This window comes from Ixodes scapularis, unplaced genomic scaffold, assembly GCF_016920785.2.
Source record: "Ixodes scapularis isolate PalLabHiFi unplaced genomic scaffold, ASM1692078v2 ptg001857l_1___fragment_3__unscaffolded, whole genome shotgun sequence".
In the NCBI taxonomy this organism is placed as follows: Eukaryota; Metazoa; Arthropoda; class Arachnida; order Ixodida; family Ixodidae; genus Ixodes; species Ixodes scapularis.
The window spans coordinates 203,075-275,163 of record NW_024610201.1 but is presented as its reverse complement, the minus strand read 5'-3'; the positions used below and the strand labels follow the sequence as shown (position 1 = coordinate 275,163).

The 72,089-nt window shown below is 44.7% G+C and overlaps 1 protein-coding gene and 1 pseudogene across 1 annotated transcript; both read right to left on the bottom strand.

Annotated features, from left to right (window-relative positions):
• Positions 1-12,334: 12,334 nt before the first annotated feature.
• On the bottom strand, positions 12,335-34,647 carry LOC120838306. The gene is made up of 7 exons (XM_042288327.1): positions 34,431-34,647; positions 31,686-31,888; positions 23,728-23,899; positions 16,358-16,392; positions 15,791-15,851; positions 13,146-13,454; positions 12,335-12,340 (listed from the first exon to the last, which is right to left on the bottom strand). Exons 3-7 carry the CDS (start codon positions 23,869-23,871, stop codon positions 12,335-12,337), a joined length of 555 nt encoding a protein of 184 aa, XP_042144261.1. The 5' UTR covers positions 23,872-23,899; positions 31,686-31,888; positions 34,431-34,647.
• Positions 29,353-30,944, bottom strand: LOC115325100 (annotated as a pseudogene).
• Positions 34,648-72,089: the final 37,442 nt, after the last annotated feature.

Below are 72,089 nucleotides of genomic sequence, written 5' to 3'. Positions count from 1 at the left end.
CGATTTTTGCAAATATTTTTGTGTGGTTAAACTTTTTTTAGCGTTATAAAATATAACGATTTATTTTAATTGTGAATATGATCGATATACGTCCGAAGCCAATCCAATCCATTATCTGGCTGTTTTTCGTTGCGGCGGTAATCACGCTTGTCTGCTTTTGTTACGTTCTTGGTGCTAGTTGTCGAGTTGTGGTTTGGTTCATGGTGTTAGTTGTCCTACAGGCTGTGGTTTGACTCTCGCAGTTCTTATGGCTTTTAGCTCTAAGTGGCGGACTAGACGGACTGGTGGAACGACGACCCTTTCACAAGGTATGGCTACCCGACATGTAGACGCAGGCGCGTGCTGTTTGCTTCGGTTGCTCGAAGCGAACAGCAAGTGCCTTAAGGGGTGTCCAAAGTGCCAAGTCGCCAAGTGCCTTAAGGGGTGTCCAAACAGGACATTACAAAAGGTACGACTCCGACAAATCGTGAAAATGGAAGCGGACGCGCCCGCTTCGCGCCCGCTTCAATTTTCACGATTTGTCGGAGTCGTGCGTTCTGTAGTGCCCTGTTTGGACACCCCTTTATCAGGACATCCTGACAGCGCTTGTTGCGTGCAGTAAATGCTCGTCTGTAGGCTCATTTCTTACTTGATCACTTATAAGTAGCCACCGCGTTCTGTCCCATTGTTCACGTCGGCGAGCTTCGCTCTTTTGAGCCTTCGGCTACAGTGCGTTCGAAAGTCTGCTGTGCGTCATCGTGCGCTCAGCTCTTTATTTTCGGCGGAGGTCTGAAATGCTTTTGTGCGAGTTTGCAATTTGCGCGTGTTATTGTGTGTTTGAAGCAACTCGCCGTCACCGCTGCAAAAGTGGTGCAGGCTTTTCATTTGTACGGGATGTCCGCGAGAACACCGAACCGTGTTCTTCGCACTGCAGAGATTAACTAGACATCGCGGAGAGCTCAAACTCCGTCACAACGTAGCCCCAGCCGTTCGAGCAAGATTCCAAAGTTTCAGCACCAACCGGTATCATATTCATAAGCGATTTTCCTAAATTTTCAAAGAAAAAAGGGTGAGACTATTTTGCCGAATCCCGGAGAAAAGCTCACCGGAGAAAAGCTCACCGCAAAACCGGCGGATACGGAGAAAAGCTCACCGGCCATTGAGCGTATGCGGAGAAAGGCTCATTGATTTTTTTTCTTCCTTTTATATGGAGGTTGTTGGAACATGCGCAACATATATCAATTTATTATCATTAAAATTCGACATCTTTGTAAAAAAGAAAATGTTGTTTCTTGTACATTTCTCCCAAATTAATAATTGCGGGCGAGGTTTTCTGTGGCTTACTCTCTAGGCAACGAAAGCCTAACTGAAAACTTTATAAACTTGAAGAACAGGAAAAAGTTCAAAAACTAGTAATGTCTGCCAAAAACCTAAAAATCAAAACCATAAGTTCTAAAACTAGTAATGTCTGCCAAAAACCTAAAAATCAGAACCGTAAATCTGAAAGTGAATGCGCAACAACGCGGTGCCTGGAATTCTCTTTGAAGCTTTTGTTAACCTTTGAAAACAGGATAAAACAGGCAGTATGATATCGAGGTTTCTTTCTTCCACGGATATGCACGTTTTCTAGCCGTTTGTGCTGGACACGTTGCCTTTGTGTGATAGAGCCCTTCTATGCCCAGCCACCCATGACCTTCAGAGCTGCACACTGTTACTCGTGACCTACGTAAGAAGTAGTCTCCTGTAAGGTAGCGATTAGGGCGAGTTTATTAACGTTATACATAATGATAACCACTCAAACGACGACGACGGAGTGAATACAACGAACAGGACAGGATGAAGCTGTTCTTGCAACCAAAGGTTTGTTAGTGAAATTACCAGAAAGAAAACAGCGTAGCCGACACTGATTGCATCAACAAATACCTACTGGGTGATTTCAGAAAAGATCGACCAAAGGATGGCTAGTCGACATTTTCAAATCAACTGATGTTTTTATATGTTATTGTCTAGTGCCTGGTATGAACGAATCCAAACTTAGTTTTGACTAGAAAAAATACTTGGGGACAGGAAAAATCGTAAGGCATGAGGTGGTGGACAGTTGCATTAACGCGCACTGATGGAGGGGGCCCGTTTGAGAGTGAATAACTAAAGCGATAACATTAGGAGAACTCTAATACGTTTTAGGCGCAAACTATGGGTATAGCTTGCTTGTAATATAAAGTAATCATAATTATTTAAAATTTATTTATTTTTCTAAAAATTGACAAACATGCCTGCTCGAACGACAAATGGCAAACTTTGGAGGTCTGTATCTCATGAAATAATTTAATCATTATGATATAATTTGCAGATATTATTCTACTAATATATAGCTAATATTTAAAAATAACTAAGGTATCTGTGTGATACAATAGTTAGGATATATTTAGTCAAACATGGAAAAAAAATCAAACAAAGAAAAATTCCGATGCAAATAAAAAAAAAACACCACCCTCGATTTTTTTAAAATTTAGGTAACCTGTTATACTCTATTTCGGCATTCATTTCCATTAAAACATGTTGCATCATTTTATTGAGAAAGAAGATACAACTCCCTAAAGTAGGGTCCTTTTTCAAAGCCTACACTTAGCAGTGTTTTATACAAGAAGTGACTCTGAGTTCCAGTTTCATGAAACCAACACACATCTTTTATATATTTTTATTCGGATGAGGCCAATGATAACTAAAGAAATCGTTCACACACTTAAATTAAGGAGAAACTACTGTGTACAAAGAGGTATCATATTACGGACTAGTGATCCGAGAAAAGATCATGCAGCCATCGGCCACTAGGAACTTTGTTTACTTTATTCTCCTGCGACACTATATGCTATTCCCTCTTCCGCTCTACCTTCATCTCTCTCTCTCTCACATATATCCCTGATATATATCCAGAACAAAAACATGTTCAAGCATTCCCTTTCTGCGTGGTAGTGTTCTGTGGCTAGCAAAAATCATTTCCTCGCTAATGCTTGTTGACGTTAACGCGCGATCAATACAGATTCAATCGTCACAATCAGGAATCCTAACATCAGTTAACGAGATTAAACAGAACCAAGAAACAATGAGGGCCAACATCTCAGACATCAACTCGAGGCTCCTTGCAGTCGAATCCAGCGCCTCTGTTGTAGCACAACTTCAAACAGCAGTAATCGACGCCAGAAATGTTGCTGATGGTTTACAAGGCGAAAATATTGCGTTGCGAGCACGTCTTGACGAGGCGGAAGATCAGTCCCGTCGAGACAATCTGATATTTTTTGGGGTTACTGACACCATATCAGAAACTTGGGCCCAGACGGAAGAAAGAATTTTGAGCGTTTTTCCGACGTCCCTTGGCATGCCAGTTACGGGCGACTCTATTGTTCGGGCTCATCGTCTCGGAAGATTTTATCACGAAAAATGCCGACCTATAATTATAAAATTTTCGTCATTTAAACTGCGGGACCAGATCCTGATGGCAAGACAAGCATTAAAAACGCACCGTATTACGGTTAGCGAAGACTTTTCGCTTGCTACGCGTAATGCGAGAAAAAGACTGTTAGAATTTGGTAAATCTAAGGGCAGGGAACAAGCTGCACATTAACAACCGGTGTTACGCTTTCAACTCGACAAATGGCGAAGTCTACGAGCTAGGTCCTTCTAGTTTGCCTATTGTCTCTCCCGCACATCCGACGATTCCCCAGACACAGTCATCTCTTACTCAAGATTCCGCTGAGGCGCGCTCGCCAACGTAGGATTTGTCGAGGGGTAGAGCTAGGCTGTCACAGTTTTCCGACGTCTCTGTTTTGTTTACTAACATAAGGAGTGTAATAAAAAAACGTGATGAATTGTGTTCCATCATTGATACTACCGATGCTGATGTTGTTGTTCTAACCGAAACATGGCTTTCTGGGAGGATACGGAACAGTGAACTGTTTGATGGTTCAAAAAAGTTCAATGTGTATCGGAACGATAGACAGGACAGGTGTGGCGGTGGCGTCCTGATTGCAATTGCTGACCATATTAAATCTTTTTCATTAAACATTGCGTGCGATATAGAACTAACCTGGGTCGGCCTTGTTTTGAACCATAAGAAGTGGATCATGGGAGTATGTTATCGGCCACCCTCATCTTCGTCGTCATTTGTTGAGACTTTGCATAACGCCATTAACAGAATAGTGATGCGGTATCCCAGCGCACCCATCTTCCTTCTGGGTGACTTCAATTTTCCCGCTATATCATGGTCAGATGACGTTCATTGTATGAATGTACACACTACAGAGTGTAATTCGTTCATTAACTTGTGTCTCGATTTTAACCTGTCGCAATTAGTTCTTCATCCCACCAGAGTGTCTCCGACGACAGCAAGTGTTTTAGATCTAATATTGGCTACTCACCCTGAACATGCAAGTGACATAACTTATCTTCCAGGGATCAGTGATCACTCTATGTTACATTTTCATTTCAAAACGTCGGTATCTAGGCCGACTGACCAACGAAAGAAAATACGCGATTACAGTAGAGCGAATTTTGATCAGATCAACAATGATCTTGCGGTTTTCTTTGACCAGTATTTGACAGACTTTTCGGGGCGCTCGGTTGACGAAAACTGGAATTTGTATAAAGATAAGGTAATCTCCCTTATCAACAAATACGTGCCGCTCCGAAATATACTTGAAAATAATCAGTCGCCTTGGTTCACGAAAGCCCTGAAGAGACTGTCAAATAAAAAAAAGCGCTTGTACCGTGCGGCCAAGTTTTCCCAGTGTGAGCGTCGCTGGGCCGCATATCACAATTCTGTAGAAGTGTACAAAAAAGCGATTGAAGGCGCTAAATCTCACTTGTTCACACATAGTCTTCCAGACATGTTGGTAAATAACCCCATTAAAGTTTGGAATACTGTTAACAAAAAGGACCGTTTTTCAATTTCTCTTACAACTTCTAGTGGTGACAGCGTGCCCAGTGACGAATGTGCTAATGTCTTAAATAGTATATTTATGGAATCTTTCTCCGATATTCGCAACATAACTTACCCTTCGATGAGCTGTTCCTGTTATCTGCCAATGGATTCTATCTTTGTTGATCCTGCTGGTATTGCAAAAATTATAGATGAACTGAAGTTATCATCCTCATCAGGAGTGGACGGAATTCATTCCAAGTTTTTAAAAAACACTAAACTATACTCATCTCTTATTCTCTCAAAATTGTTTGAACAGTCGCTGCAAGATGGTATTTTACCTTGTGATTGGCGAGTGGGGAAGGTGGTTCCAATTCCGAAAGGTGGCGATAAGTATTCCCCTAACAATTATCGTCCCATTTCATTAACCAGCATACCATGTAAACTTCTGGAACACGTTATCTTTTCCCAACACGTACATTTCCTAGAGTCGAATAATTTTTTCACCGAAGCACAGCACGGATTTCGTAAATCATTATCTTGTGATACTCAGCTCCTATCCTTCACTCATGACATTCATTCTATTCTTGACCGAGGCTCCCAGGTGGACTGCATTTTCTTAGATTTCGCCAAGGCATTCGATAAGGTGTGTCACGAGCTATTACTGTTAAAACTTTCAAAACTTAACATTGACCCTAACGTTCTCGCATGGATTCGGACTTTTCTAAATAACCGTTCACAATTTGTAACAATTAACAACGAAAATTCTCCTCCCGTGTCTGTGAATTCTGGAGTTCCTCAAGGGTCGGGTTTAGGCCCACTACTATTTTTAATCTATATTAACGATCTTCCCATTAATGTGTCTTCATCCGTTTGTCTCTTTGCCGATGACTGTGTAATTTACCGTGAAATCTGTCACGATTCTGACCTGTCTACACTTCAGTCTGATATTAACTCTGTCTCTCGTTGGTGTGAATTATGGCTAATGAAACTAAACACTAGTAAATGTAAACAGATGAGAGTGTCCCGCAAGCCTAACAACAGTCCCTGTTACCACCTAGATGGCAACCTTTTGGAGCAAGTGGCAACGTACAAGTACCTTGGTGTTCACTTAACAAATAAACTTTCATGGAAACCCCACATTCAGTATGTTACTACCCGTGCTAACTGCATGTTGGGCTACTTAAAACGCAACTTTTCATTGGCACCTATTTCACTAAAATTGATCCTCTACAAAACATTAATCAGGCCTAAATTAGAATATGCAGCCTCCATCTGGGATCCCGGTCACGATACTCTAATCACTGCATTCGAATCCATTCAGAATAGGTCAGCCCGTTTCATTCTTTCCAACTACCATCGTACTGCTAGTGTCACATCAATGAAAAATAGTTTATGTTTACCACTTCTCTCCTTGCGACGTAAAATTTCACGCCTATGTCTATTTCATAAAATGCATTTTCATATCCCTCTCGTACGCAATCGGATGATTACTCCCCCCTTTTACATTTCATCCCGTCTTGACCATCAGCATAAAGTTGGAGTTCCAAGTTCGTTTACCACAACATTTCAATCTTCTTTTTTACCCCGCACAGCCGAGGAATGGAACCACCTCCCTGGTTTGATTGCTACTATAACTGATACTAACCTGTTTAGAAATTCCATCACTAGCTATTTTAGCAGTGACCCATGACCTATTATTATTATTATTCTTTGTTTGTTGTATATTTAATATTGTTGACTTGTTACTATATTACTATCTTTGTTTCATGTATGTGCTCTCCCCCTCTGTAATGCCTTCGGGCCCTGAGGGTACTTTCAATAAATAAATAAATAAATAAATAAAAGCTCACGATTATGGCAAAATAGTTGCCGGAAACCACAGACGACACTCGTCGCTAGTTCTGGCAAAACGGCCGATACAATCTTTTTTTCGCATTTCCCCGCTCGCTGTCAAGGACAAGGGGGTTCGCTTCAACCAGCAAAACATGGCCGCCGACGCCTGTTTACTGAGCAGTCATGCCTGTCGCCATCTCACTCGCTGGCGTCACGGGCGATAATATCAGGCACAAAGGGGCACACCAACCGGCAGCATTATCCCCAAATACTCGAGCCTCGCGTAAATACATAGAGTGTAAACGCTGTCGCCATGTTATCGTAGTAAGACCGCCCCCCCCCCTCCCCCAACGGGGGACTGCAGTACGCGACGGCGTACTAACACAACGGCACAACGGCGACGATATCGACATCGCGGGCTCCGAATGTTCCCATAGTTCTACTCCACGGGCATTTCTCGAAACGCTTGATATTGTGTACGCCCGCCTGGAAGGATTTCAGGCGCCTAGTTAAGATAAGGCGGTTCTCTGCGGCAAAAGAAAGCAATTTCACAAAAGCTTAAAAGCGGCGGCGACGCGTGTGCGGCGAACGCTTGTAGTTTTGGTGTAGACAGGGTGTGTGTGTTCTCGTTGTTGACACCAGCCGGCGATAAGGCACTGCAGGCGGTAGCTCAGTACAGCAAGGGCTAATCCGAGTGACCATCAACGTAACCCCACCGCCAACCCCTCGCGAACCGGTCGCCGACATGGCTCAGGCTGTGTCATGAACCACGTGGTAGAAGCTCGGGTGCTTTCATATCAGCGCGTGGAGGGACGACAGTGCGATTCCGGAAAGTCTTTTTCGAAGGCCGCTGACCCCAATTTTTTGTCTGGAGACTTTCCCTCTTTCTTCCTTTGACGTGGATCAAGCTTTGCCGACAGCCTCAGTTGTGACCTCTCTTTTCAAATGTACGTTTGCAGTGAGTGAGCTCCTCAGCCTCGGACTTGTCACTTGTGCACCCAGTAGTTCTTTCACTTGGCAATTATATGCCATCAGTTGGGGTTTAATTTTTATTATTTATGTATACATTATGAAGACGTCCTGGAGCTCCGAACGAGTGTTTTGTGCAGATTACTTTTGCAAACACAAAAAGACTATACCAAAGCAGCGGAATTTTCGAAGTTTTGGCGAGTTGGACCTAAACTCGTTGAAGCAAATTCTTCCGCCTGACTGTTCCACCAAAGTGAGTGCGACGGACTACCTGTGCTACCATTGCTTCATGCACATCACTAAGGAGATCTCGATGCGAAGCTCAGAGCAGTGCCCTGACATATTTGTGCCAGTTGAAGAAGCAATTGAAGATCTAAATCGCAGCATACTACCTACAGATGTGTCGCCGCTGAGACAACCAAGCGTCGTAAGAAGTCTGGACAGGCCTGCCTATGTCAAGAGAAAGCAGACAGAACTGGAGCAGGTTGCTGTCAAGAATATACGCTCAAGGCTACGTATTGCGTACGACATGGACGCACCATCTGGGTCGTCCGAACCAACATGCTCCACATGCACTGAGTGGGTGGACAACTTTCGGCAGGCCTTTGAAACCGCCACCTCTCTCCGGGAACGTTGTCAACTGCTTACACTCCTGCCGTCAACACTGACGAAGAATGAGGTTCAAAAGATGATTCCACAGGCCTCTATGTACCTCATCAGTAAATCCCGAAAACTCGAGGAAAAGCATGGCGTGTGGTATGAGCCGGATCCTTACACGAGGTGCAAGGTGAGCCCTGAGAACCTGTCTGCTGCCCTAGAGTACTTCACGAAAGACGAGCTACAATGTTCGCGCCAAAGTCCCAACCAGAAGGACGTCATCTCTGTCATGCTCAACGGAGAGAAAACGTTCGTGCCAAAGCGCTTCATGACACGCTCAATACGAGAGGCCTTCCGTATATACAAAGACAAGCATCCCGATTCCGGCGTTGGGCTAACGAAATTTTATTCGTTGCGCCCTAGATGGGTCCAATGTATTCCACACCAGGAAGTGTGCGTTTGTGTGCGCTGCGCCAATTATTATCTTTGTATTGCCGCTCTAGAGAACGTTACACGCTCAACATTCAACACTGGTGAAATTAACTCGGCATTTCTGTGCGACCCAGCAACAGAACTGTGCCTTCAAGGAGACTGTGATCACTGCCCAAAAGGCCAGTTTCTTACACTCCAGGAACTTGATATCCCGGAGGATGAAGAGATTGTGCTTGCAACATGGGAGTCCGGCGACCTTGTGAAAAAAACTTTGGAACCTGAGACTTTCCTAAAAGTCATCCAAGTGACGGTTGGAAGTTGGGTACTTCACAACAATATCCGGCAAACGCAAGGAAAAGCGATCTACGATGAAAAACAGTGCATGCAACGCAACGCGGGAGCATTGTCTTTCATTTTGACTTTGCTGAAAACTGGACCATCGTGCTTCTTGACGAAGTGCAAGCATATCACTGGAAAAAAAAACAAGTTTCGATATTTACATGTGTAGTGACGACAAGAAAATCTACAAACAGCTTTGCCATCATCAGTGAGGACCTGTGTCACGACGCCGCTCACGCTTGCTTGGCTCTAGAAAAAGTGAAGGAGTGGGTTGAAGACAACGTTGCGGTATACTCGTACGTGACGTACGTAAGTGACGGCGCCGCCAGTCATTTCAAGAATCGCTACCAGCTTCACCAATTTGCGAAGGACGATTGCCCACAAGCCCAGTGGTTATTTTCTGCATCTGGACATGGGAAAAATGCATGTGACGGAGTTGGCGGACTCGTGAAGCACCAGGCCACGCTGAACAACCTGAGAGAACGTTCAGTAAGCGCAATTCAGACGGCCAGGACAATGGTGAGCGTTCTATCAAAGAAACTGAAATGCGTGCATCTTGTATATCTGGACGAAAATGAGGTTGTTCGGTATCGTGAACAAAAAAAAGAAGAGTGGCTCACGGTGCGCGCCTTCCCTGGCATTCAGTCATGGCACGCGTGGCGGCTCAGCAAGTCATCAACAGATGGGACCTGTGACGTATATGTAGCACGGACAGTCGGATCTGCTTGGAAGCAACTTTATTAAATGGGTACAGCGAGGAAAACCTTAGCGTAAAGTGCCGAATTTGATTTCCCAAGGACTGCTCATTTTGAATGCAGGGACATCTTATTTATCACATTTTTCTTCATGGGGTATTTAACCTACTGTTTTTGTTGGTGGTTACTAATAATTTTTATCTGATCACTATAAAAAAAATCCCAAAATGTTATCCTCGAGCAGGATAAAATATATCGGCTTGCCACGATTCATTCATACACCGAGAGCATCGAAGCTGCTCCAGTTAGGCACTATGGCATCCGTCACCTGAAATTGTTTGTAATCGTAAATACACAGCCAACCTAAATATCTTACTATTATATCTTTGTTTTTGTGTGTGGAAGTAAAGTTATTTATTTTACTCTAGATGTAAAATATACCGGAAGGTACAACTTCACACTGCATCATCTTTTCTCAAATCATTAGTCTCTAATATGATACCACTTTGTACGCTTATGTAAAATGCTGTATATAGTTTCTCCTCCCTTTTACTGTGTGACCGATCGCTCTTTTTATCAATGAAATCATCTGAATAAATGTATATAAAAGATTTGTGCAAGTTTCATGAAACTGGAACTCAGAGTCACTTCTTGTATAGGACACTGCTAAGTGTAGGCTTTGAAAAAGGACCCTACTTTGGGGAGTTGTTTCTTCTTTCACAGTGAAATGATGCGACATGTTTTTAATAGAAATGAATGCCGAAATAGAGTATAACAGGGTACCCAAATTTTTAAAAAATCAAAGGTGGCGTTTTTTTTTAGCGCCCCGTAGCAGGGGGCTGGGTCACTTCCTTCACATCTGCAGGGGTTGGGCTTGGTGGATGTGTACTCTCTGGTCCATGCTGTGCAGCCAACTACTAGCTCATCATGTGCTAGGTGCCTTATCTGACGGATGAAAGGCCGGCACCTGTGAACAACCATTTGCTGCATGAACTAACAAATTTGTGCCACGGACTCTGCTATCTTAATTGTCCGTGTGCTCTGGATGGCAGTCTGAAAACCTCGGGTTAGCAGTGGCTGCTCTCAGGACCTGCTCCACTGGTGTGTTTCCACCATCCATGGACCTCTTTCACTTTACTGGCCGGACACCAGCAGGCCGAGGCACATGTCGGGGAGCAGCAGGGGGCTCGGTCACTTCCTTCTCATCTGCAGGGGTTGGGCTTGGTGGATGTGTACTCTCTGGTCCATGCTGTGCAGCCAACTACTGGCTCATCATGTGCTAGGTCCCTTATCTGACGGATGAAAGGCCGGCGCCTGTGAACAACCATTTGCTGTATGAACAAACAAATTTGTGCCACGGACTCTGCTATCTTGTCCGTGTGCTCTGGAGGGCAGTCTGAGAACCTCGGGTTAGCAGCGGCTGCTCTCAGGACCTGCTCCACTGGTGTGTTTCCACCGTCCATGGACCTCTTTCACTTTACTGGCCGAACACCAGCAGGCCGAGGCACATGTCGGGGAGCAGCAGGGGGCTCGGTCACTTCCTTCACATCTGCAGGGGTTGGGCTTGGTGAATGTGTACTCTCTGGTCCATGCTGTGCAGCCAACTACTGGCTCATCATGTGCTAGGTCCCTTATCTGACGGATGAAAGGCCGGCGCCTGTCAACAACCATTCGCTGCATGAACGAACGGTTGTGTGCCAGGGACTCTGCTATCTTGTCCGTGTGCTCTGGAGGGCAGTCTGAGAACCTCGGGTTAGCAGCGGCTGGTCTCAGGACCTGCTCCACTGGTGTGTTTCCACCATCCATGGACCTCTTTCACTTTACTGGCCGAACACCAGCAGGCTGAGGCACATGTCGGGGAGCAGCAGGGGGCTCGGTCACTTCCTTCACATCTGCAGGGGTTGGGCTTGGTGAATGTGTACTCTCTGATCCATGCTGTGCAGCCAACTACTAGCTTATCATGTGCTAGGCCCCTTATCTGACGGATGAAATGCCGGCGCCTGTCAACAACCATTCGCTGCATGAACGAACGGTTGTGTGCCAGGGACTCTGGTATCTTGTCCGTGTGCTCTGGAGGGCAGTCTGAGAACCTCGGGTTAGCAGCGGCTGCTCTCAGGACCTGCTCCACTGGTGTGTTTCCACCATCCATGGACCTCTTTCACTTTACTGGCCGAACACCAGCAGGCCGAGGCACATGTCGGGGAGCAGCAGGGGGTTGGGTCACTTCCTTCACATCTGCAGGGGTTGGGCTTGGTGGATGTGTACTTTCTGATCCATGCTGTGCAGCCAACTACTAGCTCATCATGTGCTAGGCCCCTTATCTGACGGATGAAATGCCGGCGCCTGTCAACAACCATTCGCTGCATGAACGAACGGTTGTGTGCCAGGGACTCTGCTATCTTGTCCGTGTGCTCTGGAGGGCAGTCTGAGAACCCCGGGTTAGCAGTGGCTGCTCTCAGGACCTGCTCCACTGGTGTGTTTCCAGCATCCATGGACCTCTTTCACTTTACTGGCCGAATACCAGCAGGCCGAGGCACATGTCTGGGAGCAGCAGGGGGTTGGGTCACTTCCTTCACATCTGCAGGGGTTGGGCTTGGTGGATGTGTGCTCTCTGATCCATGCTGTGCAGCCAACTACTAGCTCATCATGTGCTAGGCCCCTTATCTGACGGATGAAATGCCGGCGCGTGTCAACAACCATTCGCTGCATGAACGAGCGGTTGTGTGCCAGGGACTCTGCTATCTTGTCCGTGTGCTCTGGAGGGCAGTCTGAGAACCTCGGGTTAGCAGCGGCTGCTCTCAGGACCTGCTCCACTGGTGTGTTTCCACCATCCATGGACCTCTTTCACTTTACTGGCCGAACACCAGCAGGCCGAGGCACATGTCGGGGAGCAGCAGGGGGCTGGGTCACTTCCTTCACATCTGCAGGGGTTGGGCTTGGTGGATGTGTACTCTCTGATCCATGCTGTGCAGCCAACTACTAGCTCATCATGTGCTAGGCCCCTTATCTGACGGATGAAATGCCGGCGCCTGTCAACAACCATTCGCTGCATGAACGAGCGGTTGTGTGCCAGGGACTCTGCTATCTTGTCCGTGTGCTCTGGAGGGCAGTCTGAGAACCTCGGGTTAGCAGCGGCTGCTCTCAGGACCTGCTCCACTGGTGTGTTTCCACCATCCATGGACCTCTTTCACTTTACTGGCCGAACACCAGCAGGCCGAGGCACATGTCGGGGAGCAGCAGGGGGCTGGGTCACTTCCTTCACATCTGCAGGGGTTGGGCTTGGTGGATGTGTACTCTCTGATCCATGCTGTGCAGCCAACTACTAGCTCATCATGTGCTAGGCCCCTTATCTGACGGATGAAATGCCGGCGCCTGTCAACAACCATTCGCTGCATGAACGAACGGTTTTGTGCCGGGGACTCTGCTATCTTGTCCGTGTGCTCTGGAGGGCAGTCTGAGAACCTCGGGTTAGCAGCGGCTGCCCTCAGGACCTGCTCTATTGGTGTGTTTCCACTATCCATGGACGTCTTTCGCTTTACTGGCTGAACACCAGCAGGTTGAGGCGCAGCAGGCAACTCGGTCACTTCCTTCATATCTGCAGGGGTTGGGCTTGGTGAATGTGTACTCTCTGTCTCTAGTCCACGCTGTGCAGCCAAGGAAACAGCTGAGTCCTGGAAGGGCGAAGGTGGGTCCTGGAAACGCATTTGCCACTGTCAATAAAAGCCAAGCACTCTAGATCAGCAACCCTTTGAAGCAGCTGGCCGAGGAGACGCGAAGTTAATGTGGGGTCGGGCCAGATGGGGAACAAGTGTGTGTGTGTGTCTTTGGGATATGCTGGTGCACACTTAAAATTATCTGCAGTTGTGAAGAAAAGGTTATTTAGGCTTAAATTGTTTAGCACTGCACTGATTTCTAAAATCTAGCCTACATAACACTTGAGCACCTTCTCAATACACATATTAGTTGTCAATTTTTTTTGCCAAGATGCAAACAGGAAAGTTGAATGTACTAATTAAAAGCCACGCAGAGGTGTAGAGCTCTTTGATCCGTCATTTGCAAAAGCATATGTGAATATGTCTGCTTTATCCTCAAAAACATCCGTTTACACTGCGAGCATCAGTGTACTCTTTAGGTTCGAAAACGCCAACATGGGAAGCCAATGTAAAAATTAACTAGGGGTGTGCGAATACTCGAATATACGAATTTGAATCAAATAGAAAGTTCCAGAATAATTCGATTCGCGAATCGAATTCCTAGTATTCGGTCACTCGAATATTCAATATATTCGGGCAAAGACGCGCAATCGCCGCGAAGCTGACAAAAAAAGCCGTTTTCCCCCCCGATGTAAGCGCCGTGATGTTAGACAAACCATGTGAAAAACAGCTCTTGGTCCTACCATTCCACAAAAATTTAACACACAGGTTAGAAAAAAGAAAAGTAACGAACGCCACAATCTTTATAGCATGCAGATTTACTCATAATCGCAAAGCAATCTACCCTTGAATCACAACCGAAACATCCCGTTTGCGCCGCTTCCAGAGAGGAATTGTTGCCATGCCTAATTCTTTTCACGAGTTAAGCCCTTCGTTTCAAATTGAAACACCGATGTAAAACACACCTGCCGCGCTCACAGAAATCGGCGACTGCACGATCACAGAGAGAAAGCCACGTTAAACACGCCGATAAAACCAGCCGAGTTATCGTCGTCGTTCTTTTGGAACCTCAAGCCGCAAATTCTGATTCGGAACGGAACGGAACGGGAAAATAGTGTGCCTAGATTTGAGAGGGTTTCGAACCGTTCGATAGCCGCGTTTGAATTACGAACTGCGAGACGGTGACGAAAAAACGAAAGCGTCGATCGGGATCGGGCAGGCAGGGCAGGGAGAGCAGGCGTCGTCACCCTTCTGTTTGCTCGCCCTTTTCCTCGCGACAACACAACACATGCGCACTTACGACCAATCTGCACTGGAGCCATCTCCGTGGTTTCAGTTTCGCTTGCTCCCTCTTTTAAATCAAGGCTCTCTAAAACAGGATAGATAGACGGAAAAATAGATGCATAGCGGCAGTTGAACGGTGTCTTGCGCCACCTAACCACGCTTTTTTTTTCTTACTTCAGATTATATTGTTTAAGCCTGTTTACTAAGATTGAACACCTATCTGTTTATTTCCGTGAAATAAAATCCCGGGTGCCCTTTTTCTTCCTTATAATGAAAACCAAATATCGCAAAATACCCCTTTTCTGAGATATGCAAACATTTCTAAAAAAAAGTCGCGGTGTTAGGTTCGGCTTAAAAAAGACATGCGTGGCTGTAACTTTGGTTTTTGTGTGACGTTTAGGGAAGATAGATTATATTTGTGCCATAAAATTGGATCTTTAGTGCCAAACATCCAACAGCAACTGCTTTTATTTATTTATTTTTTTTTTCACCAGAATTCTTTTTACATTTTAGCTTTTGTTCTGCACAAGATGCATATTCTGCAACAGGTGCATACTCTGCCCATATAATAATCTCATTCGCAGCACACTTTGAAAAATTCCTACAAATAAAATCACTATTCGATATTCGATTCGATATTCGGCTTTTTTTTCTTGATTCGATTGGGTATTCGATTCGAAAACTACTATTCGGTATTCGCACACCCCTAAAATTAACTGAATGAGTCCTCTTACTCCTCATGAAAAAACACTGCGAACGAGTCCTCCATCTCATAATCTACTTAAAGATGAGCAAGCTCCGCTGAATAAAAATCTTGAACTTGCCAGAAGTCTGTCTGATCTTATTTCTGAAAAATACAGATGTTCGAGTCCTCCTTCCTCAAATCACATAATACTGTGAGTTTAAAGAGTTTTTGTTAGCGGTGTCTTTGCAACAAGAAAATTGAGTGATTTGACTCGCTACAATCCGTTTCAACATAACTTTGCAAAACAGTTAAATGAATGGCCTGGCCAGCTAATGACTGTAGGAGCGAGACATGCAAAAGTATACTGTTCGAGGTTGCAATCCTCTTGCAAAGGGCTGTCACATACCTCACTCAGTTGCTCCGACTGCCTTGTGAGGGATGCAGCTCTAACCTTTTTCAAGGTTATGCTGAAATGAAGTATACTGCGCTGTCGGAATAGTTGAGATAAAGCTTTAAAGCTTTTTCATCCGCGAGGATACCAGGTTCAAGTTTGAAGTGAAATATCAACCACTAATGTCAAACCAAATTAAAATCGGAAAGCTACGATGGCTTTCCTTGTACAAAATACACAGACCAAAAAAAAAATCTTCTGTTCGGCCCAGCGACTGCACTTGGGCAGAGGGTTTACACTGTGCCACGAGATGACCCCTCATCTAGGTGGTTAGGCAGTGTGCTCAGTATTGAAGAGATAAGGGTCATTAAAAATGCATCAAGGGGGGAGGGGAGAGGGGGGGCAGGGTGGTGCTGTCAGCTTTATGAAATGAAGCAGCTGTAAAGTCAAAGGAAGTGCCACTAGGTGGAAGCACTGCATAGAGGAACACACGCAAAAAACGAAAACAAATAGCTTTTGTAAGTTACAGTCTATGCTCATTCTGAAAGACCAAAAAGAAAGTAAAGACGGGCAAATAGTCACCAGAGGATCTTGGTCATCAGTTGGCTTGGTTGCACCTGTGGTATATCCAGATGCCTGGCTGCATGATGGAGGCACTCATAGAATTCATTAGAAGAGTTTCATCGCACATGATCACTTGTGATTGGCACATGGAAACGTGACTATAAACACACTAACATACTGATGAGGAGACGTTAAAATACATTCTATGCTATCTTACCTCCAATTTGAGTGCTGGACTGGCTTTGCTTACGTTCCTGCAGCCTCTGACTTGCGTAATTGACAGAAAAAACCTTGTAGCTGCATACTAAGTAAACTGCATGACGATGCGATATACGGTAACCAATGGGAAATATGAAAAGTATAACTTTGCGGAACAGTGGAGGTGCCAGTCAGGAAGCTCAAGCTGCCAAAGCAGATCCCCTTTAACTTGTAGACGTCTGAGGTTCCACAGATACTGGGCTCTGTTCCTGCCACCTTGGCCACCTCCTTGGCATAGTTATCCCTCAGGTACTTCCACTTTGCCTTTCAGATGTCGTCTTGAGAGGAATATGATATACGGACATGATATACTCGTGCCGAAATGTGAAAGAGATGACAAAAATTCTATAGGCAATAGTAAGGCTTCGTGGGCAACAAACAGCATGCTCAAAATGCACGTCCAAAGCACCTGCACAACAAATTGAGTCCCAACCTTAAAAATGAATGGTCAAGCTCTCAAGCAAATGAGTAGTACGTTCACTGCTAGGCTGACAGGGCGGTAGAAGCTACATGCTCGTAGGAACAATGAATGAAAGGTTGCACGCATACAACGTGGTCATACTCTCCGGGTAGGTACGGGCATAGAATGCATCAGGCACTGAGCGGCAGGTAACTGACTGATCTAGAGACAGAGTACGTAGCTTTCACTGCCCCGTCAGCTTAGCAGTGATTCAAGTACAGACATTTAATACGGATCTAACATCTGCTATTTGTGAGAAGCTATGTATACTTTGTGGGTCAATTAAAACAAATCTATAGAACAAGAAAAATAAAAATTGTTTTGGGCGGCTAGGGTACTGTAATTTATCATTTTGTTTTGTGAAATTTTGGAAAAAATGCTTGGCTCAATCAAAAGTTACAGTTAAAAATGGCGATGTTTCTCTGCGGACACAAATGGAGTTCAGCCTTTTCCATACAACCGAGGCAAAACTTTCTCGTGGGCTGAACAAAACTGAATGAACAAAAAGAGCAATAAAGTCGACGCAATGATTATCTTGCCTTCCTTCCTTCTCATTTTTGTTTGAAACAACTATCAAAACACCGGGAAGACGTGAAGAAACATAATCTGGGTCCCGACAAATATTAGTCTTCGTCTGTCAATCTTTCAATAAATAAATATTTTCCCCAATATTGTTGCAAAAGCAATCCAAAATTTGGCTGCACCCTCAGGATAAATTACAATACCATGGCACAGATAAGTGTTTGAGATAAATTCTTTTCCACGTGGTCATACACTGCTACGGCTGAAGGCACAAACATTGCCAAAAGATATGAACGTGGTTGACTTTGTCGGAGGGCCGTCTTGGTGCTTCCGCTTCATGAGACGGCACCAGCTAGCTATCAGAGCCCGCACAACAGTCTGCCAGAAACCTCCAGATGATTTCAAGGAAAAGACGGCGAGTTTCCAGGCATTCGTCAGGGAACAAATTCAAACCCATGATGTTAGGCCTAACCAAATTGTCAACATGGACGAAGTCCCTCTGACTTTTGATATCCTGATGGGCAGGACCGTGGCCAAGAAGAGCGAAAAGACTGTCAGTGTAAGAACAATCGGCCGCGAGAAATCGGATTTTACCGTCGTGTTGGCTTCTGCGCTGATGGCACCAAATTGCCGCCCATGATTATTTTTAAGAAAAAGACTATGCCTAAAAACAGTTTTCCGCCCGGAGTCGTCATCCAATGTAACGTGAAAGGCTGGATGGACAGATGATGGGGCTCTGGCTGGAGAAATGCTCCCCACGGCGACCGGACGGATTCTTTCACACGAATGAGGGCCTTCTAGTTATGGACAGCATGAGGGCGCACATGACCGATTTGGTCAAGACCAACATCAAAGCGAAGAACTGCATCCCGGTCATAATTCCTGGCGGCATGACGAAGATGCTGCAGCCACTAAACATTTCCGTGAACTGCAGCTTCAAAGCTGTCCTGCGGCGTTTGTGGGAAACCTGGATGACAAGCAGGTGACCAAAGTTTCACGAAAACTGGGTGCATGAGGCACGCGTCATTGGGCGAGGTGGCCGAGTGGGTCAGTGAAGCCTGGAACTCCGTCTCCATAGGGACTATAGCCACCGGTTTCAGAAAAGCCGGTCTCATTGAATCTGCACCTGAGAGGTGCCGCTGAAAGCGACTACAGCAGCGGGCCTGACGACGACGAAGAGCCCATCGCGTTAGATCCAGTGATCGCCGCACTCTTCCAAAGTGACTCGGAAAGCAAGGAATTCAATGGCTTTATTGACTGGACAGTGTGGCAGTGATAATAAAAGTTTTGTTGACGTAGCCTAATTCAGTCATGGTTCCATATCTTGCCTCACTCCAATAACACTTCAAGGTAATACGTTCGTATTGTCTCCCTGGCTAGGCTTAGTGGGCCGCCCACTAAGCCTAGCCACTGTTGACAGGTTTCTGGCACGTTAAACTTTCGTTTGCTCAGCATGCGTACGCTTGAGTAAAGCTGGCCAGCTCATTTTGCGTCCTTCAGTTCCGAATATCCTGACTGCCCCTGCCAGAGAGTGCCGTGCTCTAGGCATTTCTCGCTAATCTAAACATCATCAGGCGTCAAACGGTACAGTACGTATGAACCAGCTGATTACCAATGAGAAATTCCGGTCTCGCGGTACCGATCAGCGTAAAAAGAAAAGCGTAAACCATGCAAAGAGGTGCGACTTATACAAAGGTGCGACTGATATATAAACTTTTTTGTAAAAATGGCTCGATATACGGAAGTGCGACTTATACACAAACTCATCTCTGTGACGTCACGGCGCGGTGGTGGCGTGTCGGTCGCACTTCCGGTCTGGGGCTGTGGGCAGAAGTCCCCATGCCAGACGTGTATTCCTGCGTTGTTTTGAAAGGAAGAAGACAAAAACCTGCCTTCTTGTCAAAACGCCGCGACTGGGGCCGTACCAAAAGTGTCGAGAAAGGTTTGAAGGTCAGTTTTCATGTGCTCGGTTCGTCCGAGAATCTGGATATGTGCCGTGAAAAGGGAAAAGCAGACGTCGTCGGACTACGATTGCTTGGGCGGGAAGCACTTTGGATTGAATTCACGGATACTTGTGGTCATGAGATTTATTTGTTTTGTTCCAACATGAACGCCAGAAAACTGTAGAGTTGTGCGAACCACGTGCAGGCTACGTTCAGTGCGTCTTCAATTTCAAACGGCGGCCGGATCGTTCGAACTGTCGTCTTCTCTTTCAAACGTTTCGGCTTGTCGTCTGCTCTCTTAGACGACGCCGGCCCGTAGACCAAATGTTGGTGCAGTACTTGCGGTAAGAAGTAAGCTCAGGCCTCGGAAGACTAAAGTTTGAAGGTTGGTAAGCAGGCTCGATGTAAACAGTAGATACAAGGAGATGTTGATTATTGTTACCAGTGACCATCACCAAGTTGTTATGCCTACTTCAATTGGTCCGATTCAGCTTGCGATTTTCAGTATCAACGTCGACCATCTAAGCTACGGTTCACGCTTTTGCGGCCTAAGCGGCGTCGCGACTGAAAATTGCGAACGAAATCTCATCATACGAATCAGGCTGTAGCGTACATACTGCGGCGTCCACGCAGAATCAATCGCCACATGTCACATTATTCACGCGAAGTTTTGCGGTGTAACGAGCCTCGGTAATTTCGCTGACGCCGCTCAAGTAGTCGGACATTGCCAGGAAGACGTAGAATCAACAATTCGAACGCGAAAAAGAGCAGGCGGACTCGCACAGACGCCGACTACGTCGCATTCCAATGGTTTGTTTATGGGCGACGGCGAGCTTCTTGACCACACCCCCATCGCGCATGCGCGGCGCCGGTGGCGTCCGCTTGGGGCGTTTCGGTTTGTTTGTAAACATGAGTTGGTGTATACAACAGTGCGACTTGTAGACCGGAAAATACGGTACTTAAAAGAAATGTACGACTTTACAGTTGAAAGTTACAAAAAAAGGACAAGTGAAAATATTGTGATGATACAAGTATTGCGATAGTACCCAAGACTGCTTTAGAGGTATCTGTTGGAAGCTAAAAATACACGGTGCACGAAAAGATGACATCCAAAAAGGGGGAGACAGGGTAAGCACCACAACCTAGCATTGGCCATCGTGGTTCTTGTACAAGTAATACCATCCATGATTACAATGGATCCTCGGCTGCAGCAGAACAGTATGACCTAGGACGGTACCCTGGGCAAAGGGGAGTTTTGCTGTGGTTCGGATTCACTTGTGTCAAAAATATAGTAGCACCGGTGAGGCACCTGATGCTGGAAGCTCCCACTCCTCGATGACGCTCCCAATCAACGGTACCAGGCTATTGGCCGTGTGAAAATTGATAATTTCCGTACATGCCAAAGCGCACACATGCTGTAAGAAGTTTTAGTCCATCACGTAAACAGTCACACAGACATATCTGTCTTTGGCGCGCGATATCCAGCCATCCGTTGCAATGGAATAACACTCCGCACCTCTGCGGAAAATTTCCTGCAGCTCTCTTCGCTTCCCTTTTTCTGACTCGTAGAGGTCCGGTATAACTGCTCGTGAGAAAGTCATCCGCGACGGCACGCTGTAGTCTGGCATTGCAAATGCCACCATGTCGATGAAACCTCCCTCTTCAACGACAGTGTATGGGTGCATTCCGCGACCGGTGAAGTTACCAATCATCTTCGTCATGTGCTTTGCTCTTGGTGCCTTTGGTTTCATTTTTGGCTTGAAGGTGTCGGCTACCGACAGCTGACTCGGCATACTCCCGCACTTGAGCTTGATGGTAGTTCCGCTTGCTAGACGCTCTCTCATGTAGGTCTTATGTGCGTCCGGGTGATTCTTTAGATGGGATGCTAAGGTGGTCGTTGTGCCCGTTGGAGTTTTGAGGATTGCCTTGTGCTTCATGCATCGTGCATTAGTCACCGGTGGGATTTTTAAGAAATATTCCCAGATTGGGTTGCAATACACAATGCCATCACCTTCGTTGTTCACAGTCGCTGCAGCAGACACTCCAGCCACTCGATCCAACTTTTGCAGTGAGCAAATGGAAACATACCGTTGGCTGTACTCAAGTATGCCGAGCACATGCTGTCCACCGCAGGAAACACGAGGAGAACGGACTTCATTACCCCTTTGGCTCTCAGGTAGGCTGGCGCTGCAGCCACTCTGTGTCCACGGCTCGCTTGACAGCAGCTTCTTGTCGCTGCGGTTCTCAATAAACGCTTGTGGATACTGGGATCATCGTTGGCATGGCGTACGCAAACCCAGCAGGGCGACCACCCTCGCTGGTAGCCGTCGGCCCTGTGGTTGGACGGGCATCGGATTCCCCTATGAGCAACGGTCCCCAGACGTAAAGGTATGTGATCCCCTCTCCCCACAAAATGAGGCCCAGCGTGGGGCTTGATGCATTAATGGGGCAGGGTTTAGGGCATACCATCTGCCAGCAAGGCTGTACAACGTTGGTGTAAGGGGATTACAGTCACTTCTTTACCAAAGTGTGTCATTATTCGGTTTTTCAGACTTGCATACATTGACTTGTTATATTTGACAGCGAGCTTGTGGTAGCGTCGGTTTGTTTTCCTTAGAACAACCTCTACCGGTGGACACTGAAGTAGGTGCACCACCACGCCCGTGGTGACCGCCGTGTATCTGTGTCCTTTTTTGTACGCGTAAGCAAACTCTGGGTCCTGATATGCTTTCTAGTACTAGTAAGTTTCTTAACACCTTGGTCTCTGTGTTATAATGCTATCAAATTATGTGTTTGTACATCAGCTTCATTTGTTCCTGAATGTGCCTTTCTACATATACAAATTTAGCGTTGATGTACGACATGAGATCTACATTTTCGGTTTGGAGGCCAGTTTTATTGAGCGTAAAACCGATTCCGCGGGTCTTCTCGATGATGAACAATTTAACATGATCTGCAACATATCCGCGCTGTCAACAGACCTCTAAGGGTTTCACTAATGACATAGAATGACATGCTCTTTTCCTGTACTACTACAACAGTTAGCGCTGAAGGCCTCTCTGCGTTGTGGTCCGGTATGAGGAACTCGACCAGTCCCTCAAAGAGCACGTCAAGCTGTGACCCATAGCACTCGCTGACAACCGGGTTCCTTGCCCAGAACGTGTGTCCGTCTTCAGGGTCCACACACTGGCCTCTGTGTAGTGCGCAGCGGTATCCCGTTGGGAACCTCACTTCCCCTCTCGTCCGATCCACGGTTGCCTTCCCATTTCGATGAGTGATTGTCAGTTGTGCCTGCACAACCACGCTATGGTACTGGAGCTCTCTGTAGGAATACGAACCCCCAGCACAGGTTCCTGTCGCATCAACTGCACTGAGTAGAGTGACCCCAGATGTTGCAGTCGAATTTGCTCTGTGCTCACGGTTCACTGGCCCTGTCTTAAACTGATACATTCCTGTTGTTCAGTGTGCATTACAACTCTCTTCAGAAACATGCGACGTAGCTTGATACACCGTTAGCTACGATACTAGAGTGAGAGTCCACACCACAATAACTGATCGTCTGCAACACTGCTACTAGACACTGGTTGTACGCCACTGTTTTGCACTTTCTCATTTGCACGAGCTGGATAGTGCGGTTCTCGTTTTTCAGCCTAGGAGAGAATGTGGGACAACTGACGATGCCTTCGGGCGAGATGGTGGTGACGTTCATGAGAGGATGTTCACAGTCGTATGCAATGATCTCTCCACGTACCTTTGCCGACAGAAACATGCACATCGCAACACGCTGGGGAGAAAGGGGGGATTGTGGGAGCCACTGGCTTCCCTTGAGAAGGCGTAAGCCGCGGACGTTCCGGGCAGTCGTCTGACTTTGAGCCTGGTTGTTCCGCATCGTGTCGGGGAGAGTACGCCACCACGCTGGCCTACTCTCTCGCACTCCTCCGCGCGTCTTCCGATTTCGGCGGGACTAATTAGCACTAGAGGTCTGGCGTAGGGCGTACAAAGAGCAGAATGTTGCCTGAAAGGAAACTTGCCTCTGGGTGTCTCTGCTGATGATCCCCCGGTTGTCTCTGTGGTCCTGGAGCCACCACTAGATATTTTTGCTGTTGCCATTCGTAAATTTTTTGAGCTGATAGGAAGTATGAGCATGTTACACAAAAAAATAATTATAATTTATGTGTAGTCTAATAATTTAATATGCATAGTACCTTCTGGGATGGATCTGGTGCCTGAGGAAGCTGAGAAAGCTCCACAGTGTCCAGCTTGACTGCCGAATCTTGTCCCGGCCAGCTCCGCTTAGGCTTGTGCAATTCCTGGACTCTCGACCATACCTGGTTTGTATGGCCTGCCATGCCTGCTTGCACTCTTCTGCACTGCACTCTGCAGTCAAGAAATCAAATATTTACAAATTAAGGCATTTACATTTTAAAGAAACGTTCTAGGCCATAACAAAAGGAAAGAAGACTCCTCTTAGTTCGAGTCACCATGGTACAAGTAATAAAAATCTTGCTATTTTTTTACCTATATGATTTCACTGGGTTGGTTATTTGTTTTCTGTATTGTTGTGGGTGAGGTTTGGCTGTTCCTTAATGTGGGAACCGGATAATTTTTTCAACATGCACTAAGTCTGGTTCAGAGGTAATAAATTATGTTTAGAATGTACTCTGTGTTTAACATTTGTAAGCTTGCTCATGTGCTTTTTACCTGGTTTCCCAGACATTGATTGGACTGCCCTCTCCTCCGGCAGTGCTTTTTCCGATGCTTTTGTAGACCTTTGCCTTGACTTCAATTTTTCCAACGTTATCACTCAACCAACCAGAACTACCAAAATCTGCAGCAATGTGCTGGACTTGTGCCTAACGCAAGAGCCAGACCTTATCAGTAACGTTACATACTTACCCGGCATTAGTGACCATCTTGTTATCGAATTAACACTCTCCCTTACCACTCCTCACAAATCACGCTATACTAAATTCATTCGGAATTACGCGGGTGCCGACTATAGCTCTATCAACTCGCAACTGGAACACTTCTACGACACGTTCTCTCACGGTTTTGAGGAAAGATCTGTCAACGCTAACTGGACGCTGTACAAAGATAAACTAATTCAACTTATTGAGTCTTTCATACCACTCACTCGTGTCATCTCTGATAATAACAATCCGTGGTATAACAAAACCATTCATAAGCACTCCAACAAAAAGAAAAGGCTTTATAGACGGGCTAAGTGTTGCGACACACTGGAAGCCTGGAACAAATACCACGATTGTGCAACGGGATACAAAACAGCTATAAATGAAGCGAAAACTAAATTCTATACTCGGGACCTCTCCAACATTTTGGTTAACAAGCCAAAGAAATTTTGGAAGATTATTAATCCTTCTACGTCGTCTCCCTTGCAATTCACTGACAACAGCGGGCATAATCTTTCCGATCACCAAAGTGCTCTTTCACTTAATAACTTATTTAGTTCTGTCTTTACAGAAGAAAACCTGAGTAATATTCCCGTCCCACGCCAGTCATTGCACACTCCTATGGGGCCCATCACTTTTGACTATGCCGGCGTCCTGAAAGCAATTGAGAACTTGAAGCTGTCTTCCAGCTCAGGGGATGACCAAATCAATTCGAAGGTTCTAATAAACACGAAACACATTTCCGCAGCTTTTCTTTGTGACATATTTTCCCAGTCAATTAAACTTTCTGAAATTCCGAGGGATTGGAAAACTGGAAACGTAACCCCTGTGTTCAAATCTGGTGACCGCCACCTAATTACAAACTATCGGCCCATCTCCCTAACTAGCGTATCATCTAAGCTCATGGAACACGTACTTTACTCCAATATAATCAATTATTTAGAAAATAACAACCTACTTTTTAATCACCAACATGGTTTTCGGAAAGCGTACTCTTGCGAAACCCAACTAACGGCATTTCTTCATGACATTCACGCAGGTTTTAATACCAACATTCAGACTGACGCCATTTTTCTCGACTTTTCTAAAGCGTTTGATAGGGTCCCTCATCAACGTCTTAAAATAAAACTTAACGAATTTAAGATCCATCCCACTATCGTAAATTGGATATCCGAATTCTTGACTAACCGCACCCAGTACACCACCATTAATAACTCTAAATCCCCCTCGTGCCCGGTAACCTCAGGCGTCCCTCAGGGTAGTGTACTCGGGCCCTTACTCTTTTTAATCTACATCAATGATATTCATGAGCACATCTCCTCATCAGTTCGGTTATTTGCAGACGACTGCGTAATTTACAGGCCCATTCTCTCGCTCGACGATCACCATACCTTGCAAACAGATATTTCACAAGTCATTCAATGGTGCAATAAATGGCAGATGACTCTCAATTTCGACAAATGTAAATCCCTTTCCTTTTCTCGTCGTGTTCTTCAACCTTTTTCTTACCATTTTGACGCGTCCCCCATCACCGTTTGCAGTTCATATAAATATCTCGGTATTCATTTAACATCCGACCTTTCATGGACGTCTCACATCAGCAATATAGTAGCTAGCGCAAACCGTACCCTCGGTTTTTTGCGCCGAAACCTGAAACCCGCAACAGCAGAGATAAAACAATTAGCATACTCAACTTTGGTTCGGTCTAAGCTTGAATTCGCTTCTTCTGTGTGGTGCCCTTGGCAATCTTACCTATCTAACAAACTTGAATCCATCCAAAACAGGGCTCTTCGTTTTATTTTTTCTGATTACTCACCATTCACGAGCATATCTGGATTGCGCGAAGCAGCTAACCTTCACACGCTTTCATTGAGGCGCCGAGTGTCCCGTCTCTCTCTCCTTCACCGAATCTTTCACTATAACATGCCTCTTCGTGAATCTCTGCTTTTACCCCCGTGGCAGATTTTTCCCCGCTTTGACCACTCCTGCAAGTTGCGGCCCATTTTTTGTCAACTACTTCATACAGTAATTCAACTTTACCTTTGGCAATAAACGATTGGAACATACTACCAAATGACATTGTTACCATAACTGACACACATAAATTTGCCGCCTCTGTAACCACTTTCATCTCTTCATTATCCGACTAGTTCTCTCTTCTATTGTGTTAAAATTGCGTGCGGAAGTGTTCGATTAAGAAAAATAATAACAAATGTACCACTCCCTTGTGTAATGCCCGTAAGGGCCTTCAAGGATAATAAATGATGATGATGATGATGATGATAGTTGCTCAAGTTTTTCATAACCTCTTCAAGGTACCACAGATTCATTAGGTACTTCAGCTCAAACAATGCCCACACTTGTGTCCCAAGAAAACAAATGCCTGTCAGTTTTGTTTTATTTATACAGGTATTCACTATACACTTCCGTTGCACGCTGCAGCATGCCACACATTTAAGACAAAAAAGTGTAGCTGCTTGCTGCAATGGGCAACCTTAAAATAGACTGCCAATACTGTTATGAAAGCGTTTATTAACGACTAGTTAATACAACTGAGAAGACCGAGAACTGAGTTCGAGTTCGACGAGCTTGCCTAGACATGGCAGGTAACAGTGCTTGCCGTGTGTGTGCCTCTCATTGGTCAACGGTCCCAAGCCGCTTGCGCGACACTCGTGCTCTCTCTCGGTGAGGTGGCTCCCTCCCGTGTAGAAGAGAAGAACTTGTCTACATCTCCCTTTTTCACTCATAAATAAAATTTGTGTCGCGGTAGCGGGCTGGTTTTTGTTTCGCTCTCTGGCTCCTGCGAAGAGCGATGCTGTTCCTTCTGCGCTGTATGCCCTCGTCGTCATGAACAATGACAGCCGGTTTCCAGGTTCCTCGTTCTTGATCTTGAAGGTAGACGTCTTCTCCCGCGTGTAATTCAGGTAGAGGTTTGGCGCCTTTGTTGTAGTACCGTTGGTGAGTTTGTTGTTTGTCTCTCAGCCGCTGTTGTACCTTGCTTGGGTCTGTGCTCGTCCCTTGCAGTAGAGATGGATGTGTAGGGATTTCCGTCCTGGTATGTCTGTTCATGAGCCTTTCAACTGGTGATCCTAGAACTCCATCCCTGGGAGTGTTTCGCCATTCGAGTAGGGCGTCGTAGTAGTCTGGCGTTCCGTAACTGCACTTGGTCATGAGTTTTTTCGACTCCTGCACTGCTCTCTCTGCCATCCCGTTTGACTGAGGATAATACGGGCTGGATGTCACATGTGAAATTCCTCGGTGCTGCAAGAACTCTTTGAAGTCAGCGCTGTTGAATGGTGGTCCATTGTCAGTAACCAACCTGACAGGTAGACCATACACGGTAAACGTTGCCAGGCAACATTTGATTATCGTCTTGGCAGTGGACCTTTGAAGCTGGTGCACTTCATAGAAAAAAGAGTAATAGTCCTCCAACACAATGTAGTGGTGTCCCGACTGCTGAAACAAGTCCACTCCAACAATCTGCCAGGGTGCGGTTGGCACTGGATGGTTCACTAGTGGCTCCTTCTATTGCCTCGGCTTGTGTTCCTCGCACACACTGCAATTTTCTACCACCTGCTTGATGTCATTCTGCATTACAGGCCAGTAGAGAGCTTCTTTAGCACGATGGAGCGTCTTCTCTACTCCGCTGTGCGCTTTGTGAAGCCTTGCCAAGATAGCGCTCTTCATCTCTTCTGGAATGACGAGTCTATTCGACCTGAAGAGTAAGCCCTCCTCCTCATGGATTTCATCCCTGTACGGCCATTATGTCTTTAACGGGCCTGGAATGTCTTCTTTGTTGCTCGGCCACTGGCTCTTTGCATACTGCAGCATGGTACTCAGATCCTTGTCCCTGCTGATTGCTTGACGACATTCTTCCAGTGTTTCATCTCTTAAAGGGAGACACTCCAAGACATTCACCTCGAAGACTTCCGACTCTTCCTCCTTCGAAGGGTTTCTTGACAGCGTGTCTGCAATGTACAGCTCTTTACCGGGAGTGTACTTCACCAGCAGGTCATATTTTTGTAGGGTCAGTCTCATCCTTTGTAATCTGAGAGGACATTGATTCAAAGGTTTTCTGAAGATCGCCTCTTGTGGCTTGTGGTCCGACTCCACGGTAACGGTTTGCCCGAAAATGTAGTCATGAAATCGGCTGCATCCATGGACAATCGCCAACAGCTCCTTCTCGATCTGGGCATAGTTCTTTTGGGCGTCATTTAAGGACCTCGATGAGTAGGCTACTGGCTGACCCTCCTGAAACAACACTGCACCCGTTCCTCTGGAACTTGCATCCACTGACAGAGTTACTGGTTTGTTCTTGTCGTAGAACCGCAGAGTTGGTGCAACAGTCAACGCTGTTCGAAGTGCTGTGAAGCTTTTATCGTGCTCCTCTGTCCAGGACCAGGCCGCCTCTTTCTTCAAGAGTTGCCTTAACGGTGCACTTGTGTCGGACATGTGCGGGATGAACTTGCCAGGGTAGTTCACGACTCCTAGGAAGCTCTTCAGTTCCCCCACATTTGATGGTCTTGGGAGCGCAAGGATGTCTTGTACCCTCGTCGGGTCAATCGAGAGTCCCTCAGGTGACAAGATATGTCCCAAGTACTTGACCTGGCTTTGAGAGAACTTTCATTTCTCTTTGTTCAGTCTAAGGTTGACCTCACAACACCTCTGCAGCACGGCTTGCAGTCGACGGTCATGCTTCTCTTCCGTCCTTCCCCAGATAAGAATGTCATCGACCATGATTTCAACTCCGTCGAGGCCTTCAAACACCACGTGCATAGTCTTCTGGAACACCTCGGGAGCTGACGATATGCCAAAAGGCATTCGGAGAAATCTGTATCTCCCGAACGGTGTTGCAAATGTGCAGAGGTACAAACTCGGTGTGTCTAGCTTGATGTGCCAAAGCCCCGTGGCTGCGTCGAGCGTCGAGAAGAACTTGGCTTCCTCCAGTCGTGCTGCTATGTCCTCCAGTGTAGGCATGCAGTAGTTCTCTCGCATGAGAACCTTGTTGAGCTCTTGTGGATCTATGCACAGTCGGAGTTTGTCCTTCTTTTTCACAACCACGATTGGGTGGACCCACTCTGTTGGTTCTGTCACTTGTGCAATCACCTTCTGTAGCACGAGGTCATCCAGGTGGCTTTTCAGCTGGTCTCGGATGGCTACTGGGACTGTACGTGGCTGTTGCGTAACACCCTGAGCATCTGGCTTGAGCTTCATGTGATACTTGACACCCTTGATTTCACCAAGTCCATGGAAGACGTCCTCGTGTTCTTTTACTGTCTGGTTGCAGTGCTTTTCCGCTGACGCCACTCGCTTGATCAGGTTCAGTCGTTCCGCAACGGGGTAGCGCTTATCGTTGTGGGTACTTCCCGTTTCACGATGTAGAACTGTACGTCGGTACTCTGGTTGCCATGGGCGACTGGCAGCATAATGCGGCCTTCCGCTTTGCTGACATGGCCAAAGAACGAACCTATTTTCGTAGTGACTGCTTGCGGTTTCTGGTTCGTGACTCGTCGCAGTTGCGTTGCAGACATAACAGAACAGTTTGCTCCTGTGTCCACCCTGCAGTCAACTGCCTTTCCTGCAACTCTGACTTCAGCTCTCCAGAACTGTTCATCACCAACACTGTTGGATAGACCACAAACCAACTTTTCTTCTTCGGAGCTGGAACTTGGAGATTTGCATCGTTCAACATTGCGAACATTCTTCCGTGGTGATGCTCTATTTTTCGGTAAGTTGTTCTTCGCGCGACACACTCGAGCGAAATGTCCCCTCCGACCACAGTTTTTACACTTCGTACCTTTGGCAGGACATGTTCCGCTTGTCTGCGTAGAGTATCCACATTGAGGGCATGTCTCGGACTTGAGTCCATATACAACGGCAGGCGATGCTCCAGCTTGGATATCTTTGAACTGTAGGGCTCCACGTTCCTCCATGCGGCACTTTTGAATCACTTGTTCCAAAGTTGGATCGTCGTTGATGAGGCGTTGTTGCAGTCGCTTGTTGGTCATTCCAAGAATCATTCGACTTCGCAACATGCGGTCGTGTAGCTCGCCAAAATCGCACTGCTTCGCCAGCGTGCGCAGCTCAGTAAGCCAGTCATCGAATCGTTCGCCGTCATGCTGGTTCCGTGTGCCGAATACAAAGTCCCTATAGCTCACGTTGATAGCTGGCTTGCAATGCTTTTCAAAAAGCTCCGCTATCTTCTCAACGCGCAGTTCGTCACCTGGGTTTTCGAACGTGAACGTTTTGTAGACTCGCCTGGCGTCTTCCCCTACGACGACTAGGAACGTCGCGGCCTGTACTTCGGCGTCTTGCGACTTCAGAGCAGTGGCGGTTGAGAACAACTTAAATTCGTCCCACCATGTTCTCCAGGATGTCTCCAGGCCTCCGGACATGTCGAGTGGCTTCGGAGGAGGCAGCAAACTTGCGAAGACCCCTCCCGGCATGGGAAGTTGGACGTTCGAACTCCTGCCCGACTGCTGCGTAGTAGCGGTGCCGCTGTCTTCCGCCATTTTCTGCGCTGCTGGTCTTCGCTTGCCTTAACTCTTGCGCCGTGCGACTCACATCGGTCTTGACTTCACGTGCGAGCGTTTTCGTGTTCCGTTTCTGACACCATGTTATGAAAGCGTTTATTAACGATTAGTTAATACAACTGAGAAGACCGAGAACTGAGTTCGAGTTCGACGAGCTTGCCTAGACATGGCAGGTAACAGTGCTTGCCGTGTGTGTGTCTCTCATTGGTCAACGGTCCCAAGCCGCTTGCGCGATACTCGTGCTCTCTCTCGGTGAGGTGGCTCCCTCCCGTGTAGAAGAGAAGAACTTGTCTACAAATACTACTATGGCTAACCTAGAATGCACTAAATTTTTTTGCATCTTTATGTGCTTGATGAAATAATGATGAGCACTTTGATGTACAGGAAAACTCAAAAACGACTATTCTATCAGGACAGGCTTTTTTATGTTAGTGCGTGTTAAAACTTGGTCAGTGGAGGTGTCAAGCGACAGCAATTCAACAATGACGTGACAATTCACATGACAACGCAATAGGTCGCTAGTTAATAATGAAGTAGAAAGTTGGGCTAGTTGGTTAGTAATAAAGTAGTTTTTTTTATTATGTAGGGGTTGCTTTTAGGCATAAATGTCTTATATGTATGCTACAAGGCCTGTGGTATGGATGAATTGAAGCAATGTTTTGTGATAGTGGTTGTTATGCAGCCACTTATGGTAGCTGGTGGGTGCACTGTGTTGGAGACCTGCAGCTATAAGTAGGCGAGTGCGCTCAGTCTGTAGACCAGGACAAGTCCATATAAGGTGATGCACATCCGCTTCCGTCGCGTCTAGGGGACACTTGGGGCATGTCGCCTGTCGTGTGACGGGTGGAGAGCTCCATGTGCAGGTTACAGCCGGTGTAATGGCCACCCAAGCCCGCAGTCTCCGAAGCACAGCTTCCTCCACCCTGGTGAGATGACGGGGGAGGGAGCAGACACAGGGAGGGATAAGAGCGCTTTGAATTGAAACACATGTCCAGGTGTTATTGCGCTAATGCGCTGTTTTCACGCGTTTAAGAAACGGTGCACACAAACTAGCTTGTTGATCTCTGGTCACCTATTCACAGTCACAATCTGAACTACGCTCGCGCGGCGATCCAGCTGACGTACTCACAATATGTACCTCACTCAAACAAAAGTTAAGAAATGAATACGTAAGAGGTTGCCGATGGTAATCCAGGAGTTGTCCTGCTTTATTCTATCGCGATAGTCGTGTCTTGATGTGTCCCAAATCCAGAGAAGCTATTCAAATTTTTCGATTAGTTCCCCCTCAAAACAGAAACTAGACTTAATGGCCATCTTCGAAGAAAATATTTCATGAATGAGTCAGATTGGTGGCAATAATAAGTCCAAATGTGTCTCAATTGTTGACATAGCTCACTGTTCACTGTTTATTACGTTCACGTTGCCCCTTATCATCTCGCGGGCGTTTAAAATAAAATTTACGGAAAAGGACTTACTGTAATATCCCGGGAGATAGCCCACCTAAAATCAAGAGCAAAGTGGGTGAAAATATGGAGTGGGCTTCCTTTCGGTGTGCAATCAAGAAAAGTAAAAAAATCCTATTTTTAGGTCGTGTGTCCCTTCCAAGCTTCTTATCCGGGCGAGGGGCAACGAAGCAAAGATGACTACTTTGCAGTCAGCAATGTTCGCTTATATCCTGCCATAGCTAACTAGCTGCATTTGCGTCGAGGCTATATCATTGATCCTACACTCTACTATTACTACATGTGGGCTATCTTTTGGTGTTTAAAAAAAATATAGGTAATCAAGCAAAAATTGGGGTGGGCTGTCTTTCGGGGGTGGGGCATCTCGGCGTTTTACGGTTGTGCGAGTGCCAGATCGGCTCGCAGTGCCATATGCCACTTGACGTGTGCTGGTTTGCCAACTCATGAAGGGCTATGGCCGGTCTAGAGCAGAGAGGCGCCCTCTTATGGCCTTCGCATGGGGGGTCGTCAAGATATGCTGTGAAGCAATGTCACGTCATGTGGCCTCGTAATGTCATGTGACGTAGTCGCGTGACACACTGCGTCAAATGGTTTTAAACTTAGAACGTCTCTAGATTTATTAGCGTTGTTGACACCGTGACGTCACATGACATCAGGACTTCGCACCGCAGGTCGCGTTGCACCCTAACGTGCTCGATTGTCATGAGCCGGAGTCGAGTGCTCGGGTTGATGACAATCAGCCTCTGGAAGCATTTGGGTAATGGGTCGTGTTTAGTTAAAGATGAGAATAGCCGAACTCTAACATCCGACGCTCAGCCCATGCTCTATGCTTTGCCACCCCCGGCGCATAACTATCCTGAACACTGACGTATGTATCTAATTAGCGTCAGTTCACGGGGCGTCTTATTCTAATTGCGAGTTGAGGGGGGGGGGTAGCTGTTTCTTTGCTTTTATTTTTTCCGTGTCTGCCATCGCGCGGAGAAGAAAACTAATGGGTATTAGTGTTTTTGCAAGTTATCAACGTCAGGGATTAGTTTTTAGCGGAATTTACTGAAAGTACAAAAATATTTGCACGACCTATTTTACACGTAAGCATCCTTGAGGTACCTAAACATGTTTTCGTTCTTGTTGAAATGCCTCAGATAGTTGTCCCCGTGAAGAATTGAAAGTACTAAATGTGACTTATTAATTCGTCGTTGCACAGAACTGGAACTATGTATGGGAGGGATACCTGAGAAGAAAGATCAGCGTCATTTTCAAATATTTCCTCAAGCTTCGACCACCTCCATATTTTGTTTATATTTTGGGTGCAAAGTTAAATCAACGGAGAATTACTGCGAACGAGTGACACAAACATAATCGTCGAATTATCACCCCTTTCCCAAACGGAGGAGGGAGTCCCTCAGGACTAAAGCGTATTTTGTGAAGAAGCAATAAAATAAGAAGAAAAAAAAGAGGGGGGGGGGGTTAAAAACGTATTTCGTTGTAAAGCTTCCTGTGGTCTGCATTTTCGCCACGGGATCCGGGCATTTCGGTGTAGGGCGTTTCGATGTAAGGCGTTTTCATGCGGCCTTTTCGGTGCAGGGACTTTTCGGTGCACGGACATTTCGATGTGGGACTTTTTGGTGCGCGGACATTTTGGTACACGGACATTTCGATGCACGGTCAATCAAAATCACGAGTTTTTTTGTTTTTTTTTTGTCTAAAAATATAATTACTCTCTTAGCCATTTTTTTTCTCATTTTATATTTTGTAGATTGTGGAGGTCTCAAAGGGGTGAATGCGTCCGGCAAGGAGGCCGACCGCTCAACCTACCACTCCACAGCGTATCATGCTGAGCCCTGCGGCGGGTTCGACTGTCGGCTGCAACCGTTAGCCGGGACTCTCAAAAGGGAGCACACGGACACGCCGAAGGCAAGGGATAATCGGATGTTTATTTTACGTGTTAATCATATACAGATAAGAAACACGCTAAGGGCGACCAGGAAAGAACAGACCTTACCTTGTCGTGCCTCCCTGAGAGCGGCTCGGAGGTGGGCCGTCAGGGAGGGCCGGGCCACACGTCCGAACAGTTGGATGTCCCCGCGAGCAGTCCCCTCGAGCGGGGCGCAAGGCCCCCCTCTCTCTTCCTCTCTGCTGGCGGCCTCAGCCTCGGACCCAAGAAGGTCCAACCGCCAGGGGGACGTTTCACGTGTCCCCGCAAGGGGGGGAGGGGGGCACGGGGGGGGGGGGGGGGGAGGAAGTATGCGACGCTAGGGTAAGCAGGCAAGATGGCTGCTCCTCCGGGGGACGAAACGGGGCGCTCCGGCTGACAGGTGGACAGCTCGGAGTGCTTTTCCCGCGGCCATAGGGCCTAATCAGGGAAGTGGAGCGGGCGGCTCCCACAATGATTTGGACATCCATTTACGGTCACTTACTGATATACGACCTAAGTGACTTTGTTAGGCGCAGCACCATCCTGCGGGAAAACTGGAGACATTAGACGTTATGTTTCGTTTGTCGGTGTCGCTTTTCCAACGTACGCACTAGAGGCATCACATCCTGTTTACGCGTCGAGTCGATACAGGCGTTCTCGGTGTCTTCTGCAAAGGTATTGGCTTTATTATTGGTAATCTGTGTAGGAAAGGCCCCAAAAACAAGAAGCCTGAGAATGGAAAATAACCCGAGACTGTGGTAAAAGATGGGAAACTACATTCAACTTTGAGACGTCCTTCCTGTGTCATTTTTCTTCCACAAAGTTTCCCATCTTTTACCACAGCCTTGGGTAATTTTAATATGTTATATGTCTTAATTTATATTACAGAGCTTGTGACGCGTGACGAATTTGGAAGAACTTTAATTTCTTCCGTCACGTGTGCCAAACAATCGATGCTATACGATTTCGCGGTGGACGCACATATGAAGATATGCCAAATTGTTCTGAGCTATCATACATGAACAACTTCTCAAGCTTTACGCAAAAGCGTTGAATGTACAGGCGAGCTGGTGGATGTTGATCATGTTGAAAATAACCCGAGGGTGATCGACCGTGGCGAATTATCTGAAAAATTCTCTTGAAATCTTTTCCGGCGTTTTTTTTTCTTTGCTCAAAGGCCCAAAGTGATTTGGGAGAGCTTTAAATAACTATGTGTTCCTGGGACATATTTAACTTTTCAAACACATAGAAATTTGGTAATGTCTCTTTTATGTCATAAGCAGCAGTTTTTTGTTTGTTTTGGGCTGAACAAAAACGAAGTACACAGGGACGCGTGATGGAACTATGAAGATTACGCACACACACTGTCGCGAAAGTGACCAATTAAGTAGATGCAATGTCGAGTAGAGCGTGAAATACTCTTTTGTTCTAGGAACTATTATGAATTTTCTCCTCAGCCAATATTTGCTCGAACTAACATTTTTTTAGGTTTTTTTTATTTTTTCCACGCACTACATATCTAATAGACCTTTATCTAAATTACCCTAGCATCATACAGAATGCTGGGAACGTAGGTACACGCGCTCGCTTTCCCTTTACAAAGTAATATAAGTATTGACTAAAATAAAGCGTTCGTGCTATTTGTTTCAGATTTTTGCTTTTAAACAGTTCTGGTTGCAGACGCCAGCACGCGCAGCGCCTGTACCTACTTTCCCGGCATTCTCTCTGATGATTGAATAATTCGGCAAAAGGTCTATTGAAACACACTGCCCTCTGATTTTTCATATTCAATGGCTTTAATAAAGCACTCGACGATCACCCCTTTTAATGCATGCCACTATGTTTTCTGTCAGACTTTTATATTCGGGCGTTGATTGTTTATTCCGACAGTCATTGCTATTCGGCTTACTGTTAGTTATATAAAACGGTGATCAAAATTTTGGAATGTGTCTTTTTTCTCTCTTCATTATAAAATGAAATATCAACTAGCAAGGCTGATGATTATTTTCAAATTAAATTGACCGGCAGCTTGTCAAGAACAAACCTCCACAGCCATGCTATGCCTATCTATCCTGTAAAGGAAAATGTTCACTCGGATATGCGCTATTTTAGGCCAGATTCGATCTCAGCACAAATGTGCGTTTAAATTATAGGTAGTGAGAGTGAGCTATTTTGATCACTCCTTTCTATATTATTCTTTGCCTGCATCACTGTGCTGAGTGTAAAACTGTTGGTCAGGAAGACAAGCGTGTTGATTGCTGCTCAGTGTAGGTGTGTCACTGGCCCAATGTGACTACGAATACATGCGTTTGTCATAAGTATTTGAACTGCTTTTAGCTCAGTTGCGTTGTCATCAAATACAGGGTGTGGTCGTAACGACTAACGGATTTGGCACGCCTTGCAAAATTCGAATTCAAAACGGACATCTTGAAATTGGATAGGCGACGTAGTTTCGCGAAAAATTGTATTTTTTTTTCTTTATTTCTTCAGAGCTAAAGTCAGAGGTAGTAAAATATTAAAAATAGAGCAAAAACGGTGGTCGTACATTTCCTATACCCTACTGCCGGATGTTGGTCGTCTGCACACTAGTTTATGAGCTTGCTCCCAGGTGGTCATCGTTCATATATTTTGTTAAAAGTACTAATTATCGCGATTATCTTGCTCATTGACAGCCTCTCTTATTCTTTTAAGCGTTCTTTGCGTGCAGCAAGCCACCCGGGAGCGAGCTCATAAACCAGTGTGCAGACAACAAACAGGCTGGTATAGGAGAGGACGTGAAAAATGCACGACCTCCGATTTTGCTTTATTTTTAATACGTCACTACCTCAAAAATGAGCTCTAAAGGGGGAAAAAAATGACGTAAAACGTTTGGCAAAGCTATGCAGGCGTGGCCTAATTCAGGCATTTTCTTTTGAAATTCGAATTTTGAAAGGCGTGTGAAATATGTTTGTCCTTAAAGCCACACCCTGTTTATTATAAAACGTATTTCGTAAACTATGATTAATTATATATATGACAACGAGATACCCATTCCCTTTTGTATGCACTCCGATTCCTTAGTTCAAGAGCACAACTACGGTTCAGTTTTTAATACTGCGATGGAAAGTTGTATCAATCACGGGTATTTTAGGTGAGCTACCAAAGTTTGTGACTACCTTTCCATTAGGTTAAAATATATGTGACTCAGGTGAACAAATAGATGTTTGGTCGTATGAACACGACGTTTTGCCTGTTAACGATTTTCTTTTACTTTTATGTCAAAATTAAATAACGCTAGTTCTAATTTTCGGTGCCTGGAAATAAAGGTGGATTGTACCTCTGAAGAAAAAAAATTGTTACTCGTTTGACGGCGGAAATAGTACTTATTGCCAAAATAACGCGGAAAATGCATTCCCAAATTAGCTGTTCAAACCGGTTCAAACCGGTTTTTATTTATGTTCCCAGAGATTAACGGGAACTGGACCGAAAGCCGTGAGCCCGAACCGAACCGATAAAATTTTTGGCTCGACACTCTGGTTCAGACAGTTCCGTTTGCGCATAACCGACTGCGTAGTGACCGCTTATGAGCGTTTACAATGAGATCATTGATATGACTACCGAGATCCGCTCAACGCTTCATAGTGGGACACAAGGAGCCGTCTAGTGCAGTTGAAAACACATACGCCTGAACCAGCCTAAAACGGAGGGGGAGGTCGTTCGAAGAGGCTCCAAGCTCTCATAGTGTCGGCGACACTCAAAAACGTCCGGAGCAAAAAAAGAAAAAGAAAAGGAAGACCGGAAAGAGAAAAAAAGAGACACAGAAAAGCCCTCTCCCCAAAAATAAGAAAGGAAGTAAAAAAAAAATGTCCAATACCATTTTCTTTTTAGGCGAGGGCAGCGAAGCATTCGAGTTTTCACGCGAGCGTTAACTCTGGTGGTGCCGCCTGTTGAAAGTGTCGCACACTATTTCGCCTATCCCCGAAGTACAGTTTGTATTCCTGCCGCAGTGATAGTTTCGCTTCTCCAAGTGCACATGGTGTGCACTTCGAGAAACTCGGGGCTGCAGCAGCATGCACATTGTTTACGAGTACGCCAACGATCGGCAAGTGTGATGCGGCTCTCCAGACGTGAGCTCTATTGTTATTGATATTTGATAAAGTTCTAGTGTAGGTATCTCGGTGAAATTTTTTTATTCTGGTTTATAAACACTTCTAATTGACATACGAAGCGTTTCGGAAGCCGATGCATGACGGTTTTTTGTGAATCGGGAAAACGATGCATGGAAAAGCCGATGCACGACAACCTGTCATGCGTAACAAAACAATGTAAAATCTGTGCGAGTATTTATGTTTCGGCCTTGCAGTGACTTTATAAACGCCTTTTGATACTTGCTATTTAGGTCCCCTGATGGAAGTTTTAAATTTGAAGAACTTTTATGAGCTGTGGAATCGATGCTTGAGCTTACGCACATCATGTTGGAGATGGAGATCACAGCAGTTGGATTTTCTCCAGTAGTAGAGCCTTAAGGCTGTAGAAAGGACTGTTCATATGCTGACTGCATATTTGAAACGCTTTTGTGGGGCAACCTTAATCAAAATAAATGTAAACGTTTTTTTAGTGGTGCTGTCTATACTTTTGTTAAATTGACTAATCTGACAGTTTTGCTGGGTAACCTCAATCCAAATGATCGTAGAACTTTTTCAGTGCTGCTACTTATACTTTAAATTTGTTAAGTTGACTAATGTGACCGAGTTCCCGATTGTCGATCACTAGGCCGGCCTTAGCAAACAGTTCAAATGTGATCAACATTCGTAACGTTGGAAAACACTTGGGGTTCTGTATTTTTTCAAGTCGTGCAGCCTGTTAAAGAGCATTTCATGAAAGACCTAGCTGGCTCTGCTGGCACAAGATAAGGATGCATCAACGCAGAGGACGGTTTATATTAAGGATTTAGGCGGTGTAATTATTCGGTACATCTCTAACACCAAGCGCCTGCTTTGGAGTAATGTTTTTAGATTACGTTTTCAAGCCCTTTTCACCAACATATAGACCTCATTCTTTGTGCACACGTTATTAGGAGTTGCTGATACAAATTTACTGATGAAAATGGTTGGCCCATACACACATTCTGATGCAACTCTTTGTATGGGTTTACTCAAACGGACACCTATTTGTAAACAGGTTTCACATTTACACAAATCCTGTACAAACATTATATGGGTAGGGAGAATGGTTTGCAAAAAAACTACAGCTGGGCTAGCATGGGGTTGCGACTGCGGCGAGCTAGAACATGCTCATGCGAAATGCCAACTTTATTGAAAGATTAATATAAATATTTTAATAAAAATGCAGAAAAATCTTTAAAAAAAGTTTTTTTTATGTCTGTGTCTTCAGCAAAAGCGCTCCGTGAAAGTGCCATAGATGTGCAATGATTTTGGGGAGTTGAATGTTGAACGAACTATCGTGCAACTGATACAGCTTCTGGAGCTCTATAATCACAGTCACTGACGGCACAGTTTCGTCTTTTTTTGCATTCCTAAGCATGGTATAGGTATGGTGTACAAATAAGATAGAAAACTTTATTATGAAGGGAATAAAACAAAATTGGGGTGGCTTACCTAAAACGTGTGGCAGCGACATTTTCATTCAAACGATTTGTTTTGGGTTCATAAAGCAAAATATATGATTTATGCCCTTAATCTTTATGTGACAAATAAAAATTCCGCTGCCGCAACTGCAGTTTATATCCTCAATCAAACTTCTCTGTATCATAGGACATGCTATCAAGCAACAAGCTGAATGTCATTTGAATAAATAACAGTACCATGAAGGCATCTGAATAATCAATTGGTCATCGACTCTAAAACAACTTCCGCGCTTTGGTAGCAACTGCCCAATCAAAGGTTTTGACGAGTTCCAGCAATGAATGAATATACCTTGAATAAACTGACTTTCACAATCTTCTGAAGAATGTGTTCCTGGCTTGACTACAATATTTTTTGTAAACTTAATTTCAATATGAAAAATACCTGCTGGTGGTTAATATTCCCTTGCAGGCAAGCAGAGAGTGTTTTGTTCACGCACGAGAGTCCTTGCTGCCTTGGCTTTTCGTTTTTTATCTTTGTTGGAACCGCTTCGTTATTGCAAATTATAAAAAACAACTAGTAACTGGAGCAGTACTTTGTAAAAACTATATTTTGAACACAGTCTGTAAACAAATTAATGTTCCCTAAATGCCCATAAAGTTATAATTCTAAAACGTCTTGTAAAATATGTGCTTTCAGAAATGCAGAACCATGCATAGCTTACACGTCTCTAAATAAAAGTGATTTGTGAAAGTTTGTCCCCAAGCAATGGGGGCTGTATATAAACTGCCATTTGTGTATATTTCTTTTCTGCTATCTGTTGGAGCTCTGATATGGATATCCTTAGGACATCTAGTACATCTCCGTTTTGGATGTACAGAAATGGCTGTCCTGTTTACACCTATGAATGGAAGTTCTGCAGATATCTGCTGAAAGTCTGATGTAGACCTCCGTAGGAGATCCAGTACATCTTTGGTTTGGATGTACAGGGACAGATGTCCTGCGTACGTCTATAATTGGAAGTTCGGCGGACATCCATTGAAAATCTGATTTGGACATCCCTAGGACATCCAGTACATCTCTGATTTTGATGTACAGAAATGGATGTTCTGTGGACCTCCACGGATGGAAGTTCTGCAGATATCCGTTGAAAGTCTGATGTGGACGTCCCTAGGACATCCGGTACACCTCCGATTTGGATGTACATTAATGGATGCCCTGCGTACGCCTATGAATGGAGGTTCGGCAGTCATCCGTTGAAAACCTGATTTGGACATCCCTTGGACATCCGGTGCATTTCCGATTCGGATGTACAGAAATGGACGTCTTGTGTACGTCTATAAATGAATATTCGGCGGACTTCCGTTGAAAATCTCATTTGGACATCCCTAGGACATCCGGCACATCTCCGACTTGGATATACAGAAACGGATGTACGGTGTACGTTCTACGGACGTCCGCTTTAGGCGCAGGAGGTTCGCACCTTCCACGGACGTCCGACGGATATCCGTGGTTTGTTGGAGTGGACACACTTCAAATGTCTCTTGAAAAACGCCGACAGTACTTGAGCCTGTGTTATTATTACAAAGTCCTGTCGGATCCCAAAAATCCTGCTTATAGTATTTTACAGACCCCACAGTTCTGTAAATTGCTTGAAAACAAGCCAACAATTGTGCGCCCCTTAGGTTTTCGAGTTCAAAGTATTTGTAGCTCTCTCAACCTCCCTGTCCCTTCCACAAGTGATGTTCACTTGCTAAACTCTATGGAGAGAATTGCCCCTTGGAACGAGCTACCCGTATGTTGTGACTGGTCTTTCACCAAATACAGTAAGAAGACCGTTGCTCCACAGTTTCTTCAGCAAGAGTTTCTATCTTTGCAAGAAAGGATATCTAAAGGTTGCACCGAGTACTATACCGACGGGTCGAAATCTTTAAGTTTCGTTGGTTATGCAGTTTATTCTAGTAACTTAGAAAGAGCTGTGCAGCTTGACTCAATTGCAAGCATCTTCACTGCAGAGCTCTATGGTATTTTATTAGCCATTGAGCATATTCTGGACAACAGTGTATTGAACGCAGTCATTTCTGTCGATTCACAAAGTGTCTTATCTGCTATTTCTTCCAGAGTTTCCACAAAGAATATACTTGCAAAACATGTTCGTTTTAAAGTGAACAGACCCCGCAGGGAGCACCTGTGAAAGAAGGTGTTTGGAGAGTGGCGTATCCACGGACACCGAGTCATGCGGGTTTGCCCGCCCACTGCTGACTGTGAGTGGCTTTCCCTTGTCCGGGGAAACGGGCATCCTGGTGGTTGAGCCAAGCCCGGGGTAGGTTTGGACCCTTCGGGGCCCCCCGGGTGAAGCGATAAACCACTTTGGCCCCCGCTTCTCGTACACGGGAGTCCTGGTAAAGCCCGGCCAGGATGATTCAGTCTAGTCACCTTTTCGTCTACTATCCCCTTCAATCTTTCACCTTTACCTTTCCTGTTTCTTTTACTTCTCTCTCATTTCTCTTACTCCTTTTTCACCCCTCTTTGGTGGCAAGGGCTAACCTTGGGTGGCAATATACCTGTCTTGACCCACACTTGGGTATAGTTTCCTGGCAGCACTGTTAGCGTAATGTCTCCAGCCAAGCCCTTCTTTATATGGTGAGTTACCTAACCCCTTGTTGGGCTCGGTGGTGGGCGGTGCACCGCGGATCCTGAACACTCTTTGCCCTCTTATGGCGCCCCACCCCTCTAAACCCCGTTCAGGGCACGCCCTTAAAAGGCGCTGCCCTGAACAAAAACCATCCACAAAGAATCTGAAGTAGAAACATTTACTAAGTTTTTTTATTTTTAGTTTGTTCGCTGGATGAACAAAAACCTGTTTCAAACCTCTCACCTTTTATTGTAGCAAAAGTGCTAGAAACCCTTGTAGGGTTTTCCTACAAGGCTAAAAAACAGCACACCGGAGACCTTTTTTGTGAAAATAAAAAAAAAAAAAAAAAAAAAAAATTCGCACTTTTTAAATTGACTACCGTCGTTGATGTGAAGGTGTTGGTGAGCCCTCATCGCACACTAAATACTGTCCGTGGAGTCCTCTCCGAGGACGACTTCTTGCACACTAGTGAGGAAGAACTCCTCGAGGGACTCCAAGGTGCCGGTGTCGTCGCCGTAAAACGCATCATGTTTAGGAAAGATGGCGAACAGATCCCTTCGAGACATGTTGTTCTGACTTTCGAAAGGCACACTCTCCTGATGCAATCAAGGCAGGATACTTGAACTGCCGCATCCGCCCTTACGTCCCCAACCCCCAGCGGTGCTTCCGTTGCCAGCGTTTTGGTCATAGAACGCGCAGCTGTCGAGGGAAGGAGACGTGTGCGAAGTGCGGTAGTAAAGGTCATGTTTCCGATACTTGCGAGGCGGCTGTGGTCTACTGCGCTAATTGCGGTGGACTACATGCTGCTTATTATCGTGCATGTCCCTCTTGAAAGCTAGAAAAGGACATCCTTACTATCAATATAAAGGAAAACATACTATACCCAGAAGCCAAGAAGCGGTTCTTCTTTTTATCAAAGGGGGTTTCGCCGAGGTGGTGCGCAGGGGCCCTGCATCACGCTCGGAGTCGAGGGCCACCCAGGTCTCTCCCGAGATCCTGTCGGACGACTTTTGGGCCCCAGCTCCCCGACAGGGGCAGCAGCTGCATCCTCCAGCCCCTGGTGGTAGCACGCGTGCTGCTCCTCTTTCCAGGGACAGGCTGGCAGCAGCCGCGCCTGCCCCCTCTCCTAGGTCCCCGCCTGGTAAGACAGAGCGAACTTCTCGCTCTTGGGCCCCCCTACCGAAGGAGCAGCATGGTGCCCATGCAGCTCCTGTGAAAGGAGGGGACCAGACGAGCTCAGACGACCCATCGCCCATTTCGTCTGCAACCCCCCCCCCCCCCCCCCCCTCGCACACCTGGCCGGACAAGTGCTGTTCTCAAAACAACGGATACCTCTCAGGAGGTGGCGGTGTCAACAGATGTTGACAATCTGTCCACTCCTGGGTCCGACAAGGACAATATGGAGTGGGAAATGCCCACCCAAATGATAATCCCAATGTCTTCCACCTAGTTTTGTTGTCTCTACAGTCTTACTTATTTTACTAGGTCTATTTTTCAGTTGCATATTTACATACCTTTTATAGATGACCAAGTTACATTTTATGCAATGGAACTGTCGCGGTATTTTAAGAAATATTAATGTGAACTATTTCATGGATCAGCTTCGGCTCATCACTGTCGCCTTGCAAGAAACCCATCTTCACACTAATTATTTTAACATTTTAAGACGTCATCAGGTTTTTAGAAAAGATCGCCCCTCTTCCACCCCTTCTTGTGTTGCAGTGGTCGTGCAGAGTGGAGTTGCTTGCTCTCAAGTTCCCCTCCATGCCGCTGGAAGCTGTTGCAGTACGTCTCCTTCTGGACCGCCTTGTAACATTTTTTTTATACTTACCCCCTAACATTCCTTTAAACCTTCAAGAGCTGTAGGAACTAAGAGGACAGCTCCCGCAACCTTTTTTTAATTTTAGGAGATTTTAGCGCTCATAATCCTATGTGGGGCACTACCTGTCAAGACTCCCGTGGGGGTGTGATTGAACGTCTTTTATTGTCTGCAGGGCTGTGCCTGAAGACCAATAACGCACTCGTCCGTTTTTCTTCCCATGCAATAAACCTCACAAAAGAAATTATAGAAAAACGTGCAGTTGTACTCTCAGCCAGAACAAGCAGCCACGTGATGTGGAGCCGATGGCATGCCGCCCATGTTGATCATAGCCACGCGCTGAGGTTGGCAAAGCACAGGACACGCGCTGAGTCCCAGACATTGTTAGACTTCTTCTATTGTCGTCATGTCTATTGTCGCCCGAACCTCCGTTGACACGGAGGTTCGGGCGAGCTGATTGCTCATGATGTACTGGGGGAACAGCGTTCCCGGAAAACAGTCACTCAAGTCCACACACAAAAGAAAGAGACACCTACGCAGGGCTGACTAAGAACACTCTGGTATATTTACAATTTTTTTTTCTTTTTGCATTATGAACAAGGGCCATGGAGAATAACTTGTCCTTTTTTCTTCAGTTGGAAGCTAAACCGTAAGCTAACTAAAATAGAAATTAATTTAGAAAATAGAAATTTTAGCCTGAAGTATGGGATGTCGAATGTTATTAATGAATTAATAGAAGAAGAGGAAGATTTAATAAAAAACAGTCTTAGTCCAGCGGTCTGTTCGCCAATCTTTTTTTCCTGTCACGTTACTTCCTTTGTTCAGCTGGTTTTACCCAATATGTTTCAGAACCAACTAGCTCAGCTTTTACACTTAGAAATTAATATAAGGCTAGGTAGTCTAACAATTTATAATAAGGATAAAGACGGAGTACTAACATATCTATCATTAAGTTTTGTGATATTCTTTGCCTCAATGATTTCTCAACTAAAATTAAAATTAATGTAAGACTAGGTAGTCTAATTATTTTAGTTATCAGGTTAAAGACGGAGTACTAACACATATGTCGTTATGTTTTGCGATATTCTCTGCCTCAATTTCTCAATGAGAGAAACCATTGAGGCAGAGAATATCGCAATACATAACGATATATGTGTTAGTACACTGTCTTTAACCTTATTACGAAAAAAAATCCCTCTCTGCACTAACCGTGTATAAATGCAAAAGTGATAAAACATACATTTTAGCCTGAAGTATGGGATGTCGAATGCTATGCGGGATACTGCTAAAATGAGAGATTGTTTATGTTATCTGAAATGTGAAGGCATGTTGACATTTTTTTATGGAAATTAGATTGCAGTCAGTCATTTTAGTAAGACAAGCTAAAACTGCTGTGTGGCGCAAGCTTTTGCTGTATGTTCTGAGCTGCCATACGGTAGAAACAAACAATTGGTAGGTAGGAAAGTTTGCATGTTTTATCTTTACTGAAAAATATACTGGTTGAAGTACCCAGTTAATTAATGACATGGTTAAAAATGAGGAGTTTGTTCGCTGTACCATATGGTTGTGCAGGTAAATATATTGCGTTTGTTGGGATAATAATGATTGTTAAAGACCATAGGCTAGCAGGGGTACTGCACTGGATACATTTCTCACCTTCAGCTAAAAAAGCTGATGCCCACTGAGGCTGACTAACTTCTGGCTGCCTAAGCACACACACACAACACAATTATTTTAGGGCTACAATGTGATGTGACTGGGAAGCTGGGTACAGATTGCGTTACATGCCACGTGAGAAATTTAGTGCAACTAAATTCTGGTGAAGGGGATTCTGCTACGAAGAGGAAGGGCGAACCAACCGGGAGCGGGCTGCTAGTGGCGATGGTTAAACCACGGAGTCTGGCGTGTCCCCTGCAAGTCGACCTCGACGGTCATCCAGATGACTGTTTCAGCGGCAACCAAAAAAACTCTCTAATGAACAGAGGCCAGACATGTACAAGTTACTAAAAAAAAGTAATTAAGTTACAGAGTAGTGACCTGAAAAGTAATATGAGTAGAGTAGAAATTGCTCAAATAAAAAGTAATTAAGAAAATTACTAATTACCGTAAAAAAGTAGCGAATTACTTTTGAAGTTACTTTTATACATTCTTGTGGTAAAAAGAAAGTACATAGGTTTTGATGCGCTAGCAAAATCCTGCTAGCCAGATAGGGATGAAATTGTTTTTTTTTCAAAGAAATGCTTTAATAGCTGGTTCTGCTTCTGTGTGCCTAATTGTTTTGTACGTTCTTATTTGTTTATTCAATGATGAACCGCAACTATGTCATTTATACTTCGAGGTTTAGCACTGCCTGAGCTTGATTTTTAGACAGTGTTTTCTTGTTTACAGTGTTGCGTAAAGTACAACTAAAAAGTGCTTGAATCAAAGTACAATGTAAATCAGAGGTTATGTACTTCAAGTAAAAAAGTAAGTACACCGGGTGCAGTGTACTTAAAGTAACGTACTATAAATACGATATATTTCAAGGTAAAGTAAAAGTACTTTTAACAGAATCTTTCATCATGCCCTTTAATTCCCTATATTGTGTTTTTTACCTGGTACGCATTGCTGCAGAGGTAATCGGAAGTGCATACGTTTTACACAGAAATCGCAGCAAATATTGTATAAAGTGAAGTCGCCACAAAGTAGTTGTTTTACTCTCGCTCAAAGAGCTATTTGATACAATCAACTTATAAGCCACTTATTTCTGTCGGTCTTACAGCCATCGTTACTTCACCCAGAGAAATGAGCAGATGACGTCTTGAAAGAGCGCGGTTTCAGACGACAATACGCAATTTTATTGTTTTCGAATTTGGGGAATGTACATTGAAGTCGGGAGTTTTACTTTCCTCGGAAAGTACAAGTACATAACCACAGAATGTACCTCAGGTAAAGTGCAAGTTTTCTAAACAGTAGTTCTTTACGTACCATGTGCTTAGAGTACTTCGCAACACTGCTTGTTTATCATTTTTATATAAAAACGGGGGAATTACTAAGGTTTCTCGAACTATCTTCAAATCTTAGAAGATCTGGATATTTAATGTTTTCGGACAAAAGGCAACGAAAAAAGGTCCGCTTTGCGTTGCCCTTTAGCACGCGATTCTTCGAGTACATCAAAAACTACTGGAGCACCAGATGAGCTTTAGAGCAGGTGCTGCATTTTGTTGCCTTTTTTGAGTGAGGATGCAGTGTGTGCACCTCCTCTAGTGGGCGAGAGTTTCTACGTTGGGGAGAAGCGGGAACCAGCCCTTTCTTGGAATGGGTCAAGCCTTTTTGAGCTTCGGGACACAAAGAAACCCCAGTCTTCGGCGCTAATCCCGCAGTTACTCGGCCTCTCTTGCGTCGTGCCTGTTCGCTCCCCGCGCCTCGTAGCAGTGTTGTTGCAGAGGGGGGGGGGGGGGGGGCTCGGAAAAATTTTGGGGGGTTTTGTACTCTCAAATTCATTTTCTTTTCCCCCTCTTTCTACGCCACATGCTTCCCCCTCTTTGGAAATATCAGCTGATTATCCAACATCTTATCTCTTTTGTGCAAGAATGTTTGTTGATAGACAAAACAACCACTAAAATTCGAAACTAATTTGTTCTTTGAGTAGAAGTTACCCAGGAAAAGTAATTAAAGTAAACTATTAATTACCGTAATAAAATCGTAATTGAAAGCTACTAAACAACTGAGGAAAGTAGTTCAACTACAGTAACTTGAGTAGAGTAGTTGAACTACGTACAAGTCTGCCAGAGGCCCTTGCAGGAATTCCCGGTGGCGACCCAGGGCACCTGAAGCCGGAACGACAATTCACTGGAAACCAGTAGGAGCAACTCTTGGCAGCGACTGGAAGGAACGTGCACCCAAATATCTTCACTTGTGGTAGGCGCCCGAGGCATAGCCATTATAAGATCGGTCGGTGCCCGCAAGAGGTTGAATCGAGGTGCCACTGTTAGAGCACATGGATTCAACGACCAAGCAGGTGAACAGCTGGTTCGCCAGAGCTCCAAGACGGTGACGAGAACCAGAAAATCAAGGCCACAGAAACTAAGTAGGACTAGTTCATTTGCATATTTGTATATATATTTACCGCTTTCTAAATATTTTTTTTTTGAATCCTGCAACGGCCCAGCCAACTCCTTTTTCACTTGATGTGGTGACAAAACGGTCATTGTTCGTGTTGAGAGAGTGCTTCATGCCTGTGAAGGCATAGGTACGTTAAAATATTCAGACGAGGTTGCACTGTTTCAGGAGGTATGCAGTCGACCCGCATTATTCCAGAAACAGATTTTGAAGTTGCAGATTTTATACTTTACAAGAACATGCCAAGTCTTTTATAAGTGTCCCTAAAGTGTGACTATCTTATATTTCGAATATAACCGTGTTTAGGTCCTTCGCAAGCGATCCTGTGCGACTCTGCGGTACTCCTGCCAGTAAAATTCGGCGTTGCAGCATCCCGCGGTGCGGAACCTTTCCGACATGTCTCCGAGTTGAGCGAAGTTGGCTGCTATTGAAGGCAGTTTCTTGGATGTGTGCTACTCGCGGCCGAGGACCAGTCTAGACAACAGTTTGTGAGGGACTGGTTCAGCTAGCCTGGTATTGTACCTTTCAAACACGACATTTCACGTTATAAATGCAAACTTAAAGGCTTTGCTAGCTGGGCGGACAATACAAACAGTATCGCCCCCATCAAACTCACACTGGCATTCTTGAGTACGGTGTGTTTCATTGCGCGGAGATGCTGGAGATTATAAAAACACAATGACATGAAGAAACCACAAACCTTTGGAAGCGTGCGAGGTCCGACCGGAAACTCGCGCGCACAACAGCGTAAACACGTCCGTCCGCGACTCCGCCAACTCCGCGTCGTCTGGGTAAACCGTGCGACCTTGCAGTTGAATCTTTGGACGTTATTTAATGTTAGCGCAACGACATTTGTTCTTAATTAAAAGCATTGCGAACTATATTAACCATTACTGCACGCCGTGCAAGTGCCTATTGCTGCAAATTTTTAATTAAAAAAAAAGGCTGTTGCCGCTAAAAGGAAAAGCCAATGGCGTCATAGTCACGTTGGACCAATAGGCGTCGACATGTTTTCTTTTGCTTGTGTTTGTTTTTTTCTTGGCTCCGCCCCGTTTTAATGGGTAGGATTTCAAAATACCCAACCCGGACGGGATAGATGTTTTGTAGTTAAGCTTGTGAATACCAGCGTTACAAGGTGGTTTATACCGAAAAAAAAAAAACACTTGGTAGGAGATTTGCAAACTGTAAAAAGTTTATTAGAAAAATTATTGTGATCTTCAAATTTTATAACAGCATACTCAAAACTACTTTGGAGCGTGATATTCAAGTGCTCAAAGGGGTATTAATTTAATGCTTATGTGATCCAACCTGCTCCAAAAGCCAGTTTTGTGTTCTCGAAAGTGCTCAAAAATTCGTTTTCAGGTGCTGCGAAAATTGCTCCAAATCCCAATTTTGCTGTAGCATCATGCCTCGTGCAGTATCAGTGCATTTTCTTTAATTTATTTTGTTCTTTATATTCCATTCTTTTGTTTTTGTCATTTATGTCTAGTATAGCTTCTCCCACTTCTCTTCCTTTTGAGTCTTCATTGAAACGACAATTATGAGTATCGGACCATCTTGTCTTGATTGATTGGTGGCCGAGTGTGTTATCGCACTCCACCTCGGAGCACGTGGTGAGAAAGCTCGCGCTGCAAAATCCAGTGATCCTGGGTTCAATCCCCGCCCCTGCCCGTTTCGATCTGGGTGAGCATCGTGCGATCGTGTAACACTACTCGTGATGCATGTAAAAGACCCCCGGTTAGCAGTCGTGCTGCGCTCGCTGAATTTCTTGTATCTTCGGTGTAACAATGTTGCACTAATGTTGCTCGCTTCTGACAGTCTGAGATCCTGCTCTATCTACAACTAACCACTAATTGGTTTGTTTTTATTCCGACTTGTGCACGTCCTCATGAGTCTCGCTCTTTATATATTTTGAGTAGGTTTAACCAACTAGCCCACATTAATACTTACAGGTGAAAGTTACAAAAATACTACGAAAAGTAATTAAACTACAGTAACTTGAGTAGAGTTGTTGAACTACGTGCAAGTCTGGTTCAGCATTTTTTTTTTTGCTCCAGTTTTGCTCTGCAGTTTTCTTAGGAGCACCAATATACGTTAAATTACTTCATGGGATATAAGTGTTTATATTTAGCTTGATACAAGGAACAATAACTTTTCCCGTTATAAAACACCACTCTTTATTTATTTACAAATTAAGTATTTAATGCTGCAGCAAAAGGGGGCCAAAGCCGCCCGACAAGGCTTTGCATTAGGCATTTTGGACTGGTCAGAAATATGGATCCACTAAGATTGTATTTTCCTCAAAGGTGAACATTAGGAAACATGTGCAGTGCAACCATTATCGACGGGGAAGTTATGGTAGAATATATTTAGGAGCTTGTATTTTTACTTTGCAAAGGAACAGAACTGCGGCTATGTTGACTATGTCCGATTCCATACTTGGGATACTCAACGACTAGCTGTGTCCTATGAGTTACTGAGGCATTCTCTGCTGCAAGTGGTTTGGACAGTTAATATGCTGTAACTATACGCATATACTGCGTAGTTACAGAATTTGCCAAATGCTGGCAGCGTGCAGAAGGCAACATACAATGAAGCCTGCGAGAAGGTAACAGATGCATGCTGCTTTGAGAAGATATGATAGAAACATAATGCACCTCCCAGTTTCAAGACTCCTCATCTAAGGGATCTTCTCATTCATAAACTTGGTTACATCCCTGGCTGCGGCCTTAGCAAACTTTTCCGGCATGGGGTTGCTCACCATGCGACCCACATAGAACATAGAACATAGCTGTGAACATAGAACATAGCTATAGAACATAGATGTCTGCATTCGAAAATAAGGTACTTGGCTCAAAACCGGCATATCACAAAACTTGAATATGAATCACTAAAATGAGTGAAAATTGACTACTGCAATAAAATAGTAGCTACATTCTAGCAGCAATGACTCTGCTTTTCAAAGAGCAGTCTGCTGCTCAAGACTGCTCTTTTGGTATCATAAGGTTGTTCAGTTACAAGGTGGCACAAAGCCGTTCAAGTACTACGTCATGAGAATATAATAGTCCCATCTCACAAACTTGTAGGTGCATGCTTCACGTTCATAAGTTTATTCTACGGGAGGCAGGCGGTAGTACACTGGAGAGGTCGCAATGTCGCAATAGCTCGTGCTCTATTCGCACATACTCTTAGCAGGGTTGTGACCCGTAAGGAAATAATGAAGTTTCCGTGACGCATCATGTCAATAGTGCACTTTACTAGACTGGCTGATGGAATCGATCTTTGATGTGTGACTAAAGATAGATTTTAACCCTTGCAAACGCTGATCGCCATTTTAGAAAGAAAGGCATGTAGTTAAAAAAGATGTTTCAAGACACCTAACTGAAGGAAACATACCTGTTTTCGAGAGTAAAAAGGAAACATACAGAAGGTAGATGTATGTACACAATTGTGTACAAACATCATTGTAGCAATCCTCTGAGATGCTTATCTTCTCAGTTGTGGAACGCATAGAACCAATTTTGTCTCTCGTTATGAAAAGAAGGAGATAGTACTTGCTGCAAAATACGCTTGACCGTCCTTTGCACTTCTTCAGTTTGCATCGCGATTGCTCTACTTGGTCGCGGGCCTCTGGCGAGTGGTCTACGCGGTCATAGCGGGCATCTGCACAAAGACGATGTATTCGCGGCTGCTGCTGTAGGGGAGCTTCAAGCGTCACCTGTCTTTAAAACGATGGTCTTCCGCGCTTTCGTTTGTTAGGGACCGATGTAATGAGGGCTTCCGAAACCTCCCGCCGGAAGTGCGTCAGGTCAAGCATCTTCGACCTTGGTGTTGCGTCATGGTCTCGGAGATACTCAATCCATGAATTACGCAGCGTCACGTCAACGAATAGAAATATGGTTCTCAGTGTCTATTTTTTAACTTGATCTTGGATCGCTGCAACCTGAGAAGGAAATCCAACTTATCAACACCGCCCATGCTCTTGTTATATTTGGTAATGACTTCGGGCTGGGTGACAGAAACCTGCTCAAGGGTCTTCTTGTCTTATCTCTCTGTCCGTCGTCCCCACACCAATAAAGTTGGACGCTACTGTAACTATGTTGTTGTCTTTCCAAGAGACGACAACACATGATACCCGGTTGGCAAGTGTGGTCATACGTGTTAATCTATCGAGCTACTTTGCAGTTTTTTAATGCCGTTTCTTCTAGTAAATTATTAAGTTGCGAGTACAACCTCGTCCTGCCGTGTATTTTTTTTTTGTCACCCTCGTTTTCTAAGGGTACAAGATTATCACTTAAGCCTCACAGGTATCGTGCTACAAGTTGACAAGCAGTCTTGGAAGATCAAAATTTCCAGTTTATACTGCACCGCTTCAATATTCCGGGGCAGCCCTCTAGCACAAATTACACAGCCATTGCATCAATTCTAAAGGAGATAGAAATTTATGAGGTGCAATACGTCTTTCCTTGGACATTTCCTTTGCAAGTCGAACAGGGTGAAGGAATATTGATTTGACAGTTGAGTGTGAGTGAACTACATTAGCACACTTCCAACTGCCTGAAGCTTCGTCGTTGTCAGTCCACGCTTTGCAGTCCCGCCACACTTGATGTATCGACGTGATACAGTCCCTGTAACACATCTATCCTGAAGCTCAGTGGTCGTCCAGATGACCTTGCTCATTTCTTTGCAGAACTTCGAATAGTTCGGGGTCTTTATGTCAGTTAAAAAGTTTGGTAACGGAACAAGTATGTTGTTTCCCAGGTGTACCTGCACATAAGTATGAATAGCATTCTTTCATTTTTTATGCACTGAAGTAGTACCTTAGAGCATGGTCTGCTGAGCAAGTGGGTAATTGACATTCATATTAAGAATAGCGCTAAACAGACGGAACGAAAAGGCGAAGAAGCACACAGGACAGGCGCTAACTGGCAACTAAATTTTATTAAATGCTTCCAACTTTGCTATCACCGTCCACGCGCGTAGTCTCGTCTCAACAAAAACATGGCGTACCGTCAAAACAGTAGATACAGTCCGCCCACTGCTTGTTCAAAAAGTTTGCAAAACAGCTACATCACCCTGCCGCACAAACCGAAGGAGGAAAGGAAAAAGCTCCGTGTTAATATCTAGATAGCGTTAATGACGCTTAAATGATAGACTTCGAGAACATGCGGCTCCTCTTAACAACAATTACGGTTCTCACTTGCAGGGGCATTGTAAAACTTGTGGTTGTTCTTCTATGCTGGATGGTGCGCAGGTGGAAGGACGCAGCAAAGGAAGATTGCAAAGAGAGTTACTGGAGGCGGCGAATATACATGCTTGCGACGAAGGCATTTGCATCAGCGTCACATCGGTGTATATGCAACCGAAAGAGTACAGCTTCATTAACACTGTCTAGCTTGTAAATATTAAGACGGCGCTTTTTCCTTTCCTCGTTCGGGTTATGTGGCGGGGTGATGTCGCTGTTTTCCTAACTTTTTTTAACAGACGGTGAGCGGGCTGTATCTACTGTTTTGGCGGTACGCCGTGTATTTGTTGAGACGAGATTACGCGCGTGCAGGGCGATAGCAATGTTGGAAGCATTCAATAAAGTTTAGTTGCCAGTTAACGCCTGCCCTGTGTGCTTCTTCGTCTTTTTGTCCCGTCTTTTTTGCGCTATTAATATGAAAATAGTACCTATTTTGATCACACCATAACAAAACTAGTATCGCTGTGGCTGGCGAAATTTGATCTTATAAAAGCTTTTGCACCAGCTGCACAGAGAGCATTGTAGATTAAATTAAGGCATGGGTTAGCTTTCGGTGTGCTAAAGTTGGGCCTACCCTGGCCATTAGAAGAAAGAAAATTAGGCCAAAATCAACCACAAGCTATTTTTCGAGGGAGGGATTTTTCTTGGGATCTTATGGTACTTCTTCGATAGGCAATGACCAGGATGTCAGGTGTATAAAGCATCTTAGCCACTGTATAAATGCAAGTTAGCATCACTGACGGGATAAGGGGGGCAGAGCATATCACTCCAGAAAGAAAGCCTGACCCTTCACTCGACTGCTTCACTCCGCATCTATTAGCTGTTAGGTATACTGAAGACAGGAAGATCCATTACCGATCCTTGGGTGAACCTGTTAGCATGACCCTTCGGGAACGCCGCACACGTCCCCCTTTGGGAAATGCTAAGGCTGACCCTTTCCTTTTCTCTTTCGGCTTTCTCCTTTGCTTCCTCTATTTTTTGCTGCCTTTTTTTTGTTGCTTCGGGATGGGTTCTGTGTAAGCGTTTCCCAAAAGGGGGCATGTTCGGCATTTCCCCAGGGTCATGCTAAAGCATTCCTTGAGGGTTTGCCAATGGATCTTCCTTCATATTTTTTACGGCTTCTGTCGCACGCAGACCTACGACCGCGTGCTTTTGCGGACAAAACCGTGAAAAGGGAAGTGCGCTGCTGAGAGGGGAGAAATACTGAAGGTGAAAGGCAAAAGGGAGGCGATCTCAAAGGGCGGAAGCCAATACAGGCGTGGATACTGGGGCGAATATGAACTTGCAGCAGGCGTCAGGCAGCGGGTGCCGTAGCTAAGTGTGCTAGGTGGGTGAACGAGTTTTGAGTCACGATTGCAGCTACTTTATCTCTGTAAAATTAAAGGCCTTAAATGACACACATGCCATGTCAAAATACAGAATGACTGTCTACGTGATTTAGATATTCCACTGCAGTCAAGAAAAAACAACAGGCAAATGAAATGACAAGATCGAAATATCACTTTCACGTGTGCCTGTCTCTTTACAAATGGCAGTTTGGCAAGTCTGTTCGATTAAAAGGGAAAAAAAAACTCTAGGCAAATCTACTAAAACGTTGCTAATGATTTAGCAGGTGCATTGTAACAAAGCCATGACCACTTCTTACGTCAAGTGGTACAGGCGTTTTGCTGAAGGCAGATATTTTGCCAAAGACAACCTCCCCGTCACAGTGAGAACGAACGATCTATTTTTTGAAAATTTCGCGATTCGCCTACAATTCGCGAAAAATGGGTCCCGCGAAACATTTCGGTAAAATGTAAACACATTGGAATTTATATTGAGATTCCACCGCGTCGAGAAAATTACAACAAACGAATTATTCAAAAACTTCAGCTTTGACCTAAATCGCGAAATATTGAGTCCACGAAAAATAAGTCAATTACAGTATATATAGTTTTCTTTTTTTTATCGTTGGTTCAATCCAGTTTTATTTTCAGGTACCAAAATTATAAAATTATGTTATTTATTCCTACACAACAAGAAAAGAAAATCTACATTAACATACAAAGCGTCATGTTTATACGACTCAACATCCCTTCGTTTACCAGAGTCGCATACATTGTGCCTGAATCGAAATGTTTTCGCGAAGTGACGTAGGTTGCCTAAAAAACACGTGTATCGCAGTATTAGAAGTTGAACCGTGGTTTTGCCTTTGACCTAAGGAATTAATTACAGTGATTAAAACCATGAAATGTGTTTTACGGAATACGTTTCACAATATGAATATGATGGCGAGACGACTGAACTTAAGGCAATATAATTTTCAAAATGTCACGAAAGTCACAGGACAAGCGCTTCCAGTCTATATTTTATAGAAACACTAAGCGACAATCGCAATGCTTGTTTTTCTAAACAGCATTGTTTACTCTCAGGACCATGATGCGGGCGACGAATCATGCAAAAAGGAGTGGCTGAAATTGTTCACTCTAATCTATGAGCACCTTCGTACTGAGATCGAATCTCACCTAAAACAATGCAGCCATGTGAACATTTCCTTATATTGGATAAACTGGCATAGCCTGGATGTTGAGGTTTGTTCTAGACAAGATGCCGGTCCGTTTAATTTGCAAATAAGCATCACCCTCGCTAATTGATGATTTTCGGTAAATAGAACAAAGTGGTATTTCGTGCTCTACTCAATTGGGAAGCTAATTAATAAACACTTTCTGCCAGTTTGCGTGTGCAATCGTCACAGTTCCACCATTCGTAAAGTGTATTTTGTTTTGGTTCAATCCACAGGCACGTAAGCGTTCTGTTTACCACATAAAAAAACGCGATAATAAACTTCTATATATTTGAGAAGTCATATATGCGTGAGGAACACATGGTTATTTAAATTAGCCTCAAAATAAAAAAAAAATAAAAAATTATTTGAGGCTTTCCCAAATCACCCATAACGTGTCTATAGAGGATAAAAGCGCCAAGAAAGATTTGCAGAACATCTTTCAGATAATTTGAAGGTGTATTTACTTATATATCTTTGAGGTGAGGATCTTCTATTTATGCTGCCAAATCTTCAGACAGGAATTAAGTATGTTTTTATTGTCATCGATAAATTTGACTTTATGAAGTTCACATAACTGCCTGAGACCGACACGGCAGGACGATACTCGAAAATACGCCAGCTGTTGAGTCTTCGGAAACGTGCTTTTGTTAGCTGTTTTGCAGTGTAAAATACTGGGTTGAAGGGTATGCCAAAAATCACTCTGGTAACGTGATATATCGGAAGGCAAATACACTAAATGTGCAGAAACAAGGAGATGACACGTAATTTTTCTAAATAATCCCTTACACAACACTTTACTGCAAAAAGAGATGCATAGAAATGCATAAAATGATATTCCTAATTAAACATAAATTGCGCGCAGGGCAAACGAAGATTCATAGAATCCTAATATAAATCACTTTTGGGCATCAGCTTGCCTCAGCTCGAAACGTCGCGAGATACTGCCTCGGGAGGCTAATGTTATCTTAGGTTTTACGTGCACTTGTTTTGGGACCTCACTTCACGACTCTGTTCTTTATCAGTCGTGTGCTCCAACATTTCATTAGGCTGCCGTATATCATCGCGAGACTGCTACAAATACTACACAACTTTACACCTTGGACGTCTACTGCTAGTTTTGCGAACGTCGCACCTCACCAGAAAACTGAAGTATTTAACATGGTTTGCAAGTGACGTAATCGCACTATATACTGGTTGTCATTGCGAGTTGTTGCTGAGAAAATCAAATCCGGTGGAGCAAAATGCACGCTGCAAAAGGTTCGCGCTCAGTGCAAGCTATGTATTTGAGAGGCACACATTTTTCTTGTTGGTGCATCGTCGTTAGGCAAGGCGCGAGTATCTGGCGCGACGAAAACGTGCTTTCTGGCAGGAGTGTTTTTACAAATAAAAGTTGTACCAACTACCCATCTGCCACTATCGTTTCCAGGCCACGCTTTCTAGTCTGCGCCAAAAATGCGGGGCAGATGAATCTTTACGACACAGTATGCTTTAAAACTACCCCCCTCCCCACTCTCTTTTGTTTTTTAGCCGCTCCTCAAGATACTTTTTATTCCTCGGGAATTGCCTGCTCTGTATTGAGTGGTGTTCCTTCGACAATTAATTTGTGTCACTTGTTAACAGTAATTCTTCCTTGCTTTTGCTTTGCAGCCAACTGTGAAGTTTAAACAAAATACAGAGCGGTCGAAACTTGGAGAACTTGAGAACGGCACTCCTGTGAGACTTAGCGCGGCTGCCAACGTTCGGCTATCCCCCTGAGGCCACTAGGATCTTTCTTTTCAGGTATCCCTCCCGTACACACTTGTAGTTCTATGTAACGTCGGACTAATACGTCACATTTAGACCCTTTAACACTTCTATTCTCGGGAAAACTTTCTGAGGCAGTTCAGCAACAACGAAAACATGTTTGGGAGCCTCAATGGTGTCCATACATGTAAAATAGGTCGTACAGCATTTTTTTTTACCTTAAGTTCAATAAATACCGCTAAGATGTAATCCCTGACGTTGATAACTTGCAAGAACATCCGTTAATTTGCCCCTCCGCGAAATGGCAGACGCAGTCGAAAGAAAGAAATGAAATTGCTTTCCCCTCCTCAACTCGCAATTAGAACTATCAGCCACGTGATCTGATCCTAATATATACACCGTCAGTGTTTATCAGTCATAAGCAGGGTTTGCAAAGCATAGAGCATGGGCTGATCTTCAGATATAGTTTTAGTTGGGCTATAATGCCCGAGCCCCACTAGAGCGACAAACAGAAGAAAACGACAGCGGAAAGCCTTAAACCAGAGTATTTCGCGATTTGAAAGGCTTTGTAGAATAAAGAAGGCTATGCTCAAACACGAGCATCATGCACACGAGGGTACCATTTGCAGGCTTGTAAACACTCGTGCTAACTTCGCGAGCACCGAACAACTCAAAGCCGCATAAAGGTACCATCGCTAACATGCTGCATGTGTCTGAGGCTTGTCGCTGTCGTTTGTTTCTGTTTCTAGCTCTAGTGGGACTTGGGCCCATCATAATCTTTGAGTTGAACACGAGCCGTTACCCGAATGTTTGGCGGTGCTGGTTGTCATGAACCAGAGCATTCGACTTGGGATCATGACAATCGGGTAAATAATGGTGTCACGTGACTCTCAGTGCGAAGTTGTGATGTCATGTGGCGTCACGGTGTCAACAGCGTTAATAGATCTAGCGACGTCCTCAATTTGAATCGACTTAACGCGGTGAGTCACGTGACGTCATGGGGTCACGTGATGTGACATTACTTGACAGCATGTCTTGACATCTGACGTCACGTGATGATGTGACACATGGCTAATCATAGTGCCAATAAGAAAGCGCCGCAAAACCCCATGATTTATTATACATTGCAATTCTGTACATGACGATTTGATCACTACATAGAGGAATAAATATTAAATTTATTCCTCTACGTATTGCCAAATATTAAATTTGTAATACTAACAAAAAACAAATACCATGAACCGTTTTGAACCGGTTACCGTTATATTTTTTTCCGGTTCAGTTCCGGTTCAGTTCCAAGATGGCGGCGAAGATTTCGGTTCGGTTCAGTTCCGGTTCGGCTAAAAATAACGGTTCTGTTCCGGTTTTCGGTTCGGTTCCGGTTCGACACCCTGTCTGCAACTGCTAGGGGGTCATGAGCCACCGGGGGCTCTGCAGCCGCTACGGGGCAGGAGCCACTGGAAGGGCGAGAACCCTAGGGGGGCTGGAGCCGCAGGAAGGGCTGGAGCCGCGGAGAGAGCTGCAGCCGCTGAGCTGGAGTCGGTGGGCGAGCTTCTATGTCGGCCCACGGTATGTCGACCCACTCCAGATTTTTCCACTCTTCATCAGCCATCACGGAGGCAGCCACAACTGGGGCAGCCTCCGCAGGTGCCGCCGATAGGGAAGCAGGCACTGCCACAACGCTCTGCAAGGCCTGCTATCTCTAAACAAGCCACATGACCCCTGAATGTCATTACAAATATGCTAATCCACATGCAGAACATGGGCAGACACGTATTTGAAATGGTCAGAAACAGAAAGTACAGCGAGTATAGCATGCTAGTTTTTGGTGGTCATTTTATCTTGATGATGTCCTTTAGGAGAGCAGTTAATGTCCTTTGAGAACCAGTCGTGCTCGCTGTTACGGTATCATGTGCAGAACACCAGAAAACAGGAAGTTCAACTTTAACCTGCAGATGTGACACGGTGCGGCGAAGCCATTGCGCCGGTGTCGTCATGCGCTGCCTTTATCCCATCTGTGGTTTGGGGTCAATAGGCTTCCGTTGCATTCTTTAAACACGACTAATGTCTTTCACAATGCATGTTACATCCTGGCAGTTCGAGCTCCGAACGACGTGCACATTATTTTTGCTGTAAGGAAAACACTTCTCTTTTCTCGCAAACACCTGTTATTTATGAACGGTATTTGTAAAAATATTAATGTGCTCGAAATTTGAAGATTCGTTTGGCATAACCAGAACGCGGAGTTCCAAAAGTACAGCAGACGTGTCCAGCCACTTCTCTTAGCGTGATGGTAAAAATTTGCATTTAGGGCGCCAGACTAAGTGTTAAAATGAAATGCTTATCACTGGCGTGTAGGCACGGATGACCCACCTTGTTTTTCGCGCTTCAGTCTATGCTTCATCTCCGACCATATCTGAAGTGCTCGGCACCCAGCTAGCTGCTCAGAGTAACAACCTGGGTGTTGTTTTTTCGGCGGTCGGAAGTTTCGTCTGTATCTAGTCCGTACAGACATGAAAATGACTTATAGCGGCTAGTGGGGGTGGACATCAGCTCCCGCCTGCTAATCTGCTGTGATGGATGGACAGTATACACAAAACTGTTTTAGAGCAGCTTGCAATTTTCTAAAAGCCGCAAACTTGTCCTGAGCTTTTATTTGCCGACACATAAGGCAGGGACACGACGTGTGTAGCCTGATGCTCTACTGTGTCACTCACGCCCACGACGGCTGCCGTGCGCCTGCTGAACGTTTTTTTTTTTTGTTTTTTGTTTTTTTTTTGCCTCAAATTATTTTAATAACAACTCATCTCACTGCAAGCGCGAGAAGGCATGATCACGGTGCGTTTTTGGACTGCTCCTAAACCAGCCGGTGCGTCCGACTCTCCAGCGTCTGACGTTACCATGATCCGCGCTAGAACGTCCGCCGTATGTTTAGAAGTCCTCCTACCGTGTACGTCCGCCGTATATTTAGGCACAGCGATGTACTACGTCAAAACTTTAGCATTAGTGAAACCTAATCCGTCCGCCCTAGTGCTAGCAGAAGCTGGAGGTAGAACATGCGCGTGCAATAAATATGCACGTAACGTCATTCCCGGTCGTATCTCTAGTTTACGTTCTACAAGCTTTGGGTTCGCCGTCTGAGTTGCACACCACAGAATTCGTAGTTCGAGGGAACTAGTAAATAGAAATAACCTTCAGTACCCAGCAATGGCGACACTTTGCATTATATGCTCGGATGTTAGCCACTGCTAACCAGGCGCACACGAAATGTGGGAAATATTCAAATTCAAATTCGTTTATTTTTGCCACAAACGGTACATTCGTGACAGGGGCGCTGGAAAAAAAGCCGCAGATCTGCAGCTTGACGAGTCCCAGCGCCCCAGAACAAGGTAAAAGCGGCACCGGCACATACAGACAAAAAAGAAGGAATATGCGCACACATACATAGGCATACACATATACCGAGGATAAACACGAGAAAAACATAAAGAATTCAACTTCGCAATCAACAGTATACAAAAAAGCGGTGGTTACTTATTATAAAGCTTTTTGAATGGAACAATGACTAACGGAGTGCATTTCAATATCACGGGAAAACGGGGTGTGTAATAAAAGTGGTAACTGGTGGCGATATCTTTGTGGACCAAAATTTTTATCCTTGAAAAGGGAATACGCCAGGGGGGCCTACGTCGGGATGGATATACAGACTCGTTTGCTTCTAGATTACCAAGATCTAAAAAAATGACATTATTTTCTCTTACGGATCGTTGATAATTAGCTATCAGTCTATGTGCATACAAACTGGTTATATCAATGACTTTATGTTTTTCAAAAAGAGGAAGGGAATGATAGTCACGTGGAACATTTTCGATTATCCTGAATGCCTTTTTCTGTAATAGGCGTAATTTGTTAATGTTGCCCTTTGTAGTCGAACCCCATACCAGGTGGGAGTAGCGGAGCACAGGGTAAAACAGAGCATTGTAAATTAGTTTTTAATATTTACCGGAAGTATGTGCCTGAATTTATTCAGTATTCCGACAACTTTGCATAGCTTTTTATGAACATAGGCAACATGATTATTCCAGGACATGTTACAAGAAAATATTACTCCCAACGTCTTTATACTATCGACGCACTCTATCGCACAATCCCCCCAAAACAAATCGCGTGACAACCTAATGCGTGGTCCTGGACACTGAAATAAAACTGCCTTTGGTTTTGATGTGTTAATAACAAGGGAATTCATAACTACCCACGATTTTAATTTATTTAAAAAATAATTCGCTTTGAAAGTGAGCACCCCTTCCCTAGAATCAGAAAAAAAATATGCTGGTATCATCCGCGTATATAATAAATTTAGCAGTCCTTTCAATATTTACAATATCATTAACATAAGTGATAAACAATAATGGGCCCAGAATACCTACGTGAGGGACCCCGGAACTAATGCATTGCATAGAAGATCTGTTATAATTAATTTGAACGTATTGGGAACGGTACTGTAAATGGGACGAAATGAGTGCTAATGGAACTCCTCTAATACCATAACAATCTAATTTATCTAGAAGAGTTCTGTGATTTGACCGGTCAAATGCTTTACTGAAATCTACAAAGATCCCCAACGTTAAAAGTTTACTCTCGAAATTTTCTAATATTGTCTCTTTTTGTACTAATAGAGCAGTTTCTGTAGACCTACACCTTCTGAAACCGAATTGCGAGTCCGTCAACACAGAATATTTTCCAAAAAAGTTTAATAGTCGAGAATATATTATCTTTTCTATTGGTTTCGAAAATACAGGAGGAATCGATATGGGGCGATAATTACTCTTGTCATTTTTATCCCCACATTTATAGAGGACAGAAGCTTTAGCCACTTGCATGTTTTTAGGAAATATACTAGATGATAATATGAGATTATACAAATGAGTTATGCATGGTAATATCAAATCTAGTACAAATTTAACAGGTTTGATTAAGAGGTCATCACAATCACGACTACGGCTATTTTTCATATTCATGAACACCGAGGACACTTCTGCAGTATCTGTGGGATTCAATCAATCAATCAATCAATCAATGTTTATTTTTCTCTTGTGCTAACCAGTCTTGTACACGTTACTAAAAAAAGTAATCGATTACAATCACTATTACTCTTGGCTGAAAAGTATTCGATTAGATTACTTGATTACTCGTCGGCAAAAGTAATTGGACATTACTTAAAGAAGTAATCGTTACTTTTCCGATTACTATATTGTGTGAAGACACATCTTTAGCGCTCATAACAATGAACTACTTCCAACCTATATTTCACATTTGCACAAGTATTGAAGAATAAAAACTGGCTCGCTCTTCGTGGTCGTTGCACCTTCACTATGCGGACACAATTAAGCATAGAATTCGTTTGAAGACGTTTAATGATTTGGGCGTTCGCCAGTGTGTGTTTGTGTGTGTGTGGGGGGGGGGGGGGGGGAGCGGAGGGGGTTCTAGATCTTGTTAAGCTTACGCAAGGGTTGTCGCTCAAAGTTCGGGTCGCTCATTTTATTATTCACATCTGGATGAGCTCGCATGTTATACAAAAGAGCAGCAGCTGCAGGATTTGAAACGATCATGTGTAGTATCCATAAGCGGGAGAGATCGCCCCGACCACTTCTCAACTCGAAACATTGCTTGTCACAAAGACCACGTAGGGGAAATATTTCAACCGCCTTTGTTATATTTCGCATCCGCTTTAGGCATTCTTCGGTTCTGGTTCTCCTACGGGCTGCGAGTAGGTACCATAAGCAGGATTTTTGTTATTTTTTATTTCTGTGTGTGTGTGCGTGAGGGTGCTAGTTTTAACGAAGGACTCACAAAGCTACATTCTGCTTCCTCAAACTTCGCCCTGAATGGCCTTTGTCACGCACTGTGGCTTGCCTAAGGCTTCCTACTCCCAGTCCGAGGTCGAAAAAAAAAGGACATTCCACAGAAACTGTACATAGAAAGAGATTGACCTCGCTTCCTACAGCTCCGCAAAAATCTTTCTTTTTTCCGTCGGAAAAAAAAAAAAGCAAATTTTATTTTTGTCATTGCATAAAAAAAAGGCGTGTGCCAGGGGGGGGGGGGGTGTCCCGTGGACAAATTGTAACGGTTACAAGTAAATTTATTACTTCAAAAAGTAAGCAGATTACTCTTGTGATTACTGCCTAATAAAAGTAATCAGCTGATTACAAAATTACTCCAAAAAATAATCGATTACTTGTAATTTGATTACTTGTAATGCGTACGGTACAAGTCTGGTGCTAACCAACAGCTCGAAAGCCTACTGGGTTAAGCACACACAATTGAAATACACCCAAAATACAGAGTAAACAAAATAAAGAGTAAAGAGTTAAAAAAAGTAAAGATTCAAAAACATAGTTTCGCTAGTGCGGGAGACGTTATCTTTGGCATTACTATTGTAAGTGCTATTCCCGACACTCACAAAGTAATCATTGAATTTATCTGCAAGTTCACTGCCGGAAATAATTTCATTGTTTATAGTCATGTTAACGACGGCTGTATCTTTAGATTGGCTACGCAGAAAAGAATGCAGTTGCTTCCAGACTATATCGGGCTGCCTTAAACAGGATGAGTCGAACTTAGCCGCGTAATAAAGTTGTTTAGCTTGTCTTAATTGAGCGTTAACAAAATTTCTGAACTTTTTGAATTCGCGTAATTTTTCTTCGTCTCGTGTTTTCACAAAAGAGTCATAAAGTGCGTTTTTCTTTTTAATGAGTTTCAAAAGGTGACCATTTACCCACGGCTTCCTAGCTTTCTTGTTTGGACGGATACATTTGATTGGAAATGAAGTGAAGTAAGCATTTCTGGAAGTACTTATAAAAAAATCGTAGCACTCATCAGCATCTGTTGAACGAAACATAGGACTCCAGTCTGTATTCCTCCAGTGTCCTAGAACTTATGTCTTGAGACATTGTTGAAAAGTTTGAAACTGCGCTATCTGACATATTTTTATTGATAAACATGATTCTGGAAGGTGATCGCTGATCCCCATTACTAAGCACACCAGCACTAATATTATTTTCATCATGATTAGTTAGAAATAGATCAAGCAATGTTGATGTGGTACATGTGACGCGTGTTGGAGGGATAATTACATTGCAAATAGTTTGAAGTCAATGAACCAACAAAATCATCTTTGAGGTGAAAATCTTCAAGCATATTTATATTAAAATCACCACCCAGAAGCAAGAGGCACCTCTCTTGATTAGCAAAACAAAACAACGCTTCTAAAAATTGCATGAAACTCAAAACATTACCATTTGGAGGACGATATAGAACAGAGTAAATATGATTTCCTTTTTTAACACAAATTATTTCATAATCTCGGGTCACAATAGAATAATCACTGAGTATTTCAAGACCAGAGGCACGAGTTTGCAATGAAACGTCACCACCGCGACTATGACTGCGGTTTAAAAAGAAATGAGTGTAGCCTGGAAGAACAAAAAAATTATCATCATCCCTATACCACGTTTCAGTCATCATGACTACATCAAAAGAAATTTGGATTGAGTCAAAAAACAATGAAATATCATCCTCTTTTAATCTGGCGGATTGCACATTTAAATGAAACAAACTCAACGATCTAGTTGTCTCTTTTTGTAGGAAGGTATTTAGACACTCTACCGTCAGAACACCTAAATTTTGAACCATGGTAGTAAAAAGGGAAAAATAGAAAGAGACACGTCAGCTGTATTTAGCGGATCTTATCAAGATCTCCAGAGTCAGAAATAGTAATGACAGGGGTCCCATCCGCCTTCCTTGCAAATATTTTAGAGTCACGTACCCAAACGTATCGCCACTGGTGCTCACGTTTCTTTGAGACCGCCATTCCTAGCAACTTTTTCAGGGCGGGGCACAAGTGTTCATTTACATAGATGGACGATGTTTCAGGCAGTCCGAAGTCTTGGCAAGTAATTCTTTTTTTCTTGGCCTTCTCGAGAACAGAGTCTCGTTTTTGCCGGCGCTGAAATTGTACTATCACGTTGCTCTTTGTCGGATCTCTTGTGGGAACACGATGACATGCTTCTATATCAGAAAGGGCAATCTGCTCTCCGATGAGGTCACCAAGTTTAAATACCAGATCATTCACGTTATCAGTTTCAGTTTTAGGTATTCCTTTTACCTCGATGTTGTGGCGTCGCGAATACTGCTCGCAGTGAACAAGTCTGAGTTCATTTTCTTTCAGTAGTCCGGCCATCATGACATTTTTTTTTGCGTGAGTTCAGCATTTTTTTTTTGAGAACGGCGTTCTCACTTATGACAGACTGAAGCTTCAACTTAATTTCTTCGAACTCCTTGTTCATGAAATTCATCCCATCACTTATGCTTTTCAGCTCAGTGTTTATCTCACGGAGATCAGTTCTGAAATCCCTCTCTAGTGCCTCTTTCATCGACCTAAATTTTTTCTTTAGCTCATCTTTTAGTTCATTTACCAACTTAGTCATATCCTTAAACATAAAAAAAAAACATACAATAGAAATACAATTGAGATCAGGGAAAGGTAGCAGCAGCAGCAGCAGCAGCAGTTATACACACAAATAAGATAAAAGATACGGCAACCCACCTGCGGTAAATACAGGAGACAATAGACCGATGCCACCAAGCGAACTGCGCAGGCGCGCACATTCCGGAAGTGGTGCCGCCGCCATGCTACTTGTAGTCATCCCTTCCCGGCTTCCCGGCTACATACGGCTGCGCGTACGTACATCATCATAGATTATCATTTGGCACCCCCCGGTATCACCTTGATTCTCTTGCATATTTTTACTTCATAAGATTGTGTTGTTCGTGATGCCTTACTTTCCTCACCAAGTGCAGAAAAGCAGTTTCAGTCGTCTTATCGCTTTAGAATCGCTTTCTTGTCTGCTTCGTCGTCGTCTGCTTCTTCGTCTTCGTGAACGCGTGAGCCCACTGCCGTTCACGGGCTAATCCCACTGCGACCGCGGAAAAAAAACAAAACAAAACAAAAAGTCTACTCGAGCATTCCGAGTCCTCGGACGTCTCAATTACCTTGCAAACAAGTGAACATCTAGTGCAATAGCAAAGAACAAGAAAATTCGAGGGACCATCGGCTCGGTGTAGCACCACGGAACAGCATCAAATGTGAAGAAAAACTGAGCTTGGCGGTGCTCAGTCTTGTGCATAACGTTTAATCAGCCATCAACTGAGAGGAGCTTAAATAGACTCTTTCGGTCAGGGATAGTTTTCTAAAAGTTGTTTCATTCTGGTTGACAGCCTGTGCGACAGAGTACAGATGAACAGCGGGAGAAGCCTGCACACAAAGAACTGATCTACAGAAAGGCCATGCCTGACGCGCCGTAATAATTGGCATCTATCAAAAAGAAGCAACCATGCCAGATACTTGAAAGCTTGGGGTGGAGATGATTTTCCGTGCACAGTTTCTATTCAGTTTTATTTTGTTTGCGCAAGATCCGAACGCTAACAGTCGCCCGACGGGGGTAGCTTTTTCTGCGGTCTCGACTGGTGCTAGTACAGAATGGACCAGTAACACCAGCCTAATAGACCACCACAAAATGGATGAGGTTCGTTTGTTACATTTTTGGCGGTAAGTACGTGTTGCACTTCTAAATTGCATTATGTAATCTTTTCGCTTTGGTATGGAGAAAAAAATGAAGGCTGCTTCCGAAAAAACGTTGTTTTATATCAAGTGGTGCATATCGGGAATCGCTGCTCTTTTTTAGTGATTGTCCTGATCTTTTGAAGCACAGTTGTGCTTGTTTGAAGCACAGTTGTGCTTGAAACATGTCGTCGCAATAACAGTTATAACCACCAAAATACACTGAGTAAGAAGTGTATTAAAAACGACCTCCGCAAAGCAGTGCGGAGTTCGTATTTGAGATAGACCAACGAATGGGCCGCTACGGAGCAAATGGTCAGAGAGATTCCAGCTTACGGAACACTTCGGCACGCTCTATGTCTCGTGCCCTATAATCTTACATATTTGAGCTGACGTGCAATAATTGTGCATAAATTATGAAGCAAATCGCGAAAGAAATCGTAAAACGCTAATTTTCCTGCCGCTCTGTCTGGCTCTGTCGACCTTTCTTTGCTATGTTTCTTTCTTGCGGGAAGACATAATATCCGAGGCCTTTTTGCCTGGTGCTGTTATTATAGCTCCGTGGCATACAACATGTGAAGCCACCGATTAAAAACCATGAGTCAACACCTGGCTAAAAGTCTCGTGCTAACCCGAAAATTTCCAAACGCCGGGCGTACAATGCGCGCCGACGCTCCCGGAAAACTGGGGAGAACTACAGGTACCTGAATGCACCGCGGCAGCGGTGGCGTCGCGCAACTCCTCGTGAGATCGGTCTATTAGGTGATGCGTTGTGCCGCTGCCGCTGCTGCCAAGTGAAGCGCCGTTGCTCGAGTTCCGAGCTTTTGTAGTCCTCCGCTGGAGACGTGGAATGCCGATGAACCAATCGGACAGGTAGTCGTCAGCTGTGACGCCGCGACTGATACGGGGGCGCGCGAAGGCTTGTATCTTGCTTGTGCCGGCAACGATCTGTCAGCACAATGCAGATGAATTCGGCAGTTACTTCGGTTTTTTTCGCTCGCCGGGCAATGGCCTGCGGTAAATACAGGAGACAATTAAAGTGATCCGCTGCCGCTGCTGCCAAGTCATTTTTCTAATTAAAATAAGTACACCGACTTGACATAACAGAAAAAACAACTTCATTAGACGTTTCGCCTCCCATGCGGGAGGCATCATCAGTAGTTACACAGCAAATGCAGGGTTCAACCTAAACACAACGCTATTTATCACGAATGTCCGTGTAAGCTTCGTGGAGAGGGCCGCGGTTTTTGTTGCACACGGATGTGTCCCTGCGAAGAAACCACGATTCTAGAAGCTTTCGGGGCCCCCATCTGTCCTCTCTCGCCAAGGTCGTCGCGACCGGAAAGTCGAAAGAATGCCCCATTGTCCACGCGTGGTCCACCAGTTCAGTCTTCAGTCGCGTCGCGTGGGATGCGTACGTGACGTCACGCTTGTGTTCTTTGAGTCTGGTATCTCTCCTCCGTCCGGTTTCACCAATGTAGGACGCTGGGCAGTCACTGCAGGGGATCTTGTAGATAACGCCTCTTTGGACGTTCGCCGGGGTTGGGTCCTTTGGTTTGGAAACGGAATTTCCAATAGTTCTGTATGGCTTGAAAACAGTTCGGATGCCAAGGGGCCTCAAAGCGCGACTAAGAGGTTCGGAGACTCCTTTGACATAGGGGATGCACACTACATTCTTATCTCTTTCCCTTTCGCACGGTTCCACATTTTGTTTCATTTTGTTTTTGACCTCGTCAACAAAACGCCTCGGGTAGTGACGTTTCACCAAAGCTCCCTGTAAATGATTCATCTCATTTGCGCCATGGAGCTCATTAGATGACACGGTATTTGATCTCTGTACAAACGATCGCACTACTGATTTCTTGTGTTGCACTGGGTGATGGGACAAAAAATCCAAAAAATTATCTGTTTCACATGGTTTGCGGTACACCCCCGTTTCAATCCTGTGGTTCAGCTCGCCTGTCCTTATTACAGATACATCTAGGAAGGGCGATTTGCCCTGCTGTTCTGCCTCGCAAGAAAACTGTATCGCGGGGTGAACACTGTTTAGTTCCCGGTGGAAATCATTAGCATGACTTTTATCTAAAATGACGAAAGTGTCATCCACATATCGGCGGTAAAATTTGACCGGGAACAGAACTTTTTTCAGCACTTTCTCCTCAATATGCTCCATAACGAGATTGGCAACACTGACAGATACCGGGCTCCCCATCGGACACCCGTTCACCTGATGATACGTCTCCCCACGGAAGGCGAAAAAACATTGGTTTAAGCAAAAACGCAAAAGTAAAATTATATCATCAACGTGAAGTGACGTGCGTGCTTTTAGGCTTTGATCATCAAGTAGACGCTCGCGTGCGACATCAATGGCAACATCGTTAGGAACATTAGTCAAGGACTGGGACAAGAGTCCCAGTCAAGGACTGGGACTCTTGTTTCAGTCCTTGACTGTTATGAAGGAAGCCTTGTGATCTGAGAAGTGACTGGATATGTGTTCCAGGTGATGGACCAAAGGCTGATTTTGAAAGACGAGGTCTATGCATGTGTTTCGAGAGGTCGTCACAGCTGTGTGAGCTGTTACGAGGGAGAGAAATGGGAGGTTTTCCTGCATAAGTGGTATGAAGTTCTTATTCGTCTTTAAGTCTGCATTAAAGTCCCCCACTACTAACATGGGTGTGGACCCACGTGTGCTTAACGCAAGTCGCAGAAAATGCACGACATCTTTGGTGAGTGCTGTAGGCGAGAGATACAGAGCCACCACTACCAAGCCGTTGTCGAACCTGGCGGCACAAAGTTCTCCAACTTCATCTGACATGCCAAATATCTCGATGGGTACGGCAGACAGACCTTTACGCACGTAGATGGTCACCCCCGCCGCTCTGTTGTGCTCTCTACTGACGCCGCAGCAGTACTGGTAGTTCATGATTTCTACCGCCTGTTTTGGATCTATCCACGTTTCCGAGAGGCAAAGTACAGATGCATGGCGTAGGATGGGGTCGTGGTGCACGTCCTTGGAATGCGCCGGCAGAGAGCGAACATTAAGCGCGGCGACTGAGAACAAGTGCGGTTGCTCAATCATTGCGTAGCACTTAGCAGTGACAGTTTGGAGTTTGTGTGACTGCAGACGACGAAACTCATCAAGTAGTGCCCTGTCGGGATTGGGCTTGCCGTGGTAGAACGTAAAGTCATTGTCCACATTGGTGAGGTAGAGTCCGTTGATGTCTGTAGCACGACTCAGTGCCACGTATACCAATTTCTGTGGATGACTGTTGGCATACGAGTACACCACGTTTTCATACGTGCCTCCCTGTGATTTGTGAATGGTGATAGCACTTGCTTGCACAACGGGTAGCTGGCATCTCCTCAGGGATGTCCTTGACTTCTTATCAATGACGCAAGTGGCTGTGCGTCTTTCGATAGGTGTCCAATTTTGCTGAATATTTCTGTCGAGTGCCCGTAACTGCCGGGATTTTGCGGCCGCCACGGTTCCAATCGCAATTTTGGAACCAAGCTCACCGAAATGCAGCCAGATGCGTTCCGGCTCTTGGAGTGTGTCGTATTGTATGTACATATTGGAGTATTCCAACAGATCCATTGACCAGACCGTCGGAAACATCGACATTGAGTGTGAGCATATATGGTTTTCCAATGCATAGCATTATATTAGCTGGCAGATTTCCGAGTTCGGCCTTGGGCAGTGTTTCGGCCTTGCGCATTGCCTCTGTTTTCTCCTTCATAGACCTGAATCCAACGATTGTGTCCCGTGCCGCACATGCCACAGAATTATCTTCGGTTGCAATGGCCGTGTTCGTATTGTAGTAGTCCGATTCCTTGTTGGAGTAGTACAAGCGGATGCCACCGGGACAACACGTTTCTGCTTGTTGTTGCGTGACGAGCCGACTCTCGATCAATGCGATTTCTTCGGAACCGAATTCTGCACCGTTTCTAATTTTGGTAACTATAGTGTAAAACCTGAGATCGCTTTGCCTTACGACCTTCGTGAGGACAAAGTATAACAAATGGTGCCATGCGATTTCCGTGTTAAACACACTGTTCGTCTTGACACGCTTGAAAACCTCGGCGGCACGAACGGGGAGAAGCTGGCGCAGGTCTCCGCAGAGGATGATGTCTAACCCGCCGAAAGGCTCTAGGTATTTGCAAGTGATGATGCGGAGTCGCGAGTCCACTCTCTGAAGGATGTCCGTGGACATCATGCTAACCTCATCGATAATCACGCACCTGACGTTCCTCAACGCATAGCGGAACGTGTTCAACTCGTTGTCCCGCAGTCCGCCATCCCTGTTGATGGTAAGTCTGAACGCTGCATGTACAGTTATTCCACCAAGCGCGACCGCCGACTTTCCAGTTGTAGCACAGGCAACAGAGGCGTTTGCATTATCTGAACCAGCAGGGTTGCAATATCTGTTGTAGACGTCCATGATTGATTGATTGGAGTCTTATGGCGCGAGAGCAAC

Excerpts from the sequence above, each read along its gene's own strand:
- LOC120838306 (XM_042288327.1), bottom strand. The coding sequence starts at position 23,871 with ATGGCAGGCCATACAAACCAGGTATGGTCGAGAGTCCAGGAATTGCAC. Across the intron at positions 16,393-23,727 it reads CACCAGATCCATCCCAGAAG|GTGCAACCAAGCCAACTGAT; the intron begins GTACTATGCATA and ends GATATACCACAG. Across the intron at positions 13,455-15,790 it reads AGTCGGAGCAACTGAGTGAG|GACCCACCTTCGCCCTTCCA; the intron begins GTATGTGACAGC and ends ATGCGTTTCCAG.